Here is a 72,089-nt window from a genome sequence, read left to right as displayed (position 1 = left end):
CGATTATCTGATGACGTCATCGTGCAATGGGCAATAACTACGTGTTTGTATTCAAAAGCTGGTGATTTGTGAAAAACACATTATGGAATGCTTTCAGTTAAGAAACAAGCCCTCTACAATAAGGTTAGTAACTTCAAATAATCATTTTTTGTGATCGCTCTCGAAAACACTGTGAGAAGCGTGGGAGGAGGGAGCGGAAAATGAAGGGGGGAGTAAGGTGCCATATTAGACCCAGACAACTAAAATGTACGTATAACGAAATCACCTGGAGGCTCTATATGTGCAAAATTTCACTTATAAGATGTTGCGGCCTTCTACGTACAAAAGTGGAGGCGATATGCGTGCATATATTATGTGATGAATAATAACATATAATGCGAGTGTATAAATATTCTACCGAACTAACCTGCAATATTATGCGACTTAACTTATGATAACAAATGATTATTTAACAGCTGATACGGATTGATCCGACTTACTTTGTATGTGTGTACGGGACGAAACAAAATGTACAAATGAACTCAGAAAAGAAGTGTTTTATGCGAGGAAACTCATCAATCTGACGAGTTTATCCACGGTGTTTAGCGAGTTTGATGTAATTAGTATGAATAAACGAGTTGTAACGTGAACTTTTATGCGATTTCTGGTTGTCTGGGGATGCCATTTTGGTACTCAAGAAGATATGTCCTTAAACAAACTACAAATTGAAAAAGATCTGACAAAGTCCAAATCGAGGTCGCTTCTCCCAGCCGTGACAAATTGCGCATCACAGTGAGTGATCGCGAACAGGCTAACAAGATTGCTGCCTTTGAGCTGCTTTTGTTGGAGTAGGGTAGGTGTACCAATTATGGATGCAATATGTCAACAGTAGTAATAAAAATCAAGTTGTAACCGCGTTTCTAAAACGCAAGCATGAATTGTTGGTGTCAATTACTAGTTTAAAGCCTTGCGAATCTGTTGATTTAAACAGTTTTAGTACTAAATTGACTTTAAGCTTCTAAAAATGGATTTTAAAAAGCGTTGTCTTTGTACCAATTATGGCAATAGCGTTCCTAGCATTCGACATAAAAGTGTACCAATTATGGACTATCGAATATTTGCACGAAATGAACTCAAACGCCATAAAGAGCGAATGATAATGCAACGCTAATATGTAATGAAGATATCGCTCATAAAATTTTCCAAAAATTTTGGGTTAAATAGATGTTAGATCAATTTTTTGCAATGGGTTCATGGGAGAAAATTAATTTTCGAAAAAGAAGTCAAAATGTAGTGTAAATGCAAATTATGATACAAAACAGCATTAATGCTCTCACATTACCTTTCCAGTGCCAATTTTTAACGAAAAAAGAGGAAAAATTCAAAAATCGAGTGTCGCTGAAAACCCCTCTCTATCATGAAATTAGCATCTTCCGCTCGCGAACGTTTTCGAACGTGTGATTGAAAAATCTTAGTAATTGAGTACAAAACATGAAGATAATGCCTTACCGAACCGTCCCGTCATGGCAGTCACCCGTAAAATAGCTTTACTTCTTTTATTTTACTGATCAAAAAATGTAAACAAACCGCCTCCAGAGTATTGCCATAATTGGGCTCTCATACACTCTTTGTACCAGTTAACGACATAGTGGAAATAACACGATTTCCAACTTAAAACAGTAGAATTGATTGCATACCAGCTAAATTTATTCATTTGTTCTCACTAGGTAACATACATTCATCGGTTGAAACAGTTTATCCGGATGAAAACATACATTTCGTAACGGAGGTCCCTTAGCCAACTGCTAAGAAGGTGACATATATGTGAGGCAAAATTTTCAAATGTTCATTTTTCGAAGCTTATTGCACGAATGTTCTTTTCAAGGTTTAGTTACCATCAAAAACAAATAGTTTAATCATTCCTGTGAATATAAGCCATAATAGTTTAGTGAAACAATAAGAAAAATCTCTTTTTGTTCCCACTATTGCCATAATTGGTACTATAGCCATAATTGGTACTTCTACCCTACCATGTTTACTTCCCGAGCGCTACGGTAGGATGCATAGGTGTTGTCGCCGAACCCTTTTTGACACGTTTTGACTCAAAAAAGCCGTCTAATTCATTTCGAATTACTTTCTCTGGTCAGCTCTTCCGGATGTTTTCGTGATTGGTTTACTTCGATTACCTGTGCGTCTATATGTTCCGACGGTTATGCACTGCGAAAATTGTACTGTTGCAATAAACCACGCTGCAACAAGTGTGGCGAGCAACACATCGAGGGTTCTTGTACCAAGGATCCAAAATGTGTGTGCTGTGGGCAAGCTCCACATGAGCTCGCGGCATGCCCGAGGTACATTGAAAAAGACATACCCAGCGCTCTTTGAAACAGCGGTCGAAGCGATCTTATGCAGAAATTTAAAAAAAAGAACTCTCCGACTGCTGCACCATCAGCCTCTTGAAGCACTAGCAACAACATCTTCGCATCTCTGCCGGATAATGATCAAGGCTCTGACTCTGAGGGTTGCGAAGTGGACACTATAATTGAAACAGGTTCGAAAAGGAAACGTGTTGCTACAAAGCGGCACTTGCAACAGCAGGCGTCTAAGAACGTACCTGTTGTTCAACAGGTTCAAACGCATCAAAATCCTTTGGTAAAATCAAGAAGTGCCGGAAATACCAAAAAGGCTTCACATTCTCGTCTGGAGACTTCCCGTCACTTCCGGGAGCATCTAAAACCCCAGATGCCCCAATTTTTCGCCCAGAAAACCATCAAACTTGCCGGGAAAATCGGCCAAAACAGGCTGACGCTTCTGGAAAAGTGACTCTTTCTGGGTTAGTGAATATCATCTTCGACACATTGGAAGTCTCACCCACCATTGAAAGTCTTATCATTATGATTCTTCCTTTTGTGAAACCTCTTCTAAAGCGACTGGCTTCAAGTTGGCCGATTCTTAACTCGTTCATATCTTTCGATGGCTAATTTAACCAACGAGGGTGGGGATATGATCGATGTACTACAGTGGAATTGCAGAAGCGTTATTAAAAATATTGACGCGTTCAAATGTTTAGTTCACAGCAGCCGCTGTGACATATTTGCTCTTTGTAAAACATGGCTCTCTTCAGATAAAGACATCTCTTCCACGATTATAATATTGTTTGTCTGGATCGAGGGGATGGGTATGGAGGATCACTCTTGGGGATCAACGAGCTCTACTCCTTTTATAGAATTGATTTCCCCCCGAAAGCAGGTATTGAAATAGTTGCATGTCATATTACAATCCGAAGTAAAAGTATTAGCATAGTCAGTGTATACATACCGCCGAATGCGAAAGTATCTCGCAGAGACCTTTCGGATATATGCTGCGCTATGCCAGCGCCGTTGTTGATCCTAGGAGATTTTAATTCTCATGGTACAGCCTGGGGATCACCGAAGGACGACAATCGTTGTATTTCAATTTGACAACTTTGTGCTCTTGGGAAGCAACGAGAATAAAACCTCCTGATCCTCCAAGTATGTTAGACCTTTCAATCTGTTCGAATTCATTAACATTGGATTGCACGTGGAAAGTGATTCAGGATCCCCATGGTAGTGATCACCTGCCAATCAAAATTTCAATTAGGTATCAATAGCTCGTGTCAAGCTCGCCAGATCGACCTCGTGTATGACCTCACGAAACATATTGACTGAGGAAAATACGCCGAGTTGATCACCGATGGCGAGCAGTCGGTCGAGGATCTTTCTCCGTTGGAAGAATATCGATTCTAATCCGGGTTGATCATTAACAGTGCTCTTCAAGCACAGCGTCGCGCAATACCGGGAGCATCAATACCGAAAGCGCGGAGTACGGGATAATTACGAGCGGTACACCTTACATGATCGTAAGTTCAAGAATCCAACGAGGGCGAAAAAACGCGATTACAGTCGAATTTCGTTCGTTGCACTATCTTTAGGTGGGCTACGTTTTAATTGGGCTCCCGTTAGTTGGGCTATGGACCAATGCATGTGTTCACTAATTTGACGTTTGAGCGGTGCCAAATTCACTCGTTGCCATGGGCACGTAAATAACACGGCACCGCTCAAACGTCAAAAAGTGAACTCGTGCATCGGTCCATAGCCCACCTAAAACGAAGGCAAACGTCATTTTCTGACATAAGACCCAATTTATCAATGTTGGTAGCTCTGATTTTCTTTTGTTCTATGTTATTTGACAGCTTGAAACTCAGCCCGTTTAGGGAAAGCACAGACAAACAGACGTCACACTCTCATCGATGTCCATCGACCACCTTTTTAACGGCCGATTCAAAAATATTGTAGGTGGTCAATCCACTACTCGCAGCGCTCGCATCGTTTTTGTTCGCGTTTGACGTTTGCTCTCTACCGTCATCTGTTGGTCGATCGGCCAAACACGTTGAATTTAGCATTGGGCGTACATGTTCTTGTGACTATGATTTTAATCACGATTTGTTCTAAGTGTTACGTTTGTTTGTCTGTGGTGAAAGTCTTTCACTAAGTGGGCTACAGGTTTAGTGCAACGAACGAAAGTTGACTGTATTGGAAAAAAAAATCATCAGCGGATTATCTCGGGAGACTTCCATACGAACGCTCTGGACGGTTGGTAAAAGAATGCGCAACGCGTCGTCGGCTAACGAGGACAGAGAAAGCTCGCCTCGATGGATTTTCGACTTCTCGAAGAAAGTCTGTCCGGATTTCGTTCAAGTACAAGCGATATTTCGTGAATATTCACATGAAATAACCGAAATGGGTTCACGCTTTTTAATGGTAGAATTCTCAATGGATGGAATGAAATTCAATTTGCTGAAAAACCTTCCAGACGTCGCGAAGAGGCGCATATTGAACATATTCAAAGCATTCTTGGAAAAAAACATTGTTCCGGATCAATGGAGACAAATGAGGGTTATTGCCATTCAAAAGCCTTGAAAACCCACGTCGGACCACAACCACGTCCGATTGCAATGCTATCGTGCTTACGGGAGCTTTTCGAGAAGAATGGGTTGCCAAATGGGTTGAATCGAATGGCCTTCTATCAGATACGCAATTTGGTTTTTGCAGAGGTAAGGGAAATTCAACTGGACTATGCTCAAAAACAAGAAATGGGTTCTGTATTCTTGGATATTAAGGATGCTTTTGATGCAGTTTGTATGGATGTCCTTTCAGACAAAGTCCACGAGTGTGGACTCTCTCCGATTTTGAACAACTTCTTGTACAATTTGTTGTCTGAGAAATACATGATTTTTTCTCATGAAACCTCAAAAACTTCACGAATAAGTTACATGAGTCTCCCCCAGGGCTCATGCTTAAGCCCCCTGCTTTACAACTTTTAGGTTAGAGACATAGACGATTGTCTCATGGAAAATTGCTCGCTAAGACAGTTTGCTGATGATGCCGTTGTTTCTGTTACAGGACCTTTGCAAGATACTCTGGACAATTTGTCTGCATGGGCTGTTAAGCTGGGTATCGAATTCTCTCCGGAGAAAACTGAGTTAGTTGTCTTTTCTAGGAAGCATAATCCAGCAGAACTAGAGCTGCAATTTACGGGTGAAGCACTTACTCATGGTTTATCGCATTGGTATCTAGGGGTCTGGTTCGACTCCAAGTGCACCTGGGGAAAGCAAATTAGGTATCTGTATCAGAAATGCCAACAGAGCATCAACTTCATGCGTACACTTACCGGAACATGGTGGGGAGCCCACCCGGAAGATCTGATAAAGCTATATCGAACGACAATACTGTCGGTTTTGGAATACGGTAGCTTTTGCTTTCAATCCGCCACGAGAACTCATATCCTGAAGCTGGAGCGTATCCAGTATCGAAGTCTTCGGATCGCGTTAGGCTGCATGAACTCGACTCACACAATGAGTTTAGAGGTATTAGCAGGTATCATGCCTTTATCAGAGTAGTGTTGGATCCGTTGAATCTGTTGCATGCTCCTTGTGGGCGAGCGACGGAATCCGGATCCATTGTGGCCGGTTCGCGTTGCGCGGAAGAAAAAATACAAAATGTGCCGGAGTCAAACAAAAAAAAAAACGCGTCAGTAGAGTTTGATACGTTGAACCTGTTGTATGCTCCTGTCGAGCGAGCAACGAAATCAGTATCGTGTCCGGTTAGCGTAGTAACCACACTATCAGTGTTGGTCATTCACGTATTAGCTCACGTATTCATTTCGAATTATATATTTATCGTTTACCAAAACGAATCCTTTCCCATATCCAAACTCCCAGTGTTTTCTTGTGGAAGTGCAGAGGACTCCTCGGCTTCGTCAACATTTCCCTCACATTCCCAAATTGACCTGCATTCGGACGCAGCCGGCGCCGGTATTGTTTATTATAATAATGAGAGCACCAGTACTTACACATTGAGGATGCTACTGATCCCGAGTAGTGTCTGTTGGTTCCCTGTGTAAGTACAGCTGTTCTTGCAATAACGGTGTAGCAACTGCGGGCGGTCAATCATGCTCATGCTCATCAGCAGGTATCATGCCTTTATCAGATCGTTTCGTGGAACTGTCGTTTAGGTTCCTCATCCGTTGTGAGGTGCAGAATCCTTTGGTAATTGGCAATTTTGAAAAGCTAATTGAACGAAATCCTCAAACAAAATTTATGACACTGTACTACTCTTACATGGCTCTGGAGGTTAACCCTTCTTGGAATGCCCCCTATCATGGTTGCTTCTCTGACTTCTCTGATTCTGCTGTAGTTTTTGATCTGACCATGAGGCATGGAATCTGTGGAATTCCAGATCAGCTCCGTTCGGAACACATTCCCAAAATTTTTGCATGCAAGTTCAGTCACGTTAATTGCGACAAAACGTTTTACACTGATGGGTCAAAAACAAATGATTCCACTGGATTTGGTGTATTTAATGAATTTCATAGCGCCCATAAACTTCAAAACCCTTGCTCTGCATACGTCGCAGAACTAGCGGCTATACATTATGCATTAGAGCGAATTGCCTCTCTTCCCTCTGATCAATACTTCATTTTTACGGATAGCCTCAGCTCCATAGAGGCTATCCGATCAATGAGGTCGGTAAAACACTCCACGTATTTCCTCCGCGAAATACGATCTTAAATGAGTGCTCTATCTAATCAATTATACATCATCACCTTGGTTTGGATCCCTTCTCATTGCTCCGTTCCGGGCAATGAGAATGCGGACTCTCTTGCTAAGGTGGGCGCTATGGAAGGCGATATTTATGACAGACAAATCGCTTTCAACGAATTTTCCTCAATTGCGATGGTTACATTCCATTCTCCCACAGGTATCAAAGAAACCATGGTTTAAAGTGTGAGGTCCAACACTCCAGTCGAGATTTTATCAAGGTAATATGTCGACTGATGTCCAATCACTACGCTCTAGGCTCGCATCTCCATCGAATAGGTCTCACCAATAGCAACACTGTAGCTGTGATGCAGGCTATCAAGATATTAATCACGTGGTGTGTGAATGCCCCGAATACGACTTTGTCCGATCTGTTTTAAATGCTTCTCTCAGAGCCCAAGGGAAACCAGAAAGGAAGACATTAGAGATGTATTGGGTATACTGGACCTTGTGTATATGGAACTTGTGTACAATTTTTTTAAACAAGCCGAAATTCATGTTTGATTCCTCCGTCTTGTCGTTTGTTCCTCCACCTTGTGCTCCCTCGAAACTCGCTTGTTGTGTCGTTACAGGTTTTCGTTCTGTCAACTCAAAGTTTGACGAGCAGCAAATATGCCAGAATACCACGCTGCTGAAAGTCAACGGAATGATCCCTCAATCCTATCTTTCCCTGGATTATTGTTCTCCTTAACCTAGACAAAACCGCGAGTTTTACGGTTCCCCGAAGCTAATCTTAGATATTAAGAATCTAAACGATATGTAATAAAGATTTCAAATGAATTCGGCTCCGTTATGCCTGCTGGCGCTTGAGCCTTGTAAATAAATGAATAAGTAAAAAAAATCAACAAGCTAAGTGTATTACAAGAGTGTGTGAGTATGGTATAACAAATTCTAGTAAAATCCAAATAATATTTCTTCATTTCAGGTTCCAGATAAAATTTATTCTCAACGATAATCTTGAAATTCCAGTATACATATCAACAATATGTTTTAAATTATTAGTGGCATTCATAAAACTGTGAACCTGTTAATATTTCAATGAATATTTACCCTTTACTGGCATATACCAGATTTGCTGGTATGTCTGAAACATACTTTTGGGAACTTGTAATCAGAAGACACAGTGTGTTTTTCGCAAATTCATGTCTCCATATGTAAAACAAACACACTGTGTCTTCTGATTACAAGTTCCCAAAAGTATGTGTATATATTATAACATTGTTTTCCGTTTTTTTTTCTTTTTCTCGATCGCTAGGCTTTGGAAGATTACCATCTGTTCTAAAAACAGAACTAAACTAAACGGCCTTGAATAAGCGCATGATAGACCTTAATTTAGGCTTCCATATAGTTAAGCACACGACTGAATAAAATTGCCAAACAAAAGTGTGTGGAGATTTTTTGTTCAAACGAAGGTTGATGTGAATTAGTTTTGAAAGCGTTTGAGCAGCTTCAAATTGGAGAGCTAACCTGCTGTATTACTCTACATTCACCTTAAATCCCCATTGGTGCAGCTTTTTTTTTCTCAAATTCTCGCATAAACCTAGTGTGTGGCTTACTGAGCAAATGAATGGATTTATATGTTACTTAACACCACAATGATTAAGAGAAGTTCATCGTGTATTTTTCATTCATTTGCCTAAAAACAACGAGCTATACGTTTGAGATCTAATTAGAAGATAGCGGGTTCTAGACCCCTCGTTAGCTAGAAGATTTTCTTTACGGCTTACAATGTGTCGGACACAATCGATCCAATTTATATTGTAGGACATTTCAAAGTTCAGTAAAGCCATCTTCGGTAGAAATCCGTAGTGATTCAAGCTTTCAAATATGTCTCAATCATAACGAAACGTCGAAAAGAAAAAAAATCAAAAACTAGTGCTTACCAAATACTGAAATTACACAATTTGTAAATAATGGGCCTTAGAGCGTTATTCTAAGATATGCGAGAATTAATCTTATAAGAACACTTTCACACTTTATTAGAAATGTTCTTAGCCATTGAATGTTTGTACCGTACACCCCCGCTAACTTGAACGATACGTTATGCAAACCATCGGGGTTCATTTTTAATTTGAACTTCTAGTCACCCTGGAACCGTGTTTCTGGTTACCTCATTCACTGTTTTGTTTTTATTCTGCGTTTCGTTCCACAGCGTTCCATTTCACTTTTCTCCGTTCCATGAGCTAAATGACGTTTGAACAATTTTTAATCCAAACGATGTGCAAATTAGCGGGGTACAAATTCAAAAGTGTTCAGATTAAATGTGGTCAAACCAACAGAAGTACTCGGTATATGCCTTGTGGAACGATACTTATTAAGGCAATGCAACCCGAAAGATATTTTACCATATCAGGTGTCAAACTCACACCCCTTCGAAATAGCTTCGGAGTATAATAGTCGTATACATATATAGTCAAGCCCACGACTATAGGGCTTTGCGGTAATTTAACCTTCTGGATAATAATATCGCGAAATATCAAGTTATCTCCTTTTTTCCCGGTTCCGCTACAATGGATGCTGTTGTTTACTTCACTCAGTCAGTATCACACATACTTCAATAGTTTCTCTGTTGATTGTAAAATACAAGAATTATGTGGATTCTTCAGAAAATCTTCACTTTTTTCACCATTTTTAGCCACTGATCTTCCGGTTATCACTTTCAATGAACGGTTACACATTTGTTTTCATGTTACATTAATCTCTTACCTTTCGACGATTCCTCTGACCGCAGAAAATGGTCTATTCGGTACGAGCGCCGAAAAGCGTCTTATATATTTTGAAAATCCGGCATCGTTGATTTGCACTGGTTCTTTATCAGTTAAAAGAAACATATAGGGTGTTCTGAGTTGCATTTAGAAAAAAAAATCACTCTTTAGTCCTGAACACGAGTTTAATTATATAGATTAAAGGCTCATTGATTTTTGGCTGGTAGGCTGCATAGCCTTCGTTGGTCAGGAATGAAATCTGATTAACAAGAATCTGCAAATATGTGCAACGGGTGAAAACTTCAGACATTTTAAAACACCCTGTGAAGTGGCAAGATTGCAGTTTGCTTGGAATACAAAATCTAAAGCTTCAGAATTGTTAACATGGAGCAAATGATTGACCTTAAAGAATAACCAATCATAAGACAGAAAAAAATAAAAACGATGAATATAAATAAATACCACTTTCTAAGAAAGACTTCTGACCCATTCCCACCCCTAGCACTGTTGTCACTCCGAATGATTAGGTATTTCTGAGTGCGTTTGAAGTGCAAATATCAATTGAGGGAACATCACAGTGCGCATCGTACCCAGGGTTGCCAAATATACAGATTTACCTGTATTTTACAGATTTTCTCGATTTTTTGTGACCAAGAATCTGTATCAGATTACAGATTATTAATGTTTTAATCATATAGTTTATTACAGATTTTTGTGCAAACCTAAAAATGTTTATATTGGAAAACCGTTTAATTCAAACTGAGAAGTACCGTTTTTATTCATATTACGGACACTTAAGGCCTGAGTGAAGTATAACGCATATAAAATTAATCATTCTGTATGATTCCTCCACGTTATTTTCAAATGGTGAGTGAAGATTTTGATTCCGCAACATGAAAGGTTTTAAATAAATAGAAGTCTGTTGACTTTTCATATTTCTTATTCCGGACGATTCCTTACTTTTGCCTCATATTCCAAACACTTTGATTCGAATTCCAGACAGCTCAAGCAAATCTTAAATAGAAAAGTCAAACCATCAATTGAAATCGTTAAACCACCAAAGTGATGTCTAAAGCAGTTGGGCATTATAAATTTTCATAGATATCTATTGAAAATACTCAATAAAACGAGCTTCGAAAGTGAGGACTTTTGAACAGCGAAAATTGAAGCATTTCGTGTGAAATGTTTCCCATACAAAGTAGAGTGTCCGGAATATGAATCAAAACGGTAGTTACAATTAATTGGTATTTCATTGAAATTCTTGTGTAGTTGTCGTTTATTCACAATATGTTTCATTTTATTCCCTGAAAGTTTGAAGATAATTGGTAGAACGTGCGAATTTTGCCAACTATTTGTGTGTGTGTCGCAATTTGATTCCGTACACTCTTTAATATAAAATTTCATCATAATCTTGTTTTCCCAATAAGAATCAATTCTTGAATAACTAGGCAGGCCAATGTACTTCTGAGAAGCAATGCGTGCACCAGCTTAGGCTCTGTGCGGATTATCACATTTCCCAATGAATAAAAAGCTTATCTAGTAGGTAATCAAAAGCAAAAGCATATCTTAAGAAAAGAAATGAATATATTCACTAAACGTGTCAACCTTTTGTACCTTTTTAGTATTTAGCTTTTTGTTTCTTGTTATGTTATTAGTTTTTAGCCGCTATTGTTATCGCTGAGTAATTTGATTTAGTTTTTGGTTCGTGAGTCACTACAAAGAAACTAATGTTCCACTTTAGTTTTCGTCGTTTCTAATTTTCTCTCCACGTTCTTACATTTGCTTATTTAGTAGTGCCCACGACCAGGGAGTTCTCCGCGATCTGTTTAGTGTGGGGTTCAGAGGAGGGTATAACAAACAAAAAAACGAAAGCAATGCCCAGCTGCCGGCAAACGTTCCCATCTGAAACATAAAAAAATTGAATGGTTAGAATAGCTATGATAATGCAAGATGCTTCATAAACCGAGTGCGCGTTTAACAGTCAAGGCCACTAGGTTCAAATATTTTGATAACACAATCATAAGAACCATTTAATGGAGCCTTCGTTAGCTGAGCGGTTAGAGTCCGCGGCTACAAAGCAAAGCCATGCTGAAGGTGTCTGGGTTCGATTCCCGGTCGGTCCAGGATCTCTTCGTATTTGAAATCACCTTGACTTCCGTGGGCATAGAGTATCATTGTACCTGCCTCATGAGATAGCACAAGGCATACACCGGGTACTCCCATTGGTTCCCGGGTACTCCCGCTAATTTGCACATCGTTTGGATTAAAAATTGTTCAAACGTCATTTAGCTCATGGAACGGAGAAAAGTGAAATGGAACGCTGTGGAACGAAACGTAGAATAAAAACAAAACAGTGAACGAGGTAACCAGAAACACGGTTCCAGGGTGACTAGAAGTTCAAATTAAAAACTAACCCCGATGGTTTGCATGACGTATCGTTCAGGTTTGCGGAGGTGTACGGTACAAACATTCAATGGCTAAGAACATTTCTAATAAAGTGTGAAAGTGTTCTTATAAGATTAATTCCCGTATATCTTAGAATAACGCTTTAAAGCCTATTATTTACAAATTGTGTAATTTCAGTATTTGGTAAGCACTAGTTTTTGATTTTTTTCTGTTCGACGTTTCGTTATAATTGAGACATATTTGAAAGCTTGAATCACTATAGATTTCTACCGAAGATGGCTTTACTGAACTTTGAAATGTTCTACAATATAAATGGGATCGATTGCGTCCGACACATTGTAAGCCGTCGTACAGAAAATCTCCTAGCTAATGAGGGGTCCAGAAATCGCTATCTTCTAATTAGATCTCAATGGTATACAGTCGACTCTCCACATCTCGATATTAAATAGACCATCGAGATAGAGAGAGATCGAGATATAGAACAAATGTTTAATAAATACTAGATCGAAAATTGCTCCGTTACCAGGAAAATCAAAAACAAACATACGTCATTGTGTCTTCGCAACTTGTTCTGATTCCCTAAAATCACATCGAGATAGGGAGATATTGTATGCAGAATGCAGGGACCGAAAAAATCATCGACATAGGGAGAGATATCGAGGTGTAGAACATCGAGATGTGGAGAGTCGACTGTAGCTCGTTGTTTCTAGGCAAATGAATGAAAAATACACGATGAACTTAATTTTTGGTGGTATTAAGTAACATATAAATCCATCCATTTGCTCAGTAAGCCACACACTAGGTTTTTAGGACGTTGTCCTAAATTATGCGAGAATTTGAGAAAAAAAAGCAGCACCTATGGGGATTTAAGCTGAATGTAGAGTGATACAGCAGCATAGCTGACTAATTTGAAGCTGCTCAAACACTTTTAAAACTAATTCAAATCAACCTTCGTTTGAACAAAAGCTGTCCATAGCCTCCACACAATTTTGTTTGGCAATTTTATTCAGTCGTAAGCTTAACTATACTTACTTACTTGATACTTGATGGGCAACAATTCCTTGCTATTGCGTTGAATCTACGCCGAATGAAGAAGCCTTCTCCATTGGACCCGGTCCTGGACCAATCGCTTCCAGTCGCCCTGAACGTTAAGCGACCTTAAATCCTCCTCAACTGCAAAAAGCCATCTGGTGCGCGGCCTTCCACGGAGGCGACGGCCTCTCCCTGGTTCCCTGCTGAATATTTGTTTAGCTTGACGTTCCTCCGACATGCGAGCTACATGCCCAGCCCACCGCAGCCTGCCGTGTTTTATACGCTTAACAATATCCATTTCATTATAGACTTGGTATAACTCGTGATTCATGCGACGCCGCCAGATGCCATTGTCCAATTTACCGCCGAATATTGTTCGCAGCACTTTACGTTCAAAGACCCCAAAAGCTCTCCGGTCGACCTCTTTCAACGTCCAAGATTCGTGGCCGTACAGAGCTACCGGAAGAATTAGAGTCTTGTACAACGCGAGTTTGGTCTTCGTCTGTAAGCTGCGGGACTTTAGCTGGTTACGAAAAAAGTCCGTAAAAAGTCCGACTCGCAGCTGAAATACGCCTTTTAACCTCGCGGGTAACATCATGATCGCAAGTCACTAGAGTTCCAAGGTACACGAATTCTTCAACTACTTCAAATATATCACCACCTATCATCACCTCACTACCAACATCACCTATGGGCCCACGATGTCTACCAGCGACCATGTACTTTGTCTTCGTGGTATTGATAATGAGCCCAAGTCGCGTTGTCTCCCTTTTAAAAGGCACGTATGCCTCTTCCACGCCTCGGCGATTAATCCCGATTATGTCGATATCGTCCGCAAAACCAAGGAGCATGTACGAACGTGTGATAATAGTGCCATTCCTATGCACGCAAGCTCTCCTTATTGCTCCTTCTAACGCTATGTTGAACAATAGGTTTGAAAGAGCATCGCCTTGCTTCAATCCGTCTAAGGTTACGAAGGATGTGGAAATCTCATCCGCAACACGTATACTTGATTTCGATCCTTCCAACGTTGCATTAATCAGTCTAATCAGCTTCGTCGGAAAGCCATGTTCCATCATTATTTTCCACAACTCGTTTCTTTTAACTGAATCGTACGCCGGCTTGAAATCAATGAACAGATGATGAGTCTTCAAGTTGTACTCCCGGAATTTATCGAGGATCTGTCGCAGGGTAAACATTTGATCCGACGTCGATCGGCCCTCACGAAAACCAGCTTGGTATTCGCCGACGAAGGACTCTTCAAGCGGTCTCAATCTGTTGAACAGAATACGTGACATTATTTTGTACGCCGAATTGAGGAGTGTTATTCCTCGGTAATTGGCGCACTCCAATCTATGCCCTTTTTTGAAGAGAGGGCAAATGAGGCCATCCATCCAGCTAGCAGGCAGTTCTTCTTCCTCCCATATCCTTATTCACCATATACTACGGTGAATTATTCTATGCAGCTGCTCACTACCGTGCTTGAGAAGTTCGGCCGGGAGCTCATCCTTCCCAGCAGCCTTGTTGTTCTTCAGCTCTTTAATCGCCTTCTTAACCTCATCTAGAGATGGAGGCTTGACCGTCGTTGTCGATGTTCATTCTGTTCTCCGATGCTCTATCGTTCCCTCCATTCAGTATCTATCAAGCCAAGCATTACAAGCCTTACAAAATTTTCAGAGGTCTCATACAAAAAAGTAGAGGTGATCGGAAAAGTTGAAATTTAGCGTAACATAATTTGTGTACCATCCCTTAGACTGTTATCGTCGTGTGTGACATTGTGCTATAAAGTTGTTGCCTTTGCGCCACTATTTTTACGGCAAATTTATGAGAAAATTATGGAAAACTGTGACATGCTTTGAGAATACATTATTAATAGCCACTAGATGGTCAAAAATTAGTTCTTTCACGTTCATACTAGAATTGAAATGCATCGAAAAAGGCGGACGAAGTCATCTCCTAGGCCTAATGTCACCTCGCACAACGGTATGTAATGAGAAACGAAACTATTGCGCTTACCCAGACATCGGCTAACCACTTTTCGATCGAGAAAGTACTGGACCATCACCCCAAATGAATGGTGGTTGCTTCGTGATGCACTATCAATTTTCAAGTTCAGCATTTTCCCTTTGACTTCCGCTGATATCGTTTGCCTGACATAAGCGGCGACTTAGAGTATAACTCCGTTAGCACCACTCTGTTCATTTCAATGTTGAACGCTTTCCACAGCGGTTGTACCAAATTTTTGAAAGCTGTCCACTCCGGGAATCTGTACGGCAGTGAGTTGACGGTACCCATCTGCAGCGTTCCAAGGAGGAATTTTTCTCTATTCGTTTACACCAAAACTTTTGAAGGCCGCTTAACTCGTTTGAATTTTGGAGAGCCTTTGTTTGTTTTCTCCGGCGATTTCGTAGCTAGGGGCAAACCAATCACTTCCAATTTCTGGACATGCCGTGTCCGTATGTGTCGAAGAAAGCTTCCGTGATTGAACTTGCCGACTTGTACATATCCGCAGCCGGCATCCGCCATGCACTTGAACTGTTGTCCGTCTTCGCTATTTGCAACCACTTTCAATACTTTTTCTTTAATTGAGCCGAAACGACCCATTTTGGATGTGTTTAAAATTCGCGATTATCACAACCGATGGCAGTTTTTAGTAAATTATTCACATATTCCGGAAAATGCACTCACTTGCATCGAACACAAACTAATGCATGGTGAGCAGAGTGAACATACTAAAAAAATCTCCAATAACACATGAGAAAAAATGAGTCGGAATGAAATGAATCCAGAGCGAGTTTAACAACGAGATAGTTCACTACTTCTCGTTTTCTCGTAACTGGTTCGTGAGATGGAATGAATCGAATTGAATAAAATTCGTATATGAGAAATGTACACTGAACGAAAGCGCCGTCTTTATATTGAATGATTTGTAATTCACATGGCCGCTAAACTTCATTTTCATAATTTTGAATAACTACGAAAGAAGATGATGCTTCCACCGACTACTAAACATTAAATCATTATTTTTAAAAGACATTCTCCTGAATTATCTTTGTAAGCAACAACCGAGGTGGCAATTAGTACTGTTTGTTTTACTTTCAGGGATACATCGAGACCGCTAATGCACAGTTCGTGCAATTATGCTGGTTTTTGGACGAGGATTTGGTGTACTCACAATGGGCGCTTTTGGCAGACAGCTACTCCTACGACCATGAGATGAAATCGAGTTTGTGAAATAAATAACGGCAATAAATACTGATGTGCATTAAACTATGAACGTTTGATTATTTTTTGTTCCATTTGAAATATTTTTTTCATTAGTGTCATTTCAAACATTACATTCATTTCTTATATCTAGGTGTTCTGTGTTATTAAACAACACTACCATCCTAATTTGGTGAAACAAATTTAAGATTTTATTAACATTTTGTTAACAACATATGACATATCATTTGCCGTAGCAGTTCAGATTTTTTTACAGGTGAGTTGATTTCACCTGCTTATAAGAGAAAAAAAAACAAGTTTTCAATTTACTTAACTTAACTTAACCAAAACATATAACGCATTAATCGTGTCAATAGAAGATTGCATCGATTTTTACTTGAAATTATTAATTATTCTGTTTGACATTAAATGTTTTGTTCCAATTTTGTTCCAATGTTTCAACATTGGATATTCTATGTAACTCATTGGTACTATACCAGGGAGGAAGCTTCAGAATTATTTTCAAATTTTTATTTTGAATTCTCTGCAGTGTTTTCTTCCTGGCATTACAACAGCTAGTCCATATTGGTACAGCATACAACATGGCTGGCCTGAAAATTTGTTTGAATATCAAAAGCTTGTTCTTAAGACAAAGTTTTGATTTTCTATTAATAAGGGGATAGAGACATTTTACATATTTGTTACATTTGGCTTGAATGCCTTCAATGTGATTTTTGAAAGTTAAATTCTTATCTAGCATGAGCCCTAGATACTTAACTTCATCTGACCAATTTATTGGAACCCCTCTCATCGTGACAACATGTCTACTTGAAGGTTTCAAATAAAGAGCTTTTGGTTTATGTGGGAATATTATTAGTTGAGTTTTGGAAGCATTAGAAGAAATCTTCCATTTTTGCAAGTATGAAGAAAAAATATCCAAATTTTTTTGCAATCGACTACAGATGACACGCAGACTTTGTCCTTTGGCGGAGAGGCCTGTGTCATCCGAAAACAAGGATTTTTGACATCCCTGAGGTAACTCAGGTAAGTTAGATGAGTTGAAATTTACCTCTCCTCACGTTTTTAAGACGGTTCAAGAGTTTAAGATCATCGTCTATAATCGTGGATTCAAATTTCACATCACATTTTGGAATTGCAATGCTCCTTGCTTCAACAATGGAATTTGTTAAAGTTTCAAGAGCATTGTCAATATTGTTTTATTTGTTTGTAAAGAAATGTTAACATTAAGATTAGAGTCAGTATATATTTTATATATATTCCAGTCGGCTCGAAAATAATTGAAAGTCGAGCTGATAGGATTGAGAATCGCTTCATGGGATATTTGATATGTAACAGGGACATGATCAGAATCAAAATCAGCATGAGTAATAAGTTGGCTACAAAGATGACTAGAGTCGGTTAAGACCAAATCAATCGTAGATGGGTTTCTAGAAGAGGAAAAACATGTAGGGCTATCAGAGTATTGAATTGAGAAATATCCTGAAGAGTATTCTTTGAATAAAATTTTTCCATTGGATTTACTTTGAGAATTATTCCATGACCGATGTTTGGCATTAAAGTCACCAATGACAAAAAAAGGTAAATAGGCAACTATGGAAGTATATTTACCAAGCTGTGTTTCAACTGAAACACCTAAAGTTTCGAAAACTTTAGTTTCAAATGACGAAAACAGTTGATGTTTTATACGCCTATGCATGATGATTGCAACTCCCCCACATATCCCATCAAGTCGATCATTACGATAAACAAAAAAGTTAGGATCTCTTTTGAGTTTGGATCCAGGTTTCAAATACGTTTCAGAAATAACTGCTATATGCACGTTATTAGCTGTAAGAAAATTAAACATCTCGTCCTATTTACAATTCAGAGAACGAGCATTCCAATTTAAAATATTTAAATTATTATTTGGATCCATTAGAAAAACGTAATCCAATAACAATTTGATTTGTAAATTTTACACCAACTTGGACTGCTTCAGTCATAGTGGTGGCTTTGAAAATTGCATGAATCATTTGATTCAATTGTTAAATTTGAAAATTAAAATCAGAAGGAGACATATCACTTGAAGTGGGTACATTATCTGATGATTTTCCGTTAGAATTTTCGTTAGACGAAGAGGCAGAGTAGAAGTTTTTTTTCCGTTTGATTTGAAATACGCGAAGGGCAAGCCCAAAAATTTGACTTATGATCGCCCCCGCAATTGGCATATATGAACTTATCGGTATCTTCTTTCACAGGACAGACGTCCTTGGCGTGAGAAGAACCTCCGCAAATCATGCATTTAGCACCCATGCGACAATTTTTTGTACCATGACCCCACTTTTGGCACCGACGGCACTGGATGGGGTTCTGGTAATTTCCTCCAGGTATCTGGAAATGTTCCCATGTCACACGGACATCGCACAAAAGTCTAGCTTTTTCTGAAGCTTTAATATTATTTAGTTCTCTTTTGGTAAGGTGATCTATAATATTCTTGAGAAAGCCCTTTCCGAACAATGCCAGATTGGGTTTTCTTTTTCATAATGATTAAGGTACCGTGGGGTAAGTGGATACAGAAAAATCAATAGTCAACTTCATTGTTATGTACATCTTACGTGAATAATTTAATTCAAACTTTTTTGTGTGGATAACAAATGAGGGACTAATATACTTCAAATCGTCATTTATTTAGATTTTTCTGATTTTTGTGTATTGAGTATGAGGCACTTGGAAATTTGCGCCAAATGATCCACTTGTCCCACCATGGTGGGGTAAGTGGATCACCACTAAAAAAAATCTACTCTCAAAACATATATGGTGTAACTAAATATACCATAAATGATATTGCTCTCGTTCTTGTTATTAGTGCTAGTTATGGCATGTTTTGATGCTTTTAAAATTAATTAAATAATTAAGTGTCTTTATTTTATTATTAAAAATATTTATACATTAGTCCACACTAATTCCAATAAAAAAACATTGTAGCTAGAATTATTTGGAGAAAATTCTTCTATATAATTACATAAGTTATACTGAAGTATTGTAGGATTATTCCTAACGATGTTTTCGAAAAACACTGGTAGTTTAAAAATATTAGATACATTTAGTTTTGTATAACAAACTGAAATCTTCTTATTCTATTCATGAATGTATTTCTATCATCTGTCTAGAACAATTTGTAAGGTCAAATAAGTTACGATAATATGTTTTCAGTTGGAAAATTTGTATATTTTGCTCTTTTGCAACTCAGCTTTAATAAACCACGAAAAGTTTTGTTTGAATTTTGCAATATTTATTCTTTCATATTTTCTTATACCAGAAAGATTCAAATAAATTTTAGGTGGATTAATTCAAATTTCCTATAGTCAATTAGACAAATTTAAGCTAGTAATGAGAAAAAAGTAAAAACAAAACAATATTTGCTAGTATTCAAATTTATTCAAGTTATCGTGAGCAGTCTGTCAATAAATGATAATAATACTTGATCCACTTACCCCACCCCATTAAAAAGTGGGGGTAAGTGTACCATGTCCAATATATCTGTATTTATATATAAAAGTCACATATTTTTCATTTTGATTCATTCAATAAGAACTGAAATGTTCACCATGCGTTGAAAAACCTAGTAGAATTTGATTTAAGGCAGAGATACAATGGATTTTTCATTTACGGAAAACAATTGTGAAATTAATTGATTTTTGCAGCCAACAAGTATGCATGTGTTTGTGTACCAGTTTTGCATTAGTATCAGTGTGGACGTAAGAACATAACCTAAAACGAAGCAATGGTGCGAAAACATTCAACATATTCAAGTATTTATGCTCAATATGGACAAATGATCCACTTACCCCACTGATACACTCCCCCACTGTACCTTACATGGACTGGGGAAAATCCAAGTACATCATTTATTCCATTTTTGATCTCTTCAGGTGACTTATAGCCACTTGAGAGCCTTTCAAGGCAACTTTGAACAAACGTTCAGTTTTGTCGTCATAAGTAAAAAATTTGTGCTTCTTCTTTTCAAATTGTTTGAGAAGAATCTTGAGGAGTTTCCGGCAAAACGCGACAGTCTCCTTTCTTTGCGATTTGGAAGGAAACCTTGATTCCCCTAATGGAGTTCAAGATCTCCTGCCTAAATCCCCTATATTCGAAACAACTGACCACGATAGGCGGCACTCTTTGCTTCCTCACTTGAATCGAAGAGCCTGGGCTAGAGGTTGCTTCGATTTGGTGTTCGGAAAATTAGCCTAGACTCTAGAGTATTGAACTGATTGCTAAATTGCAATTACTAACATTATCCACTTCACCCTTGGAAGATAGTTCGCATTCCGGAGAAACGTCTTTTCTTCCATTCTTGCCACGTTTAGTGACAGTTTTGAATCCCACTTTTTTGAACGGAAGTTGTGAATTCAGAGATTCACCCTTCCTTTTATTTGTAGTTGCAACCATGTTTAGTGAATAAACGAAAGAAGACGAGACCTCCTAAGAGGTTTTTTTCCCAAGACGGTGTCCAAGAAAGATTACCACCGCTAGCTTTCCCCAACGGGTCCAACGAAAAATCGAAGGCGCGAGTCCAAACAAGAATTGTAAAGGGACCAATTGTAAAAAAATAGTACTGAAAAGTACTGTTTTAGTAGCACTGAAAAGTACCGTTTTTAATTTTAGCACTGAAAAGTACTGTTTTATTGCTTTAGGTAGTTTTAAATAAAACTTCCAAGAGCAGAGAGAAGTCGTATACGCACAGCACGAAGGTACGATGCGCACGAATGCAGCGCCTCACTAAAAAACTGATTTCAAAATGCAGTGAGATGAAGCGCGTCGCGAGTCACACTGGCGCGATCCGGTTTGATGGCGGTGCGACGATATCTATACAAATCGCAAGTAATGAGGTGTTGCAATCATGCTTTTGCAAGAGCGACGGCCCTCTTAGACCGTTCAAAAACTGTGTTGTTAATCGCTAGAGACGTTTTTTTTCTATCCTTGGATAATAGTCACAAAAAAAAAATCATGAACAATTATGTTATACATATTTCAACCGAATGAGCAATCACATAAAAACAACGCTTTTTTTTAGAGATTCTTCTGTCCGTATGTCGATGTTTCTGAAAATGTAGCGATAGTGGTTTTTGGAAGATTACACTTGACGTCTTGTCTATCAGTTGCTTTCTGATACTCGACTGGGACGTTTATTCTGTTAGTGATGAAGTGTCTTCTTCTATTTTTCGCGTTGTTCGTGTACGAAGTTTTTAGCGAAAATGTAACGGATATGGTTTTCAAGGACGATCTCTGTCTTCGTGGTTCACGTGATCAGAATGGACAATGTGTTTGCACTGCTGGTTTCGTGAAATATCGTGGAAGTTGTTTTTTAATTGCTTCCCCAGCATCATCATCGGTAAACTTACGAAAAAGCAGGACTTGTCCGGCGGGATACAATGACCATCAAGGAATCTGTGTACCCAAAACATGCTCAGGAACTCTTTGTGAAAGTTCATGTTCTCCGGGATACGTATTAAATGCTGGTTTCTGCGAGCCACAGAATCCCAAATGTCCTCCGGGGACATACTACAGAAATGGATTTTGCTACTACCAGGCCTTACCTCCGATAACTCAAACAGCTAAACCTATTGAAAAAATGGAAATAGTACCACCGTTGAATATTGGCATTCCTGCTCCAGAGTTCGTTGATCCACTAGATCCAATCGAAGATGAAGACGTAACTGAGCCAACATTCGAAGATGATGACGATGATATCGAGTTCGTACCTGATCGAAGACCAAACCCCGGAAACAACGTGGTTCATAACTTGAACAACGTAGTTTCGCCAGTCAACGTAACGTCGCATAGTATCAACAATGTCTTCATTCACATCACACGACACAAAACCGATGGATCTATCAAAACCGTCGTGATAAGAAATAACGAAACAACGGTATATGAAGAGAAACCACCACAAGAAAAATGCGATGATAATCCTGAGGAGTCTACCAACACAGAAGAACCACAGTCCGACAGATGCTGTATCATCGTATCGCCAAGGATCTGTCGAAAGCAACAGGATGAATGGGTTTGCTTTCACCGAAAGCATTACCGTTGTGGAGCTTTTTGCACGTCGAACGTAATGTACTTGAAGCCACGCCAGCCGTTCTACCACGGTTCATCGCTTATCATGCCCCCAACGATGAACTACTCTTCGCGCATGCGGTTCGGACTATGTCGGTGGGGAGTTTGTCCATCCATTGGTGAGTATCTATCGATAAAAAGGCTATAGCTACTAGGGGTATTACATGATTTTTTCCCTTTTTTTCTTATTAGACTGTTCCGGATGCCTCCAGGGGAGCTATCGCTGTCACATACAATGCTACACATATGACTGCGCTGAGCAAGGCAATTGTAACTTTGTCAACCAGGATGAGTACTGCGATGATAATGACGATGTACTTTGTACGCCCGTAGAAGAATAAATTGAAAGTATTGTAGGTAATCGGGGATTTTTATTTAACTGAAGCTTTCGACTATGTTTTCCAATCCAAGAAGGGTAATTTACGGCTTCGGCAGTATTCATTAATCCAAACATATCAATGAATACACTCACAGGAAAAAACTAAGTGTAATATCACGTCGAATTAGATGCACATCATCCACGTCTCAATTGTGATGCAATATTACCTCCCATTAACGTAATCATTTTGAATTACAGTAGTTTCTCGATTAAATCTCTGCTCGTTTCAATATCGTTTCATTACATCACTCTCGATTTTAGCACGGTTTTCTGTTCAATTTTATCAAGCCACAATAATTGTGTAATATTCATACATTTTAAATTAAAAAATAACCCAAAACTCCAAACATATTGTTATTTGACCCATGCCTTACGTGCTTTTCATTTTGTTTGCCCTAACTTCTGCAATATAAAATACATTATCATTATATCACGCCAAATTATTTTGGCTCCGTGATTAAATCGAAAAATTTCCGTAATGACATGTAATATAAATTTAATGTAAAAAAAAGTCGATGAAATGAAAAACTTAGTTACTACTTAAAAAAGCTGCCGGCTGGTTTTTATCCGTAGGGTAACTGGGGGTAAAACGCGCCCTCTAAGGAAGGAAGCGTTTTTGGCAATGAAGAACATCATTATGAGCCTTTTTTTATTCATTCTCTCATAGACAAACGTGTTTTCTTTTGAATAGAAGAAACAGCCATCCATTTTCTTTTTTCTGGAGTTAATACATCAATTTTCATAAAATGCTTGCTTATTTGCAAGTTTGGTGCGGCCTGTGGGCCGGACTGATTTTTGCCTTTGCATGCATTGCGAGCCAAGAGTTTAATAGAAATTTGAATTTTTGCACATGGATCAATCAGATATAATAGCAAGCTTCCATTCGAGGTACAAATTTCTCAGATCGGAAAATTTATGGAGACGTGGCCACCATTCATGTCAAAAAAGAGCCAAAAAGGTTGGGCAGGCCTGGTATACATGCTGATTCGAAAAATGTGCATTTGTAAGGTTCAAATTGGCACGGAACTACAGCTTGGCATTACGTTTGCTGGAATTTGAATTCAAACGGCTGTTTTGGTGTTATGAATAAGTTGTGGCCGTTTTGCCCCACGAGTTGATTAAAGTTTAAGTCCTTTAATACGCTTTTTAAGGATAAATTCAACACTTTTCTTGCGTGTAATAAAATCTATGAGAGTGAACAAGTCGATTCTCGGTGATAGTTTCAAAAGTTTTTTTGTTTATTGGCCTGAAAAATAACACAAAATTACAACGAAAACAGCGAAAAACGTTTTTTCGAGTTTTTCATGAGCTTATATTTGGCTACAATATCTGTCGTATTAAAGTACTTTTTATTGCAAACTTTCAGACAAATCGTCCGAGAAAAACCCCATGCCAAAGTGAATCATGGAAGTGCCCAAGTAGCTCTTATAAGAATGTCACAAAAAATAGTTTTGAAAATGATTTTAATCATTTTAATCATTCATTCATTTATTTAGTTAACATCTACACAGATAACACTGAATCAACAATTTCACGCCACAATACTCGGTTCGTGGCCGCATCTCTCCATCCTCGGTTCTGCCCCACGTTCGCCAAATCGATACGCACTTGATCCGCCCACCTAGCTCGCTGCGCTCCACGCCTTCTTGTACCAACCGGATCCGAAGCGAACACCATCTTTGCAGGGTTGCTGTCCGGCATTCTTGCAACATGCCCTGCCCATCGTATCCTTCCAGCTTTGGCCACCTTCTGGATACTGGGTTCGCCGTAGAGTTGGGCGAGCTCGTGGTTCATCCTTCGCCGCCACACACCGTTCTCCTGCACACCGCCGAAGATCGTCCTAAGCACCCGACGTTCGAAGACTCCAAGTGCTTGCAGGTCCTCCTCGAGCATCGTCCACGTTTCATGCCCGTAGAGGACTACCGGCCTTATGAGCGTTTTGTACATGGTACATTTGGTGCGGGCGTGAATCTTTTTTGACCGCAGCTTCTTCTGGAGGCCATAGTAGGCCCGACTTCCACTGATGATGCGCCTCCGTATTTCACGGCTAACGTTATTGTCAGCCGTCAGCAAGGATCCAAGGTAGACGAACTCGTCTACCACCTCGAACGTATCCCCGTCTATCGTAACACTGCTACCTAGGCGAGCCCTGTCGCGCTCGGCCCCACCAGCTAGCATGTACTTTGTCTAGGCCGCATTCACCACCAGTCCAACTTTTGCTGCCTCGCGTTTCAGGCGGGTGTACAGGTCTGCCACCTTTTCAAATGTTCGGCCAACGATGTCCATATCATCCGCGAAGCAAACAAATTGACTGGATCTCGTAAAAATCGTACCCCGGCTGTTAAGCCCGGCTCTCCGCATAACACCTTCTAGCGCAATATTGAACAACAGGCACGAAAGTCCATCACCTTGTCGTAGTCCCCGGTGGGATCCAAACGAACTGGAGTGTTCGCCTGAAACCTTCACACAATTTTGCACACCTTCCATCGTCGCTCTTATCAGTCTCGTGAGCTTCCCGGGAAAGCTGTTCTCGTCCATGATTTTCCATAGCTCTACGCGGTCGATACTGTCGTATGCCGCCTTGAAATCGATGAAAAGGTGATGCGTTGGGACCTGGTATTCACGACATTTTTGGAGGATTTGCCGTACAGTAAAGATCTGGTCCGTTGTCGATCGGCCGTCAACGAAGCCGGCTTGATAACTTCCCACGAACTCGTTTACAACGGGTGACAAACGACGGAAGATGATCTGGGATAGTACTTTGTAGGCCGCATTTAGAATGGTGATCGCTCGAAAGTTCTCACAGTCTAACTTGTCGCCTTTCTTGTAGATGGGGCAGATTACCCCTTCCTTCCACTCCTCCGGTAGCTGTTCTGTTTCCCAGATTGTGCCTGTCAGCCGGTGCAGACAAATGGCCAGCCTTTCCGGACCCATCTTTATGAGTTCAGCTCCGATACCATCCTTACCAGCAGCTTTATTGTTCTTGAGCTGGTGAATGGCATCCTTAACCTCCCTCAAAGTGGGGGCTGGTTGGTTTCCATCTTCCGCAGTACTGACGAAGGCATTTCCTCCGTTGTCCCGTCCTTCATTGCCTGTGCTCTCAGCACCATTCAGGTGCTCGTCGAAGTGCTGCTTCCACCTTTCGATCACCTCACGCTCGTCCGTCAGAATGCTCCCATCCTTATCCCTGCACATCTCGGCTCGCGGCACGAAGCCGTTGCGGGATGCGTTGAGCTTCTGATAGAACCTACGCGTTTCCTGAGACCGGCACAGCTGTTCCATCTCCTCGCACTCCGTCTCCTCCAGGCGGCGTTTTTTCTCCCGAAAGAGGCGGGTCTGCTGTTGCCGTTTCCGTTTATAGCGTTCCACGTTCTGCCGGGTCCCTTGCTGCAGCATGACCGCCCGCGCTGCATTCTTCTCCTCCAAAACCTCCTGGCACTCCTCGTCGAACCAATCGTTCCGTCGACTCCGTCCCACGTACCCGACGTTGCTCTCAGCTGCATCGTTGATGGCTGCTTTTACTGTTCTCCAGCAGTCCTCAAGAGGGGCTTCGTCCAGCTCACCCTCTTCCGGTAATGCAGCCTCGAGTTGCTGCGCGTATGCCGCTGCGACATCCGGTTGCTTGAGCCGCTCTAGGTCATACCGGGGCGGCCGTCGGTACCGTACGTTGTTAACGACGGAGAGTTTTGGGCGCAGTTTGACCATCATCAGATAGTGGTCAGAGTCGATGTTAGCGCCACGATAGGTCCTGACGTCGATAATGTCGGAGAAGTGCCGACCATCAATCAGAACGTGGTCGATTTGCGATTCTGTCTGCTGTGGTGATCTCCAGGTGTATCAGTACGGAAGGCTGTGCTGGAAGTAGGTGCTACGAATGGCCATATTCTTGGAGGCGGCAAAATCAATTAGTCGTAGGCCGTTTTCGTTCGTCAGCCGGTGGGCGCTGAACTTTCCAATCGTCGGTCTGAATTCCTCCTCCTGGCCAACCTGAGCGTTTAGATCTCCTATGATGATTTTGACGTCGTGGCTTGGGCAACTGTCGTACTCGCGTTCAAGCTGCGCGTAAAAAGCGTCTTTATCATCATCAGTGCTTCCGGAGTGAGGGCTGTGCACGTTTATTATGCTGAAGTTGAAGAACCGGCCTTTGATCCTCAACTTGCACATTCTCTCATTGATCGGCCACCACCCGATCACGCGCCTCTGCATATCACCCATCACTATAAAAGCTGTTCCCAGCTCATGTGTATTGCCGCAGCTCTGGTAGATGGTATGGTTACCTCTAAACGTTCGCACAATTGATCCCTTCCAACACACTTCCTGCAACGCTACGATGCCGAATCCACGGTCCTTCAGCACGTCGGCGAGTATGCGTGTGCTCCCGATGAAGTTGAGAGATTTACAGTTCCACGTACCGAGCTTCCAATCGCTAGTCCCTTTACGTCGCTGTGGTCTTCGCCGATTGTCCCGGTTCGTATTCTCTCGTTGATTGTTCGTTGCTTGATTTTTTTACGGCTGGCTTGCAGGGCCTGACACCAACCCCCTAGATTTCCGGAGGACCATTCCCCCTAAATGTTCGGAGGACCATAGTGCGCAGTTTAGCTTAGAGTCCTTCTCTGGCACTCGGACGATGATCAGCCGCCCCTGACATGGGGAACAGACGCCGCTCCTAACATGGAGTACAGACGCTCAAGGTTTGCAGAAGCAAAAGCAAAAGCAAACCCCCCCTTCTCTGTCAGCATACGACCAAAGTTCCCACCGGGGGTTGGTTACCCGATCTTCCCTAAGGTTACTCGTACCCCGGCCAGTACCGCGAGGAGGTAGGGATAGGAGTTGCTGGGCAAGAGGCTAAGGACCGCACAAAGGGGTCTATTTTATTCCTTCAGGTACGCGAGGTACCAATGGTACGCCATGCCCAGCCATTTACCAACCATTTTAATCATTTAATCAAAAACTTTTCACATGCTGAAGAACACACTAAAATGTGCATAACTTGTTTTGTTTTTGGATGCATTTTGAACATCAGAATTTCTCAAAAAGCTCTTCTAGTTAATGTCCAGAAAACTTGGGAAAATGGTCCAAGTGATTCCGGAGTTATTCCAGATTTTCTTGAGGTACCACAATTGGCCAAATCATCCATTCAACGGAAATCTCAAGATCCTGAAGAGCTAGAACGTTTTTACCTTTCTTCGGCAAAGTTTTTCAGTAGATCAACCCCCACTGTTACTGCTTCTGGCAGTAAAAAATCTAATTGGAAATTCATCCGCTAGGTGGCGCTAGTAACAAATTTACTTTAATCTTTTTTATTTCGAGATCTCGACAGGGTGTCCGCATATCCGTACATGCTTTGAAGTAAGACATGCCTCTATGTAACCAAGATGAATAAATTGATCATCCTCACATGGTTTCATACCTTGACATACTATATTCATAATAGGAGGAAGTTTGACACATTTTTGATTTCAAATATTTGTAAAAGTAAAGCAAATATGTTGAGTGGTCTTAGCAAACACTGTTTTTCGAGCTTTATAAGGGGCCCAGATAGCCGTGGCGGTAAACGCGCAGCTATTCAGCATGAGCATGCTGAGGGTCGTGGGTTCGAATCCCACTGGTCGAGGATCTTTTCGTAAAGGAAGTTTTCTCGATTCCCAGGGCATAGAAGTATCTTCGTACCTGCCGTGGCGGTAAACGCGCAGCTATTCAGCATGAGCATGCTGCGGGTCGTGGGTTCGAATCCCACTGGTCGAGGATCTTTTCGTAAAGGAAGTTTTCTCGATTCCCAGGGCATAGAAGTATCTTCGTACCTGCCACACGATATACATGCAAAAATGGTTAATCGGCAAAGAAAGCTCTCAGTTAATAACTGTGGAAGTGCTCATAAGAACACTAATCTGAGAAGCAGGCTTTGTTCCAGTTGGGACGTAACGCCAGAAAGAAGAAGAATGTAAGATAAATGTCCTTCGAACTCATTAGATTTTAGCCTTTACATTGTTTATATCTTACCTATATGAAGATCACAAAAAACTTAAAGTACATTTGGATTTATCTCACTTGAAATTTAGAGAAAAATATCTCTAGAATGGCTAGCGGCCTTCGGGAAGACGTCTCTATTTCAGATTAAGTTTTAAGTTTACAAGTTTTACAAGAAATAAATGAACATTATTTTTTATTGTTTTAAACGAGAGATAAATTTTCCTATATTTTGTTTTTTGGATGATGTACGGACACCCTGTTTGAAGCTAGAATATTGGTGTCTTGGGCAAAGTTGTTTATTAGATCAAAAGCAAATAGTAACAACGGTAGTAACAAATTTCCTTTAATGTTCTGTTTTCTAAGGCCCGAATGAGCTAATATGTAGGTGTCTTCGACAAAAATGTATAGATTATAGAAGATCAAGGGTTATACTGTCATTATACGCATAATTGTCCTATGCTCCAAAGTATAAAGGCGAGAGAAACGCGATTAAAGATGTTGGCACATTTATTGTATTGCTAGAGGTTAGGATAAATTTGAAAAAAATCTTCACAAAGCTTTGAGGAAATGGGTGATTTATGAGTTGGTTTTAGCGAAAACAATATGAACTTTGTTATGAAACTAAAAGTGAGAAGATTATGCCTAGAAATACTGAGCTTTGGAGGAATTTCTATGTAAAGCCTATGTTGAGGGTTCGTACGAAGGCTCATGTGACATCTAGCAAAGTGGAGCCGTATGAGGATATGTATATGATTGTGGTTAGAAAGGCGCTTGAATGCAAAATTCCGGGAAAAGTCGTATGTGAGAAGGAGAAAAAGTGCGAATATGGATCGAGTGAATTCACTAATTTTACGTTTGTGCGGTGCCAAATTCAAAGAGAAAAGGGATTTAGGCCAAGGGTAATGGTTGGGCGTTCTGTACACCACTTACAGTGCATGGGCTGGTTTTAGTGCGTCGTCGGTGGTGCGGCATCCTCACATTCTCTAAATAACCTTCTCAGGGGTCAATTCGTATGATATTCATTGAAGATTTAAAAAGCAAATGCTTTTAGCAGAAAGGCAAAAAGTTAACTTTTCAATCATGCTAAATTTAGATATTAAAGTCAAAGAACTAAAATTACTATTATTTTGATCTACAAGTGAATAGCTTATTTAGTTATTATTTTGTTATCAATATCTGAATAATAACATATTTTGTTATTTACGGTTGCCTATATGTTTGCTATTATTTTGTTATTACAATAGCAAAATATGATATTATTTAGTTTTTATGCCATATAAACTTAGTTATTATTTTTGTTATTTTATCTCTTATTTCAAACAAACAAAGAACAAATTTTGCTATTCAAACATTATATTTTAATAATAAGTTTTGTTATTCTTTTGCAATTCTCCTCTACACGGGTTGTAATTCATTGCACCTTTATCTGATGATGCATACCTGTCATATGCTTATACCTTGTTGGTGGGTGCAACTGACTGACGGCTGGAATGACAATAGGGAGAACGAATGTGGTCAGCATGCAGAGACGGACGCAGAATCTTAAAGCTGGCGACGAAGATAAAAAAACGAGGGTAAATTCGTGATCAAACGTCAACATCCTACCGCAAAAACGTTAGTGTTTGGAGGAGATTTTAACCTCCAAATCATCACCTCCAAGTTAGTTCTAATAACCTCCGTTATATGAAATATGGTGGCGCGTCGATCGTCGCAAGTTTATCGTTAAACCACAGAGAACAGACGTTCATCTTTATTCGTCAGTGTGTGTAAAGCACTGTACTGGTCATTTCAAAGTATGTCGTTATGCTCCTGTTACGCGGGCTATCGTCAGACTGAGTAGGCATCAAATTTGCCGCTTTTTACACATTGGCGCTGGTGTCGATAACAAAAATTGCCACTTGTCACTAGCGTTGCTTTGTGTGCTAATGCATTTTGACGTTCACTAGCGGCATCGTGTTGTCGAAACTAGTTTGTATGTCGGGCTGTCTGCGTTAGCGGCGCTGATGGTTGATGCGAACCTTTACACAAGGTTTTGTTGAAATTTTGTTTGAGCCTCCATGTCTGTTATCTGTGGTTAAACAGTCAATGTCGTAAGTATATAATCAGTGGAAGAATGTTCTGTGTGATCTGATTCACAAAGTGACGCGGCATCTGAGATTGAATGCAAAATTGCAATAAAAGATGCGAAAGACGAAACAAGTTCTGTAACTCGCTAACTCATCGGCTTAAGGGATTGGGATCTGCAGGGACGTATGGACATTCAATTCACCCAATACGCAAGCAGGGGATGATTGATTCAAGCAGGAGTCAAATTTCAACTCTTCACAAAAAAAAAGATGAATACAGAATAAGCAAACATATTACATATTAGTAAGGGGGGGTTCTTGAATTCTTAGTGATCAACAAAGGACAAGGCTTGATGGTTCCTTTTGAACCCGGAGAACGACACACTATTTTTACTAAAATATTTTTTTATCGACTAACATTTACTGCTTAAACGAATATCGTTTTACAATAATTTATTTTAAGGAAAGAAACAACATAGAATTAAAAGGAACTTCACCATTATAAAAAATCTATCACCATTAAATATACTCTTAACACGCGCGCGCACTCTACTTCCTTTGGGGATCACTATTTGATAAAAGAGACTGAATTTCTGTAAAACGGCTTCTTATAGAGAATGTCGTTTCGCATAATTGTGTATCTGACATCTACGTTTTATGCTTTCATGTTTGTACATCCTGTTATATTCAGCACCCTCTGCGTATGAAAACAACGCTACCAGGGTTGTGATTATTTTGCCCGAACTCAAACTGCTCGAATGTATATCACATCTTGTCTGATTGATATGGTTATGAAATGGGAACACACACTCACTCATGACATTTTCGTCGTCCAGTGAGAGTGAAAGTTCAACATTTGAAAAGGTCTTATTAAGGAAAAAGAAGGAATAAACCTTGTGGTGGAGCCAACAAGTCAATCTTGGAACCGAACGGTTACAGTTCGTCATGGAAAACTTCTGTTGAAAGTTTGCAGATGCGAGGATTGAGAAGAATTCTCCGTGGGGTCAAACTTTGTGAGAATCAATGTGATTTTCTTGGCGTTTGCGGAAATTAGTAGGATTTCCCATGAATATTGCGAGAATTGATAGTATTCTCCAGGGGGCAAAGTTTGAGAGAATTAGCGTAATTCTAGGGCGTTGGCGAAAATCGGCAGGATTTCCCCTGCACTCAAGATAAAGTCCTCATTTGATGCATGTGCAAACCCACATGGATTTTTGCAATGGGGGTTCGCATATGCATAGTATGTGCGAAGTCAATGGATTATCTCCAATCACTGTTTTCATTAAAATCATGATGAATTCAAATTGACTCCATACTTCACGCACATACTTTTTAAGAGCCGCATCAATCGTATTTATTGACGTTTCATATCAATTTAGGATGTGGTTCCAAATGTTTCTTTTCATTGAAAGTACTGGTAAACATTTTTGTATTCTGAATCAGAAATATTTCGATTAAATTCACGAACAATTTCCAAACTATTCAGCAATGGAGTATTAAAGAAGGATGGAAACAGTTTATGAATTTAATGAAACATCACTGATCCAGAGAACAAAATATTGTTTACCAGATGTTTCAAGGGAAATCCAATGGTAAATAGTTAGATACAAAATGTTTATTATACAGATTTATGTATACTACTTCGCGACTAAAAATGGGTGAACCAACGTGCGAAGTTTGATTTTTGACGAACTTCGCCGCGTCGCAACTCGATTCTCAATAGTGCGTATAATGCACACGGCGGAGGACATAGATAGTTGGTCAACAATCGAACTTCGCACGTTAGTTCACCCATTTTTAGTAGCGAAGCAGTATAAATTTATTACAAACTTTTATCAGATTAACCTTTCTTCTTATACACATAGATAATAAGTATTTACAGGACTTGACACTGGTACTTAGACATCCATTGAAAGGAAATCTGTCTTTTTACGAAAATATAGTTTGTTTTGAATATTGTGTGGCATGATTGGCGGGCCATCTACTTCATTTAAGTTTATCATTCTGTAGCTTGAAGTCTTATCAATTATTTCAAATGCAACATAGTGCTCGTTAAAATTACCTAACTTCCACAAAACTGCCACCATGAAAACTTCATCATTTTCAGTTCTTAAAATATCAATTATTTCAAACACTTGTACATTTTGCAGCTCAGTAACAGTAACATAAGTACCTATTCTGAATTCACTACCTTTGAAATGCATGCATTTTGAACAACGTATAACTTGATCTTCATTGATGGGATTTGGAAGAGGTAGACAACTGTAATAATCTTTCTCTTTAAGGTCGCATATTGAAAATGTACCACTTATTGAACAACTGAAAAACTTATGCTTGAATAAATCATGGCTGAATTGTAGCGAAGACTTAATGCAAAGAGTATAGCATATGTTTTGGCGAGATGATATGATGTGGGCGTACTCCTTAAATACTTTATGTTTCGCTTCGTTTCGAAAGTTCATCATACTTGCAACGGGTCCTGATGTGCGTATCACATGTCCGTAATGGGAAACGAAATGGTGCTTCGGTTTCAAATGTTCGTGAAACAATTCTAGGTACAAACTATGGTGCTGATAACACAAACGATTAAGTTGCACAATCTCATCTTCAGTGAACGATTTACATAATATCTTATCCGATAGACTGACTAAAACTGTACAATATTTCCAAACTGGATCATCTTTCGGTACAAACGATCCAATAATCAGCGGGAAATAATGTACTAAGGCCTTCATTTCGCTCGCTGTTGCTCTTAATACAACAGATTTTCGTTTTTGAGCAGATAAGAATACTTCATTCACATCGGGCATTCTTTTCAGCGAGGAATCTAAAGCTGTCTTACTAAATATGCTTTTTTGTGCATTGAAAGCACTTAGTGTAATATACTGTTTATCATAAATGCAGGGATTTAGTACAGCTGTAAGCCCTGTTACGCACAGACCACCACTATAGAAATCATGCATTGGATCGACACATAGATTTAAAACCGCATGAAACGATGGTAATTCGTTGAAGATGGATTGCATTCTAATGCCCGTTTCTGAAGGTCGATTAACAGCTAAGTCAGCGTTGTAGGTACTCAATGTTCGACGATACTCAGGAAGTTCTTCAATATCTACCCTGCATTCATCTCGCGAACGATGACAAAACCTACAGTAATAGTTAGCATTAAAAGACAAAAACTGGAGCATCTGGTGAATACCTAAGTTGTCGCCTTGCACTAAAACTAATACAAATCTAACAATTTTCTCTTTCGCATCAATGAGGAATGGTATACCGCGCTCCTCAATTTCCTTGAATTTATGTACCTACGATGGGTGAAAACAGCTTGTTAATACCCATTTCTCCAATATCGGTCTTTTTGATCATAGCTGCCACAAGGATGTTTGCAAGTTTAGATTTGTGTTGATCTGGAATAGTTATGATGCTGTAGTATACTCCGCAAATTGAGTGTCTCTTATTATGAGCACTTAAATTGTCATTTATCTCAAACTCATCACTGTATAATGCGACAGGTAAAATTATTTGGTTCGCATACTTCTGTTTAATTTGTGTCCACAGCTGAGCACTCACAAAACTATTTATTTGATCATTGTTTTCTAACATTTGAGTATGTGCTATGGTTTCCCTCAAAACATTCTCATCATTAAAGTAGGCTGTGAGTTGGAACTCTATATCGTTCATAATAGTGCAGTTGACTTTCTCTTGTATGATGGAATCGTCATTAGCTAGCTCGATTTTACCAGTTTCTAAGGAAATAATCGTTGGGAATTTAAAAATGTTCAAACGTTCAAGATAGTTTAAAAACTTATAGTCGGAATCTATAAAATCAAATGGATTTTCTAATCTTCTGAGATAACCTGAGAGCTCAAATTCCACTTCCGGATGGGAAGATAACGAAGGTAGAAGAATTTTGATTTTATCTACTATTTTTGAATTCATGTGGCCAACTGCATGTTGAATATTGACTACATCACGACGAGACAGGTTCCATTCATTATGAAGACTTAACGTAAACTCGATTGCGTCGCGCTTTATCTCCTCTAAATTTTGTGTATATGGTGACTCACGGTATGGTAAAACAGGATTTGTAACCGTAGCTACAACGGGTTCGATTATCTGACGTTCGGTGTGTAACGGTTCTTTCTCTATATTAACCATGATATTCGTTTCAGATTGATCACCACCAATTCTCGCGGAACATTACTAAAGGACCTATCTAACATTGAGAGGCTCTCTTTGTTTACTTTCTCTTTCATTAATAACTGAGTCACATTAACTTCTTCTGTAGCGTTTTTAGTATGAAACGCTAGTCAAGGAAATTGACTTTCGATCTATAGTGAAAAACTTCCCAAAATCTTTAGTATACCACTGTTATAATCGAAAGAGAACGAGAGAGGAGAGAATCTCTCATTTGTACATAGGTCCTTTAGTAATGTTACGCGAGAATTGAATCCGACATGTGGGCAAGTACGTGACGCTTGAAGGTGTAAAAATTTGCAGCCTTTTGGTAACAATCTGGGAAAGTGCAGACGTAGCGGAATTCTCTCGGTGTTCGATGATCCTTTGTTAGATGTTCGAGGTATCCAGTGGTAGTTGGGAACTCCAGGGAACAATCCGGAATCATGCAGACAAACATGATTAGTCGGCAGACAGATACCGCTTAAGTTTGATAATAGATCCGTATTCCTCTGGAACAGGTAGTTTGTACATGTACGAACTCACGAAATTCCATACATGGCGAGAAATACGTGAATGCTCCAAGCCAAAAACAGTACTAAATTTGATTAGTACATCAATGGCCCTCACTGCTGAATCTAGACGATACACTATATTCTGATAGTGAACTTCAAAAACACCTGTCAGTGTTTTGAAGCTTTCGCCTCTGAAGACTAGCTTTGGCGACGGCTTAAGGCCTAGCTTGCAAACAGTCTCGTTGTATTCGTTTACTTTCTGGATGGCCTCTGCGTCCGACGCTGCAAAAAAGATCACATCTTCTTGCGCGGATAGTATTGTCGGCTTGAACGTTTTCGTGACTTTTGTTGGCAGCAGAATGTTATTCAGTAGAATAAGAATGGCACAAACCTTGGAATCTGAAAAAAAAAGAGATTATCTATAGATTGCAAGCCAGATTACAATAGATATAAGATTTTTTACTTTGGTCCAACTCTGATGAAGCAAGTTGCTCAACGATGTCACTGGAAAATGTATCCTTGTATGGGCGCTTGACAAACCGAATCAGTTTTTCAAGACATAAGTCCCATGTTCTTGATCCATTTTTATCACCTCTAGCCAGCAGATCAAAATCCTTATCAACCTGTTGAAGGATAAATACGAAATAAAAAATTAGTACGCAGCTAAATGTTGTTCACCGGATGTAAATACTATGAAATGGTTTTTTAACCAAATTTTAATCATATTTAGACAAACAAACAGCCTTCACAACGATCGCCTTTCAAAGTTAACGTTTTCACACTACTACCTGCCGTTTGCTTAACAAGACACACAGCTTTTATCACAGACAAACAGATATAACACCTGGATTAGTTTCATCGTACATCATCTACAATTCTAGCATTTATTAGTGTGTCCCGAGGTCGCTCGTGGTGCTCGTAATACTTTTGTTCGAGTTTGCGATTGCGCACTACCGCCACCTAGTTTCTGTAAAGCGAAAGCAAGTATTTTATGCATTGGGCGTTTATGTTCGCGTACTATGTTTTAAATTGATAATTGTTCCAACTGTTATGTCTGTCTGTCTGCTTTTATTATTGGGCGATTAACTATCAAAATGTTCCATTCGTGATCTAAATGTTATGTTTGCTTGTCTGTGATTCAAATATGTATCATACCACGTTATTTATTGTGGCTGACGTCGGTAGTCAGATATTTTACTCCCGCTGTAACGTAAAGCAACAATGTTAAAACAAATATCGGAAGTAGTGAGTACCATCAACCATCAGATAAGGACCCACTCACAAATTACATAACGCTGAAGGGGGTGGGTGTCTTGAAGATGTTACAGCCCATACAAAATTTGAAAAATTATCATATAAAATACGTTGCGAGGAGGTGGGTGGGGGTAAAGAAAGGCTATTTTTGGCGTTATGACATTTGTGAATGACCCTTAAACTGTATACCTAGTACACTTATTTCAAAAATGTGTTTAACGTAAAGAAACAGCACCGAAAGTCGACGATCGCAATGCTTGAAGGGGGAGGGGGTAGGCCCAAGTGTTACGACTCATACAAAATTTTGAAAAAAAATTATCATAAAAGTGTTACAGAGGGGGAAGGGGGTCAGAATTTTCCAGATTACCGTAACGTAATATATGGATGCTACCTTACTTCCAACAATATGATTGATAAATAATAACAACAGCAGAAAGGGAAGTTTTTGAATACCGACAACATTTTAGTGCTGGAACCACAATAAAAATATATAATACTCACCAGCTGAAACCCAAATTCATTAGAATAATGCCGGAAGCGTTTTAGCACCTCTTCAACAGCGTTTGATTTCATCAGCAGTGGTTTTCTAGCTGGGAAAGAATCCTTCCATTTGTTCAAAGTTGTCTCCCACGGTTGCGAATTATGTTCCAGCCAGTATTCAGCCTCTTTCACAGTCGGGTCATCCACAGGTTGTTTTCCAGCTTGCTTTTGGGTTTCGGTTTGATGCTTCTCCTCAATTCGCTTACGTTTTGCAGCCTTTTGCTTCCGGTTAGATATGCGGTTATAGATCTTTCCGCCGGGATTCCTCTTCGCTCCACCTCTTATGACCAAATATGTATCCTACAAAAAGTGATATTGGCATCAACCAATGTGCAACTTTTAGATATCCTAAAACTTAAGTACCTGCGTTTCGTCCTTGAAGACAGTGGTGATCGATTCGGCATATTCGCGCAGTACATACTCTGTTGCTTTGATGCCAGATGCACAATGGTATTCTGCAATAATGTCCACCAGTTCACGTTGACTTTCACTTGATAGTGGTCCAGAGGCGGCCCGTTCTATTAGCTGCCGGCCAACGATTGTCTGCTCTAGTAGTTGAACCAAAACATCCGAAGTAAAATTACGATTCTCCTTTCCTGTCGATGCGGGCGAAAAAAAACGCACACCAGCCGCAGCCGCTCTCGATGTGCCAGGTAAGGAACTGGGCAAATCATCCGATGTTGTTGTTTTCCTATGGAGTGTTGGTACTGGGACTGCTGCTGAAGTGGCTGAATCGACCTTGGAATCGATCGACGGATCTGGGATCTTTGGGCTTGGTTCAGTCTCACGACACACTTCAGTATCGGCTGTGATTTGCTCGGTAGACTTCTGCTCGCTCGCTGCGGATGAATCCCTTGGCTCAACCGTATTTGTTTCGGTCTCTTCTGAGTTGTCACAGGCCAACCAATCTTCTACTATTTCGACGTCTTCAAACCCAATAATGCCAAATCCCTGTGAAGAAAAAAAAACAATAAGAACCAATGAATTGAAAAATGGACACAGTTACTTACAGATTCCTGGCGCCACTCGACAATTCGCCGGAAAATTTCGTCGATGTTCCAAGCAATGTTTTCGCTGGCTATTGTTCCGGCAACCGTCAATACGTCTTCCAGTTCGTCTCTTGGAATTCGCGATAGGCGATCAGAATCTATGTTTGCGCCTTATGGCCGGTACGCTGATCATAAGTACTGTGCAAAAGGATAGGACAAGAAACAGTCAAGGAATGATTCCGCCACCGAAATTACTTGAGCTGTACGCTGCTGAAAAGTAGAGCTGATTTCATAACATAGGTAACGCCTGCTGTACAAATCAAATGGAGCTGTCACTTTTCCGTACGGAAAAATGTGCCGCTCAATTATTCCGCAAGTAAAAATGACATTTCGCTCATATTGGATCGGCTGTCAAAATTACTTTGGTAAAAAGGAGAAATTTTACTTGAGCGCTTTACGTTTCAGGTGCATACTACGCATTACAGAACATACATAAACGTTGAAGTTTCATGTTAAACAATGTTTATTTTCAATTTATAGGCAATTACCTTCAAATGTATCCAAAATTTCAACAGGCAGCTGTAATTCGTGCAGCACGATATCGCGGAAACTTTTTTCGGTAGCCATCTTCGTTTTCACTGTGTGGTTCGAGATGCGAACGAGTTCAAAGTCTGCACATACTATGAATGTGACTCAAATGACATGTATGCATTACGCAAATTAAAGGTATTTAATAAAAATGTGATAAATATATGGTACAAATAAAATTAATGAAAGCGCAAAATTAAGCAACGTATGTGCAAATGCACCTGTTTTTAAGGGGATGGCTTTCTTGAGTGTGTATGTATAGCAAGAATTTATAGAATTCTTCAGGTGATAAGACTTGAGAACAGGAATGAATGATTTTAAAATGGATATCGAGTTATGGAGGGAAACTTTCTTCTCACGTGACATCGACTAATGGAGATATCGAGATAAAGAAATATCGACTTATGGAGAGCACGATGTATGAAAATTTGAAGGGACCGAAAAATCCATCGAGTTATAGAGTATATCGAGTTATAGAATATCGAGTTGTGGAGAGTCGACTGTAGATAAATTGCTCTTTTAGGAACCTGTTACATCTACGTTTACATTTATGCGCTGCTCAATCCTCTATCGATTCACACCGACAGACAGTGTTGACCAGACTCATTTTCCCGAAATTCGAATTGTGAAGCCATGAACTGTTATAACTGTGTGTTGTATTCCTGAGATGGAGGGGGAGGTGGTTGGGCTTGAGTGTTGCACATGGGATCCGACAGTTTCGATCTCGGTGGGCCGCAATTCAAGTTTCGGTGAAATGATTCGCACTCACTCACTCACTCATTTCATTTAACGGAAACTTGAATTGTGGCTCTCTGGGATCAAAATTGATTGATTTTGTGTGCAGTACTCAAGCTTAACCATCTGCTTATCTATCTTAGGAGGATAGAGCATGGTTGTAGTAATTCGTGGCTTCGTAGTTCGGAAAATGTTATTTTCGGGGAAATGAGTCTAAACAACACTGCCGACAGACTTGTTGAAATCTTTCTGGAAACGTTTTTGCAACGCTGCGAACATCTCTTGTCAGTGAGACTATTGTCGGCATCCTCATTCTCTTCGGCAACTTTCCCATAAGCGCTGCAGGCGAATCTGTTCGGCAGCTCCAAATCAGTCGCATTTTGAGGCGTGTGCATTTGATTCGATGACATCTCTGGCGAAATTGTTTGTTTCGTCTCGAAAATCTCGTAGGCGGGAAGCTGACAGAACAACGAATCATCTGAATGTTTTCATTGGTGTGTTTCGATATAAAAATACTGTGTATTTGGCGTTTGAAATTTGGTTGCCGATAATAGTCGCATGGTGCCGAAGCCGTAATTCTCCCTACACTGAAATGAATTTTATTGTAGAAACTACTGAATACATGGTAAAATTAAGAACTGCACCAACGATTTTCAACCGACTACATTAATCTGTTAACTCTACCATAACATAGTCAACAAGAAAGTATATTCTGTTTATTTAACCAGAGTTGTAGTATTTATGACTAGAAACATTCTAGATTTGACAAGTTTGGCATTGTACTTTTCACCATACTGTGTTGTACGGTGGGTGTCACGGATTGAAATACAATGCTTTGTAGTCAAGGCTACTATGCACATAGTCACATCACAGAGACAACACGATGTCACTAGTGAACGTCAAAATGCATTAGCACACAAAGCAACGCTAGCGAAAAGTGGCAATTTTTGATATCGACACTAGCGCCAAAGTGTAAAAAGTGGCAAATTTGTAGCGTTCTCAATCTGACGACAGCGCCGCGTAACAGGAGCATAACGACATACTTTGTAATGACCAGTACAATGCTTTACACATGTCGCCTAGAAAAGACGGGAGTCGGTTATCTTTTTCTTTCTAACCATCTTTGGTGCGTAGTATTCAATCAGAAGGTTCTTGGTTCGAGTTTCGCTGAGTTGTTTTTTTTTTAACTTTTATTTTGTCGATCATAAACGGATGCGCAACTCAGGATTTTAGGCATTTGAATCATGATTTCGAGCAATCAACAATACAATAAAGTGACCAGACGTCCCGGATTATCCGGGACAGAACAATTTATAACTTGACAGTACAGTGCCAATACTTTTTATTTCAATTGACTTAGTATAATGTGACCAGATGTGTCCCGGAAAAAATCCGGGACGCTTGTCAGATCTCATCCCCAAAGAAGCGTTGTGTAAATTTGATGTGCCTTTTACATTTATATTGAATCTTAGACATGTACTATATACTAAGTCAATTGAAATAAAAAGTATTGACACTGTACTGTCAAGTTATAAATTGTTCTGTTCCGGATAATCCGGGACGTCTGGTCACTTTAACTTAGTATATATTACATGTCTAAGATTCAATATGAATGTAAATTGCACATCAAATATAGGTAGCGCTTCATTGGGGATGAGATCTGACAAGCGTCCCGGATTTTTTCCGGGACACATCTGGTCACATTACAATACAAACATAACGCGTATGACGGCAATCTGACTCATGATATCATGAGTCCAAATCATGTTGTATTTTTATAAGATGAAAACACACTGAAATCATGATATCATAAGTCATAATCTTGTTTTTGTATTCTGATTTCTACCCGTGTAGTAGCACAAATATGACCTGTGGGTCGTAGTGTCATTTATTGAATGTTCAACAGTGGCATCGTGGAAATGACGAACTTCAAGCAGCACAGTCGTTTAATTGACATTGGACATAAGTCATAGAAATTTCAATATCATGACAGACTAATATTGTGGTATTCACGATCATGCGAGTAAAAATGGAACACTGCATGTAAAATAAAGCGAGTTTACAAGTGGTGCGCTTTCTCACTTACCTACGGAGAAATGTAAGAACTTGTGTATTCAAGAGAAGAAGGAGAATAAATCACAATGGATTCTAGCTGGGCATGTTAAATAGGAGAAAATTTAACAGGCCTTGGTATTCAAAATCATATTCAGACGTGTTGTGATGAGAACTTCAAATCTTTTAATTGCGTGGCTTTCCTCAGAGGGTAGAGTCTGCAGCTATAATGCAAAGTCATATTGAAGGTGTCTGGATTCGATTCCCGGTCGGTCCAGGATCTTTTCGTAATGGAAATTTCCTTGACTTCCCTGGGCATAGAGTATCATCGCACTTGCCACACGGTATGCGAAAATGGCAACTTTGGCAAAGAAAACTCTCAGATACTAACTGTGGAAGTACTCATTGAACACTAAGCTGAGAAGCAAGCTCTGTTCTCATGGTAATGTAATGCCAACAAGAAAAAAATGTGGTGGTTTCCTTTGAAAAGTAATTAGTTAGTTCATTCAGTGAAACGGTGGGTTCACTTGAGATTTATATGATTTAAACCCGTGGCTGAAAGCCTCACTAATAAATAAAAAAAAAACATCGTAATTGCTCAGGGATTAAATGAATGAGGTTTGGGATGAGCTCATCATTGTCCATGTGCACAAATCGAGACCTCAAAATTTAAGACTCAATAACCACGCCAGTCACGTCTTACTCTATTCAGGGAAAGGAAGGAATGGTAGCTAGACAACCATTGTTACACTAGAAATCGAAGAATCTTCTGCATCTCCACAAATGTCATTAGTAAGGATCTGGGAGTCACCTTGATTGGTGATGAGATGAAGGTGAGACCTTTGATGCTAGTGAAAATGTTTTTTTCACTTAATCATTTATTCAGCAGGCTCAAACGCTCTGAGGCGTTACGGCGCCGGATTTTATTGATTTAATTTACAAAATCATATTTGTTTCTTATAGAACTAAGTTAGTTTTGGGGAATCGTTAAACTCGTGGGTTGAGGAATACAATCATTTTTGAAAGAGATGGTTATTGCTGCTGGTCAACGCAGAATGGACATGACGACAACCTGTAAAGATACACTCAAATGGGGTTCAAGGAAAACAAGGTGTACATTCAAAAACAAGAAGGGGTAAACGAGGTGGACAAGCGGAACAAAAAACATGTTATCAAACAAAAACGTCGATTCGCTTCAAAAATTTATTAACAAGTAACATGTAGTCAAAGTCCAGACTACCCAATACATCTCTAATGTCTTCCTTGTCTAGTTTTCCTCGGGCCCTGAGGGATGTATATAGGTTTGATCTGGCCATTCCGTATTCGGGACAGTACCAGACAACATGTCTTGGTAACCTGCTCCACAACCACATCGATTACTACCTACGAGTCCTATACGATAGGGATGGAAGCCTAACGAGCCGATACATTATCTTGATAAAGTCGCGACTCATGTTCATCCCATGAAACAACGACTTCTTTGAATGAAAACAATTGAAAACATCAAACTTTATCTTCGTAACATAGATAGCCTGTTTGAAAAAATATCCATTCGCTAGAAGGGCTCCTGGCTGACAACTGTTCAAAGGCATGATTTCGGATTTTGGCCCCCGGGCACAATTTTTCAAAAGCATGTTTTCGAAATTTTATTTTTCTATTAATCCGCAGGCGTTTGACACGAGATTTGTTACTGTCTCTGATCGATTATTCACTACGAGGTAGACATTTTCATTTCCTAATCTAGTTTTAAAATAAATGGCATAATTTTGCGTTCTACTGGCTGTAATCATTGTAATAACTATCGTCATCGTCTACGAATGAAACTTGGGAGTTTTGTACGACGATTCCATCCCCAGACGATGGATCTATTTCTTCAATTTCTTCGATCATCTGTTGCCTTTGCTTTGATTGCTTCACCGTGTACGGTTTCTGCACCTCTCGTAGCGGTTTATAATAAGGATAATTAGAAGGTGCCGCGGCATATTGATTATCAACCGTGCTAGTACAATTCTGCACCGAAATCGTGTTGTCATCAGATACAACGGTGCATTTGTGTACCGGAACTCCCCAGTCATTCTCGGTATCGTTGGAGATTTCCAAATCTTGATCCAAATAAGCCATATTTGTTTCATCCATCCTTGGATCATAAGGGGATGGTGCGCCCCATGCAGGGTCAACCAGTTCATGTCCATAGCAGCCATAGCCGCAGTCTCCATAGTTCATGGGACATGTTCCGGTAATGTAGCATGGTGGTTCATGATAATAAAATGGTCTCAATACTGGTCCTCGACGATACAAGGGACCTTGATCGAAAGCATCATCGTAGCATCCACGACACTGGTTAGGAAGTTGCCCGTGAAGGCCCTCCATTCCACGGCCGTAGTGGTCGTAACATCCATCACAGACCACTTGCATATTGGCTGGCTTCCCACAAACAACGAAAGGCCACTGTTCGATATATATGCATGTTGGCTTTTCCGGTTGCGGTACGTAAGCTATTTTATGTTTGCAGTTACCTTGACTATCACAGCGTTTTCGACGCTGTACATGTACTATATCTGAGGTGCACTGAGAACCGCAGGTTTTGAACTTTTTGTGTTTGCACTTGTAGCCTTTCGTAGACATATGACATGACTTTGGCTGAACAGCTGTACAGCATTTCGGTTCGCCATCTCGCATTGACTCGTCTAAACTTTCTGTAATGTTGGCATACACGTGGATATTATTCACGTTTGTGTTGTTCACATTCACGGGTACATTAATTAAATTAGTATTGTTCACTACATTCGTGAGACGAATGACGGTCGTCACATTGGTAGGCACTTGATATTCGTAATCTTCCTCATCTGTTTGCACTATCACTTTCCGGTCTAGAGACTTAAGCATCGGCTTGGAGTTTGGCAGAAGATTGGACTCGACCGGTTTCACGGTCACTACACTTTGCAACGCAGGAATTATCTGAATGGAAGGTTCTATTATATCGACCGGTATATCGTTCGATAAGTCTGGTTCGTTTTGTTGCAAACCACTGGTTTCTGTTTCAATCGGTAGAACTGTGGAATACAGTTGGGGACAAATTATTTGTCGTTTTTGTTTCAGGGATCTGACTTCTTCCACGCACTCCCGATACGTTTCGTACTGTGTATCGTTGCAGACTCGCACGTCCTCAAGATTTTCACATGGACTCGGTGCTGTAAATGCGCAAGCCACAAGCAGGGTGCAAACAAACAGCCCACCTAGTTCCTTCATCTGAAAATGTTACAATAAGATAAAGCAAGGGTGATTGGTTTATTATCAGTTTAAGTTCAATGAATGTGATGTCAATGGTTTCCGATGGCGAAAAGTGACCTTTATGATAACGCTAAGTAGACAGTAAACCATTTGGGTAACTGAGGTTTGTTTAGATAAGCTCTGATAGTGGTGACGCATATTCTAGGCGCCATGTGTTCCATCACCATTCGGGCGATGAAGATAAAGATATTTTTATAACCCAAATAGTATTAGGTATCGGCAAAAGAGCTACGTTAGGTCAGCTAAGAAATGATAAACAAATTATGTCACGCCAAATTTAGATATTCAACACTTTCCAATTATCATTATCATTGCAATTAATAATTAAAAGTTTTGGGGTGTTTGTGTTGAAATACAGCCTGGTAAAATTACTTCACAGCTATCTATATGCCTTTTCAATGCACTGGACAGCAAATTCATTTCATCAGCATCATACTGGATTCAGATTGGATCTCTTAATTGTTCTTAATTTGTTGTTATTGAAAACTTTAATACCAACCACCATTCGTGAAGTAACCCTTATGAAATCCTTACATTTTAATAGCCTTCTTCTTCTTCTTCTGTCGAGTGTGGGATCACTGCGTCCATTTTTTAGAACTATTGTGATATACCCTTTTGCATTTACAAAGACCCTCAGTGGCGAGAACGCCACCGCCTGATAGCCTGATAGCCCTACTTGTTTTTGTCCCTTCTAGTTATTGTTGTTTTTGTTGTTTGAGACGGACTTTAACCCGAAGGTCATTCGTCCCTTCTCCCTTCTACAGTGGGGATTTGCTCGTTGGAGCTGGAATGACTCGATGGTTGGATGTTCGCTGGTTGGAAAATATTCCAACTAAAAAGCACTCGTATGTCAAGAGTAGATGTCAAACTGCCTTTGACGTCTGAGCACCATCGCATTGAAGTCTCCATATATGCATGTATATGTGCGAATCGTGACAATTTGCTCTCCAGCTGCGTAAGTCTGGAGCATTTTCACCAGCTGTCAGTCGTTCCAACTAACGAGTCGGATTCGTTAGATGGAAACCAGTCGTATTCCAACCAGCGAATCCCCGCTGTAGTAACCCTTAAACTTTTGATTTGGTTTTAACCGACTCAAGATAGCTTAGTAGCTGTGTGGTTGAGTCGACAACACTGCTGGTAACGGCTCGTGACGCGCTCTACCTCGCTTGCATATCATTGACGAGTTACCTTCGCCTTACTTGCACACACGTTCAAACAAGGCCATGCACAGCCTCTTTCAGTGTTCGGCATAGAACGAAGTAAGACCCCATCATACGAAGTACAGCGCGTTGGGTGATTCCTTAAGCCTTGATTACACAGTGCGCGCAATGCCCGAACGTTCGCTCAAAAAATTCGTTCAATATTCGCGCGAACTGTTCGAAGTTCTGTATGAACGAACTGTTCGCCCATATATTACACGGTTCGAACAAACAAGTCTGTGGTTCCGTATCTGATGGTCGTAGCAACCAATGTGTGGTTTACTTATTGATCGTCAAAATGTCACTGCTGATGTTGCTGTTATCAAAGTATATTATTATAAACGATTTCCTTCAACTAAACTTTCTTTATTTTCAGATATGAATTGAAAATATTTCTCAAGAATATATAAGTCATCTTTCCAGGAGTATTTTCGAGGAATTCTCCCATCATAAGATGAATACAAATCCTTCCAAAGATCCATGCAAGAATGTACTGGATTGTTTTTAGGAATCACCCAAGAGAAATTTCAAGGATAAGACTTTATCGGAAACTCAAGAACTTCACGATTCATAGAAATTCCTTGAGGACATCGTCAATGTTGCAACATATCCATTACCGTATACAGATTGCTTACTCAATTTTATCAGCGTTTCCAGGTTTTACTGGGGAATTTACATATTTATGACAATCTTTCAGGAATTCAGGAATCGTTTCTTCAGAAATTACTCATTAAACATTTTTCGTATATTTTTTAATTTTTCTAGCTTTTACTTTAAGATTTTGTTCTACGATTATTTTAATATCTCTATCAGGCTTCTGTTCAAAAATGTAATTTGTATTTGGAATAGAGAATCAATATTGCTGATATAGATTTTTTTTATGAAATTATGAAGAAAACTTCCTTGAAGCACTTCTTCATAAGTTTGAAAAAGTATTTGTTCTGATTCAATTCTCTATAAATTTTTCAATATATATTTCCCGAAAAAAACTACAATTTTTTTCCTGGAAACCTATGGGGAATTCTTCGTTTCATTAGTACTTCCAGGAATTCTTTCACCACTTTCTCATCAAATAATTCTATACAATCTTTTTTAAACAGTTTCTCGAGATTCCTCAAGCAATGTTTCCTGGTACATATAAGATGAAGTTTTCAAATCCTAATAATTATTAGATGTTTTTTTGTTTTAAATTCCTAGTTGAATAAATCAGAGTTGGAGAAAGTATTCACTAGAAGTCTTTTAGGAAGGACTCATAATAAATTTCTGGAGTTATCCTTCTAGATTTTGTTTGAGAAAAAACAAGGAAAAAATCTGTTAGAACTCCTGAAACTCGTAGATGAATACTATAAGAAATTAAAAGAAAATGTCCTTGTGGGATTCGTGGTGAATTACCTGAGAATTACCAGCAATCATCAAGATTGTTTTTATATTTTATTTTTCTTGATTGTTTTTAATTTTGAGTTAATTACTAATGAAATCTGAGAAAAACATGCTGAATGGCTTCTTGCAGTAATACCGGAAAAAAATCCATTGGAAATTTTGAGAAATTTCCTTAAAAATCTTTTCATTAAAAATCTGCTTAAGAAGGAATATTAAAAAGTATGTTTGAAGGAAGCCAGTAATTACTTACTGGAAACTTTCATATTTTTATGTAAACGAATTATACAATCAACTACTAGAACAGTTTATAATTATCAAGCAAATCCCCAAATAATTTCATATCTGAACAATTTGAAACTATTTCAGACATTGCTTTAGATTTTCTTCCAGAATTATTTCCAGAAATTTCCTAATGGTCTCCTCTACAAATACCTTCAAATTTTCATTAGGGTACTTCAACAAAAATTAAAACGACAAAATTCTTTCAGAGATTGTTTATACATTTTTTTTAATGGGCGCACTGATACCTGAAATTTATTTTAGAGGGAACTGGTTGTTGTCATATTCAAAAAATTCATACGCAATGATACGACGGATCAAGTTTCATGATTATTTATTCAAATGTACTAAAGGATCAAGAGTGGTCCTCTTACAATAGTTAGATTTAGCCGGAATACTCCGCAACCGGTTTCTATAAGGTGTGACCATTTTCAAACCGTCTTATACTGAAATAAAACGATAGCTCAAAATTCATGATATTTTAAACAGATTTAAATAGACGCCATGTCAAATAGCACACAACATTTTTTATATCAGGATACCCGGAATTGTTTTCGAAACAGCCAAATTATTTAATTTTGATTATAAAATCAATTGGTATCATTCCATGAATCATAATTCATAAATTTTACTTAAAGTAAAAAGATATTTTAACTCTACTTTTTTTCAAAAACTCAACCGCAATTGCAGTTTCGGGATTGAGTCAGCTAGGGCTCAAAGAAAACCTTCTGGGATTCCTCCAGGAATGCCTTCAAGGATTTCTTTATGATTTTTTTTTTAATTGCTCAGAGCTTTCTGCAGAGATGTGTCAAACGATTACTCCACAAATTTCTTCAGAGATTTATTCATGGATATAACCAGGGATTCCTCCCAAACTATCATCAGGAATTTCTACAACAATTTCTCTAGCGATTCTTCTGAAAAAAAAAACTTTCGATCGCAACCGTATTTCAATATCAGTTTCGATTCGTTTACTCCAGAGATGACTGCATGGATTCCTTCAGCAATTTAACGAAATTTCAACAGGAATATTTCCAAAGATTCCTCATTATAAATTTCTCCAGAGATTACTTCACAAAAATCTCTACATAGGATCCTCCAAAAAATGTTCAAAGGATATTTTAGGAATCCCTCCAGAGAATCCTGCAATTGACTTCTTCAATGAAAACTTACAGGGATTTGCTATTTGTTCTGGAAAAAATTCCCTAGGAAAAATGCAGGTACAGGTATGTTCCGTTTTTATCAACACGATAGGTAATTTTAAGTTGACAAAAACGGAACCGTGACAAAAGCGGAATAATTTTCTTAGACAAAATATTTTACAAATTTTGCAATAAAATTGCAGTTTTGTGATGATAATAGATAATTTCAGAATATAAATGCAAAGTATTGATGTTTAGGAGCTGTGAATAGCATTAAAATTGTTCAGTCAAATAATTTCGTTAATAAATTTGATTGCAGACTCCATTCAATCAATACGATTATGCGATAAATCGTTAATAGTTTAAGTTAAGGGATTTTAGCAGAAAAATATAGACACAGCATTCTTCAGCAAAACATCTACAGTAATTCTTCCATAAATTTGTCCAAGGTTACTGCAGGCAATTTCCCCAGGGATTTCTACAAAGATGAGTCTAGATATGTCTCCAAGGACTTCTTCAGCAATTCATCCAGGCAATGCTTCCGAGATTTTCCGAGATTCAGAAATTTCTCCAGAGATTACTCCAGAAAACCCTTTTTATGGTTTCTCCACAAGTTGTTCTAAGGGTTTTTCTTTCTAGAGTTTCTCAAGAGATTTTCCCTGGTATTCCTCCAAAAACTCCGGCAAGGATTTTTCCAGAGATTTAACCAAATATTCTCAAAGAATTTCCTCTAGGAATTCCTCCATGAAATACTACAGGGATTTCTTAATATTTTTGCTACAGGTTCCTATTGGGTCTACTCCTGGAATTTTTCCAAGTATTTCTGTAGGAATTTATCTACGGATTTCTCCAATCTATATGGAAGTAGTTTCTGAAAAAATGCTTGAAGGAAACCCTGGAAAAAATTTTGGGATTATGTCCGAAGAAATTCCTGGAGGAATTCACGTTGGAATTTCTAGAGGAATTCTCGGAAAGATCCACAATGTGGTATAATCTTTGAATACATACGATGTGGTAGGTTCTTTGAATATATACGATTAGGTATAGTTTGATAAAAAATAATTAAACAAGAAAATTGTGCTTATTCTATGTACCGGGTAAGGGAAGTCGAGTTGACTGAGGTGACGAAAGTCGACTTGCTTCCATTTAAAATCAGCTTATCTCGACTCGCAGAACAAGCCTGAATGAAAAAGCAGCATGACACATCAAAAACGCAAGAGGTTGATTAATATGTTGGTAAAATAAGGTCCATGAAATTAAAAAAAAATTCGCTAACTGCTTATAGATTGTAGGTAAAATGGTTGATTTTTGAATTCTTCAATCCCTTTGTGTTTTAGTGGCAAACTGCTAATCTCGAAGATAATCGGATCAAATGTTATACCTTATTTCCATACTATTGAGATACAACTACTTGTTCTCTCCATGAAATATTGGCACAACCAAACGCCATATGCTCTCTGTTGAAATTTAACATTTTCGACCAAACGTTATTCGACTAAATGTCGTTCGACCAAATGTCATAGATTCAAAATTACATTTTTGTTTCGTACATCTTCAAGGGCACATTTCTCCGCTTACATCATGTGTCATTCAGTAATAACGAGAATTGCATCCACGATAATTTTCTTTATTTTTAAGAGTGTGGTGTTTCTATAACTAATATTTAATAACACCTACCCCTATTTTATTTTACGAAATTTTAATTAGAATACCCTCCTACGCGTGGTGACTGTTGTACCCTAAGTTGTACCTTACCATTCAAGAAATTTAGAGTTCTAGAAAGTGGAATACTTTTGTTGTAGTCTACTTCATAATCCAAGGGGTAATAATTCATCAATTACCTACAAACAGTTTGTAGAAAAATTGTTAGATATAGATATAGGGCCTTGATGATTAGTATTATTTATATTATATGAGTATTATTTATGGGTATTGCACTGAACAGCTCGAAGATTTATTTTTTTAAAACTCATTTAGTTCCTTACAAATAAGTTATCAAAATTCTCTTGTATTGTTTCGATTGTAAAAAAATTAGCAACACTTGACAAGTGCGACTAATAAAAAATATCAAAATTACAAGTATTTCAGTACCAATTATTGCGGAAACTCTTTCTGAAATTCTTTACCACTAGAGTTTTCCTCAAGTATTCTATTCCACCAAACACTTAAAAAACTTTTTTAAACCTAATGCATTAAAGAAGTCGTGAGAATATCTCCAAAGATTTCTTCATTAATTACTCCAGAGATTCCAGTATTTTCTAAAGCGGTTCCGATAGAACAAACATTTCTTTGCTTTCAGGAATTTCTCTAGAGACACCAACAGGGATTCCTTCTACGATTTTTCTATAGATTCTTCCAGAGGCTCCTCCGGAGATTCTTCCAGGATACTTTCTACAGGGCTTGTTTCAAAGTTTTTTACAGGTGTTTCTCGAGAAAGTTGTCAAATTTTCCAACGAATGTTTCAGAGATTTCCAGCATAGTCTATACAGTCAAAAAATTCTTCTGGAATTCCTCCGAAGATACCTTCACAGATGCCACCGAAGATTCCGTCAAGAATTTTCTCAGGTAATCAGAGATACCTACAGATTTTTTTGCAGAGACTCCTGTAGGGATTCAAATCAAAAAATTTCTGCAAAGATTCCTTTTGAGAATTTTTTAAACATGTTTCTTCAGGATTTTATTCAGGGATTATTCAACAAAACTCTCTTCATGGGTTCCACCAAAAGTAGTTCCAGATTTTTTTTCAGGAATTCCTAAAGAGATTTCCTCGGGTATACTTTTAAAGGCTCCAGTTTTTTTTTTCAGTGCTTCTTTCAGATATTAGACCAGAGATTCTCACAGAAGTTCCACTAAGGATTTGTTTTGGAGATTCCTCCATGAAATCCAACAGGGATTTTCGCATATTTTTTCTAGAAGTTCCTCTAGACGGGAATTGCCTCAAGAGTCCATCCAGGTATTTTTAAAGAAATTATCCAGATTTGTCTCCAAAAAATCTTTAAAAAATATCAAATATATGGGAGAAATCCCTAGATAAATTCTTGAGGTTATTTCTGATGCAATAAATGGAGGAATTCATGGGGAAACCTCCGGAGGAATTTCTAGAGGAATTCTTGGAGGAATCCTCGGAAAAATGGATATTCAGAACAATTCTCTCGAAAGATTTCTGGGTGAATCCCTAAAGGATTAGGTACATCGATAATCCTTGGAGTAATTCTTCTGTGACAATTCATGAAGAAAAATATTGAGAAATTCGTTAGGTGATTACTTGCATAATCGTTGGAGAAATCCTGGCTTAAATTTCTGGAACAATGTTTGGAACAATCCCTGCATGAATTCATGAAGAAATCTACGGAATTATTCATGGAGTAATTTCGAGAGTACTACCTAAGAACCTCCCTGCTACCTAAGAACCTCCCTGCAAGTATCTTTTATAATCCTAAGAAGCTGTAGGAATTGCTGGAGGAATTCGTGGTGGCAACTTTGCAAAAATCTCTACAGAGATTTTTCAAGAGGAATCTTTCGAGTAATTTCCAGAAAAAAAAAACTAGAGAAATCTGAAAAATCCTTGGGATAATCTATGGGGGAATCTCTGTACCAGCTGCTGAAGAAATTCTTGGATGAATCTCAATAAAAATATTGTCGGAGCAATCTATAGCGGAATAACTGGATTAATTCCTGCAGGAGCTCCTCCTCTCTAGAGAACCTTTGGAATAATTCTTGGTGAAATCCTGGAGGAACTACTAATAGAATTCCTGGAGGAGTTGTTTAACGTACTCCTGGAGCCACATCTGAGCCGGTCTGAATAAATCGGGCTGCAAATGAAAGTTCTTCTTGGAGGAATATCTGCAAAATTCCCTGGAAAAACCGCTGTATGTCTGTCGAGATTATCTAGGAGGAATTTCTGGCAGAATCCCTGGAGAAATCTTCGAAACAAATCCTGGAGAAATCTTTGAAGTCTGCTTTCCGACACCAATGTTATTATTTATCAATCTATGGCGAAAGAATAATTCCCACTAAACAACTTTCTATGGTTGCTATGCAACACAAGTTCGACGAACCAACATGATTGAATGTACGAATATGTTTCTAAAAGATGTTCGCTAGTAGTTCGTGCTCATATTACACAGTTCGCGCGAACATTCGTGCAATTTGCACAAATGTTCGTGCATTGCACGCACCGTGTAATCACAGCTTTAGTTTCATAGACCTGAAAATTGTACAGTATCCAACTGGTAATTCACGCTGATTTTGATTCTGATCATGTCCTTGTTACATTTTAAGTTTCCTATGAATGGTTTGTCAATCCTATTGCATAGTCCCACTTTTAATTATCATATAGCTGACTGGTTTGCTTGCATACATATATACATAAATACAACGACAGGATGTGGATGGCGAAACACTTCGATAAGGTTTTTTTCATCGAAGCAATCCGAGCAGTAAGCGACTCTCCAATCATGGATATAGGAGTGCTGACAGAAGCGTTGGCGAAGGCGTATAACGCAACTATGCCGAGAAAATTAGAGTCAAGGAATCAACGACATCCTGCATCCTGGGTTCACCGTAGAGTTGCGTAAGCTCGTGGTATAGACACAACATCGGTGAAGTTGCCCTTAGCTGAAAAGCAGGCAGTTGGTACGTAACGCCATAAACAAAAAGAAGAACAATATCTTTACAATAGCTCTCTTTAAACATGACATACAGATTTCGCAAAGAATTTCAAGAACTCACAGCTGAAATAATTTTGTAATAAATCAACTGATAAATATTTTACTAAACTGCTTTATTAGATATCATTTTGTTGGAATTTTATTTATGTAATATCGATCCAAGTATGTTTCAAATAAAACTTAAATTCGCCCCGAAAGTCGTTGCGTATCGTATAGTATCAGGATGTCGTGAGGGCAGATATTTAATATATTTGAAAAAAAAAACTCCACAACAGCACCTTTTGTAATTTGAAACATTCAAAAATTCTAAATACCTTTCCCATTTTGGAAGATTTAAATGAAGAACTATAAAAGTCATCATAAATATCAGCTTTCTCGCTGTGTGTTTTAGAAAATTTGCTTGGAAAATTCTCAGCTAATTTTGAAAAATATCTTTGACGTTTTTTTTTCAAGTAAGTACATTCAAAGTAAATAACAATCAAGCAAAACCATTAAATCAAGCTCTATTAAAACACATAAACAAGGGCTAGCAAAGGTTCCAGGAGATCAATAGGGTCCTAAAGCCCTGCCCCAATTTCAGTTCCAAACGCTTAAGTTTAGGACAGAAACACATATTTTTTCAATTTTTAAATGTTTTTAGTTAGTTCAAGTCCAAACAACATTTTTGTACGGCTTTTGGTATTTAGTCACACCCCTTGGTTTTAACTCAAGTTTTGGGAGTATTTTGGTATCTGTCCGTGTGTCTTCCGAAATGTCAGAAAGGAACAACCCCAGTGTTAAAACTTAAAGCCCTGTGACATATTTGTCGACTTAGTGAACGTCAAACATGATCAAAAGTGTCAAGGTTCATATTTGAACCCATTTTTAAAATTGAAGTTTAAATATGATACAGCCGTTAGTTGAGCGGGAAAAAAGGCTAAAGTAGTTGCAAGAACATGCTTTTTCATGTTAATAAATAAAAACAAGATAATATTAAAAATTTAATCCTATTTTTTTTATGAAAACCCTATTCATACTTACTCCACTACACTGAGAACAGCGTTGCGGTTGAAAATACTATATCAGAGGGTTAAATTAAATACACAACGCCACTTGATTTGTGCAGACTAAATTCGCATTTATTTAGAATATTTTGTGCATTTAATTTTACCATGACACCAATTGTATAGTAAAAATTTCTATATCATAGTTAAAAACATGCAGCAGACCAGAATCGAACCGAGGATCTGGCGATTGCCAAGCGCGTACGCTAGCCGCTCGGCTATCGACGCGGTTGGATTGAGAGGGAACAAAACGCAAATAAAAAGCGTTCATGATAGCTCAATCGTGGTTGGAATAGTAAATTTAAAAACACGTTCATGGTTCTCATTACTGCAACGCTTGTTTCAGTGTAGAGTTTGTTTCCTTTGACTGATACACGTATTTCGACATTAACGGCAGCCTTGAGCAATGTATACTAGACTCAACTTCTTCTATACCAGAAACAACATCGAATGTAAATGATGTGATATTGAATAAGCTATGCATTTCATGAACGATCGCCTTACATACCGAAAAACTAAACGGCATGATAGTTTTGGATAGACGGCGTGACCATTTTTGAGTAATCGTCGGCAACGACGTGAAGTAAAAACGGCGGCGGCAGTGGCGTGGCGCGGCGGCGCACACCTTTACTTCTATTGGCTAACTGTAAACTGAATTAGAAAAAAAGAAGCATCCTTAACACATATTTGAAGTTCCTAACTCACGCGTAGGAGAATCGTCATAGCTGATTGATCGATTGTCTGCCAAATTCTGCGAAAACTATGAATAGGAACCGATGTCACATTAGTGTCAAATTGGACTATATAACAGATAAGCATAAAAAAACGTCAAATGTCAGATAACGCGGTACCGGGAATATTTGCATTAGATTGGATTTGGCGTTTTGTGAAATTGCCAAGATAACAGCTTGGTTGTTGGTTTACGGTATGCATTTGATTGGTGAGATATGACACACATATTCGCAATGAAACGCATCCAAAAAAAATCGATTCAGTTGGATGCGACCAATTTAATCATGTTCTGTTCACTGGAGAAACAGAATTGTTAATTCATGGAAAACATTCATTCAAGCACATGATGAAAGGGTAATTTTGACCCGATTGTTTTATACAATTTGATTCAAGCACTGGACTTACTCCAAAATCAAATAAAATGTTGTAACAAATGTCTTAAATTGTTTCAAAGGCTTGATGCTAACGATTGCACGATATTCAGTAAGTTTAATTTGATGAATATAGGAACGATGGAATTACATTGTCTTTTCGATGAAAAATCGTAGTTTCAATCTATCACTTCCGCACAAAACCTCACACTTTACATCACATTCCAAAGCTTGTTCCATATATGACGAACACACTTCCTGAATTACTCATCGATAAGCCCGGTTGATTTCGGTAACCTTCAATATACTATTACCTTAAACTCCGTTAGGTGGACAGTGGCTGTCGTGTCGATTCGGCAGGGAAATTCCTACTGGCGTGACTCGGAACTCGGCCAGTTTGAGTCGATTTTTCGTGCTAGCCAAACTTTATCATTTGTTATCGTGATTAGAAATTTTTCGCCCCTGTATGAGTAGGCATAGGCAGTTAGCGAACTTTGACGCTGTTATCTTTTGATATTTCTGCATCAAGCAATACCCGAATACATGAGATAAGCATATGACGCGCCGTTTTCTGATCGAAGAATAAATTCATTTTTATTTTTAGGAACTGCAACCCTGCACATCTATTCTAGAGCTGATCGCTTATGCTTGGGTTATCGTATTGTATTTGTACCGAAAAACTGAAAAACATTAATCAGGTTGACCCTTCTGTTGAATTAATTTAACCCATTTACGCCCAACTTATATCAGAGTTGTAATTCAGCTCGTTATTTGCTATTCGTATTTGTATTCCTATAAACTAAACTTTATTTTCAAAAAAAAAACAGCTATGATGGGTATTCAAAACACTTTCGAAAGTGTAGTGTCTATATATCGTTATTTCATACGAATATTTTCGAGATTTATTAGATATATTTTCAAGCTAGTCGACCCAATACATTGTAAGAAAGTTGAAAAAAAAACTTAAGGTGAAACAGTTTGGAATCAACTTCTAAGATTGCACTAAAACTTCAAAGACACAAATCTTGCGAAGAAAGCATCCAACAACAGTCTACTTTTTATTTTGGCTTTGTGCACTAGCAGAAAGCTTAAAATAAGAAGATCAGAAACGTTTGCCAACTATTTCTCCAGTACAGTGCCTTTAAAGACGTGAGTAGGGGCACAAGTCGGCCATTGTGGCGGTCATCTTTGGATTCCGAGATGTTTTACCTTAATGTGACGGGTTGTCCATGTCACGCGTAATTAATGGACGTTCCATGATAAGCAAAACAAAGCTTCAATTCATTTTTCTGCTGTATAAGGCAATCCATGTTTTTTGTTTGTTTAGCGGAATTTGGGGCAAGTGTGCCACCTTAAGCAAATTGTTCTTTAGCTTTGCCTAAAGTTTATAAAATCCACCAATTTAGCCTCATGATATTAGTTTCACATCTTTTCATAACCACTGTGCCATTTAAAAAGTAAATAACTTCAAAAAGTATTAGTTTTGAAGCTTCTCAAATATCATCCAAAATAACCTATTTTTCGACACTATGGGGCAAGTGTGCCACCCATATGGGGCAAGACGGCCACCGAATGAAAAATCGCATGTAATTCTACTTGTAATGGAGTTTTCTTTATTTCCTTTTAATATAACTTACAAAGCAGACGCTAATCGATAATTTAAAAAAAATAATTTAAAGTTTACCGGAATAAGGGGATGCTTTATAACAAGGCACAAAACATGCGTAACTCTCTATTACTCAATTCGAATAACTAAAAAGGTTATTTTTGTCTCCATTCAATACAATATATGTATTATCCTTATATTACCGCGAATATGTATAATATTACACTAGATCAGCACTAAATAACGGTAAATATTGATGTAGATATGTAAAACGGTACTTAATAAGCCGAAACACATGTTATTATTGACTATTTTGAGAAAAAATCATTTTGGGGGCAAAAATGTTAGTTATTCCCCTATTATACTTCAGAAACCACTACTGGTGCCTCATTTTGGTTTATTATTATGATTTTGTTAACTACCGAAAAGCTAAACATTACATATAATTTGCAATTGGATTAGATGGACAAATTGATGTGAAGATTTGCGAAAAAGCTACACGTCTTCTCAGTGAGAATCGAACTCACGACTCCCCGATCTCTAGTTGGGGCGCGTTAACCACTACGCCATGAGAGGACTCATGAACGCAGAAGTTAACCTGAATTCGATTTCAGCTCAATAATCACGTGGTCCTCTTTCGCAAAGTGCACCTCTTTCGGAAGAATTAGATGCCCATCCAAACACAACGCTTTCTATATATATCCAATGCCTAGCCCGAGAGCGCATTGTTTTTTAGGTATAGGAATAGCACACTACACTAGCCAGCAACTGCGCTGGCTGAGGTTTCTATTGTGTGGGCTTCCAATGGGTCGCGACGTTCTCAAACGACCGGTTACGGAACATGAGTCCGTTGCTCGATAAATACTTGTTTTAATTATGAATCGTGGTTTACGGCCAACCAGCCGAGTGGAAGTTTAACAACTACCGAAAAGCTAAACATTACATATAATTTGCAATTGGATTAGATGGACAAATTGATGTGAAGATTTGCGAAAAAGCTACACGTCTTCTCAGTGAGAATCGAACTCACGACTCCCCGATCTCTAGTTGGGGCGCGTTAACCACTACGCCATGAGAGGACTCATGAACGCAGAAGTTAACCTGAATTCGATTTCAGCTCAATAATCACGTGGTCCTCTTTCGCAAAGTGCACCTCTTTCGGAAGAATTAGATGCCCATCCAAACACAACGCTTTCTATATATATCCAATGCCTAGCCCGAGAGCGCATTGTTTTTTTAGATATAGGAATAGCACACTACACTAGCCAGCAACTGCGCTGGCTGAGGTTTCTATTGTGTGGGCTTCCAATGGGTCGCGACGTTCTCAAACGACCGGTTACGGAACATGAGTCCGTTGCTCGATATTGTTGAGCTGAAATCGAATTCAGGTTAACTTCTGCGTTCATGAGTCCTCTCATGGCGTAGTGGTTAACGCGCCCCAACTAGAGATCGGGGAGTCGTGAGTTCGATTCTCACTGAGAAGACGTGTAGCTTTTTCGCAAATCTTCACATCAATTTGTCCATCTAATCCAATTGCAAATTATATGTAATGTTTAGCTTTTCGGTAGTTGTTAAACTTCCACTCGGCTGGTTGGCCGTAAACCACGATTCATAATTAAAACAAGTATTTATCGAGCAACGGACTCATGTTCCGTAACCGGTCGTTTGAGAACGTCGCGACCCATTGGAAGCCCACACAATAGAAACCTCAGCCAGCGCAGTTGCTGGCTAGTGTAGTGTGCTATTCCTATACCTAAAAAACAATGCGCTCTCGGGCTAGGCATTGGATATATATAGAAAGCGTTGTGTTTGGATGGGCATCTAATTCTTCCGAAAGAGGTGCACTTTGCGAAAGAGGACCACGTGATTATTGAGCTGAAATCGAATTCAGGTTAACTTCTGCGTTCATGAGTCCTCTCATGGCGTAGTGGTTAACGCGCCCCAACTAGAGATCGGGGAGTCGTGAGTTCGATTCTCACTGAGAAGACGTGTAGCTTTTTCGCAAATCTTCACATCAATTTGTCCATCTAATCCAATTGCAAATTATATGTAATGTTTAGCTTTTCGGTAGTTGTTAAACTTCCACTCGGCTGGTTGGCCGTAAACCACGATTCATAATTAAAACAAGTATTTATCGAGCAACGGACTCATGTTCCGTAACCGGTCGTTTGAGAACGTCGCGACCCATTGGAAGCCCACACAATAGAAACCTCAGCCAGCGCAGTTGCTGGCTAGTGTAGTGTGCTATTCCTATACCTAAAAAACAATGCGCTCTCGGGCTAGGCATTGGATATATATAGAAAGCGTTGTGTTTGGATGGGCATCTAATTCTTCCGAAAGAGGTGCACTTTGCGAAAGAGGACCACGTGATTATTGAGCTGAAATCGAATTCAGGTTAACTTCTGCGTTCATGAGTCCTCTCATGGCGTAGTGGTTAACGCGCCCCAACTAGAGATCGGGGAGTCGTGAGTTCGATTCTCACTGAGAAGACGTGTAGCTTTTTCGCAAATCTTCACATCAATTTGTCCATCTAATCCAATTGCAAATTATATGTAATGTTTAGCTTTTCGGTAGTTGTTAAACTTCCACTCGGCTGGTTGGCCGTAAACCACGATTCATAATTAAAACAAGTATTTATCGAGCAACGGACTCATGTTCCGTAACCGGTCGTTTGAGAACGTCGCGACCCATTGGAAGCCCACACAATAGAAACCTCAGCCAGCGCAGTTGCTGGCTAGTGTAGTGTGCTATTCCTATACCTAAAAAACAATGCGCTCTCGGGCTAGGCATTGGATATATATAGAAAGCGTTGTGTTTGGATGGGCATCTAATTCTTCCGAAAGAGGTGCACTTTGCGAAAGAGGACCACGTGATTATTGAGCTGAAATCGAATTCAGGTTAACTTCTGCGTTCATGAGTCCTCTCATGGCGTAGTGGTTAACGCGCCCCAACTAGAGATCGGGGAGTCGTGAGTTCGATTCTCACTGAGAAGACGTGTAGCTTTTTCGCAAATCTTCACATCAATTTGTCCATCTAATCCAATTGCAAATTATATGTAATGTTTAGCTTTTCGGTAGTTGTTAAACTTCCACTCGGCTGGTTGGCCGTAAACCACGATTCATAATTAAAACAAGTATTTATCGAGCAACGGACTCATGTTCCGTAACCGGTCGTTTGAGAACGTCGCGACCCATTGGAAGCCCACACAATAGAAACCTCAGCCAGCGCAGTTGCTGGCTAGTGTAGTGTGCTATTCCTATACCTAAAAAACAATGCGCTCTCGGGCTAGGCATTGGATATATATAGAAAGCGTTGTGTTTGGATGGGCATCTAATTCTTCCGAAAGAGGTGCACTTTGCGAAAGAGGACCACGTGATTATTGAGCTGAAATCGAATTCAGGTTAACTTCTGCGTTCATGAGTCCTCTCATGGCGTAGTGGTTAACGCGCCCCAACTAGAGATCGGGGAGTCGTGAGTTCGATTCTCACTGAGAAGACGTGTAGCTTTTTCGCAAATCTTCACATCAATTTGTCCATCTAATCCAATTGCAAATTATATGTAATGTTTAGCTTTTCGGTAGTTGTTAAACTTCCACTCGGCTGGTTGGCCGTAAACCACGATTCATAATTAAAACAAGTATGATTTTGTTGTTGATATTCACATTTTTATAAATTTCACTCCGACAATTTGCGTTTACCAAATAGGTGGCACACTTGCCCCAATAAGTATAGATTTCAACCAAACTGAATATTTTTTTCGTTCAAATGCCACAATTACTTACACATTTGAATAGTTCCACAATGTACAGTACGTTAGAAAAATCTGTTAATAACTTACCTTTTACCATGCTATTTAGAAACAACGAAATCTTATGAAAATCCACTCAAATTTGGTTGTCTTTGCAAAAGTCGATGTAAATGCGTGAAAAATAGAGCAATTTTCATCATATTTTGATCATTGTATTGTGAACTATAATGAAACACATTGTTAAGCTCAAAGAGAAAATATATATTGCAGTTTTTGTAAAAAGCAGGGGTGGCACACTTGCCCCTATGGCACACTTGCCCCAAGGTCCGCTACCATGTGCTTTTGACGTTTCGCGATCGGAGTGACTTTCGATTACAAAGGAAAATGTAAAGCTCCGATAACACTCGCATGATTTGTTTACTCTTTCATTTCGGTTGCATTCACACTTTTAGTTGTCAGTCCTATCACGAAAAGTCCTCATGGATAGCCTTATTACGTGAGTAAAACACAACCACAGACACACAGACGTAACATTTAGAACAAATCGCGATCAAAATCATAGTCGAGGGAACACTGTGTTTGGCCGATGGGCCAACAGATGGCGGTAGTGTGTAAACGTCAAACACGAACAAAAACGATGCGACCGCAACCGGGTGGTGGATTAGACCCATAAAGGGTGTACGGAATCAAATTGCACCACTTTTAAATGGCTCTAACTTTTACCCGTTGGGTATTTTCTTTTGAAATTTTCGGTGTAATTTGTTCAATGTGTATTTGATTGCACTGTTTAAGTCACACTAGCAGATGTGCAATCGTTGTGAAGATGAATTCGGAAGAACAGCAGCGGCGCAAAGAAATGTTGCGCATGTACCTCGAAAATCCGGATCTATTCCTATCTCTCATCGTGCCATCAGCAGAAAACTGGGAGTGGTACATTCTATGGTGTCTCTTTTTAAAAATCAGTACCACGAACGTTTGACCATCGATCAGAACGAAAAAAAAATGGCAAAAAGGATCTCCGTATAGTGTCAAGGTGAAGATAAATCGAAGCCAAACCTCAAATTTTCAAAAGCACGGATCTGGAGAACCAAACATCCGTTTGAGCTGAAAACTTAATCGATTGCTCACTCGCTGGTGGTGACCAATCGTTTAAGCTTTCAGCTCAAACGGGTGTTCGGATCTCCAGATTTGTGCTCTTGAAAATTTGAGGTTTGGCTTCGATTCATCTTCACCTTAAGGATCACAAACGGGCAGTTCAAGCTTTCAAGAGGGATCCCAACAGTTCAGCTCGAGATGTGGCAAAGAAACTGTATCTATCCAAAACTTTCGTGCAATATGCGAAATATCGTGACGGTCTACGCTGCCTTCCAGCTAGTTGGATCGAATGACAGCTGGTGAAAATGCTCCTGACTCAGGCATCTAGACAGCAAATCGTCACGAAACGCACATATACAGTATTGGACAAAACATTCGCAACTTTTTCGGTTTTCCATACAAAATGATCAACTTTGGTAAGCTAGATCTCAGTCATGGAGCGATTTGAATAACATTTTCACAGAACATTGGCTTTAATTTTAAAATATATTTTTGAATAATTTTTCCAAAACGAGTTATAATGATTTTACTTAGTATAATGTTTGACAAAAAAATCAAATACTATTTATCTGAAAATCTAAAAGCCCTGCACAAAAGCTGGTTTCATCAAACTTGTTTATCTCATCAAAATCTACAAATACCATAAAGCTTATCCGTCAACTTGTTTAGTTATGTCAATTTAAAAAAAAAACCTCTAAAAATTCACTTGCTCTAAAAATGCACATTGCTTTTAAACTCGTGGTTGGAAAAATTACTCAAAAATATATGTTAAAACTCAAGTTATTTCTGAAGCACAGTGAAAATTTCATTCAAATCGGTTTATAAATGACTCAGATCTAAGCCTCTAAAGTTAACCATTTTGTATGGTAAATGGTGCTCGTGTGGAAAGCGGAGCAGCCCATTTGTGACAACTGGAATGGTCAATAGGCAGGTGTACCTAAAAAAGGCCTCTAAAAGCGTCCTCTTCTGAGGTCAGACGATGGTTCTACGATTTTCTGGTCGGATTAAGCCTTATACCATTACTCGAGAGGTTATTGAGTGCCAGAACTGCGGCCAATTCAAAAGTACTGGAGCAGGCACCTCGGAAGCATCCTAAGGAAGTGAAATCGGAGGAAGATATAAAGAAAAAATGGACTGCCACGCAAAAAAAAAGTTGGTCCAAGTGGAACTCATGAGTAGTGTGAAGAGAAAAGTTCGTGCATTTGGATATGGCATTGAAATTGAATAAAACAAACATGGAAAATATTCATAAAATGTTTAAATTTACTCCCCGAAAATTTGAAGATGATTCATAGAACGTTTGATATTACAAACAAAATATTTGAATCGACTGTTAAAAAGATGGTCAATGGACAATGATGAGAGTGCGACGTCTGTTTGTCTATGACACAACATTTTTAATTACTTTGTAGGCGTTACAGACAAATCATTAGAAAGATGTTACCAAACTTGCCAGATAATAGTGACAACATTTTTGTCAACATATTTTTACTGATCCGAGCCATTAGCACGGTGTAGCAAGAATCTGACAACGATTGAAATATATATATAAATATATATATTTCACACTATCAGAATAGGGTCCTAAAGTCCTGCCTCAATTTTAGTACCAAACGCACAAGTTTAGGCCATAAATTCACGTTCACTCAATTTCTAAAGTTCTTTCGTTGGTTTAAGTCCAATAAATATGTTTTCCGGTTTTTGAGATTTTGTCACTCTTCTTGGTTTAAACTAGTGATCCTTAATAAGAGAGATCCACGAAAGCTGACATTTCTGTCAAAGTGTGAGCCAATCAAGCAACGAGAGCTGTCAAAGCGGGAGCCAAACGAATATGCATTATGTTTGTTTTGGACTTTTCTTGAAGAGTAATATAAACCGCTTGAAATTATTTCAGTGAAAGTTGTTTTGCATAGAGAAAAAATATGAAATATATTCCTTTTTTGAAATTTTGTCAGTGCAATATTATTTGTTGATTTTGTGTGTTGTTTATTAGTTTAAAAAAGTAGCTCAGAGATCTATAACGAAACAAATACAATTTTTAGCATTGAGGAAGTCATGTCCTTGTTATAATATTATTCTCGACGCCGAGCAAATTCTACACTGCTGGTCTGTTGCCAAATCATTCCATTTTACTTCCGCGTATCTCTCATCTAAAAGATCACTAGTTTAACCTCTAATTTTGGGTGACTTTGTTTTCCGTGACCCTCCCGAAATGTCAGATAGGAACAATGCCAGTGTTCAAAAGTAAAACCTCCTTGGCGTTTTTGTCGGCTAAGTGAACGTCAAACATGATCAAAAGTGTCAAGGTTCAAATTTGGACCCGTTCTTTTTTTAATTTAAGTTTTAATATGTTATAGCCTTTTTTTGAGCGGGAAAATTTTCGAAAGTACATAGTAGTACAGGACCCTATTTCGTTAGTGTAAAACCAAAGCTTGCGTTTTGACAGCCTATTCTTGGATTCCAACTATTACATGCCTTATAATCGTGAGTCAACGTTACAAGTCTATCACGTTGGTGTTGTCCCCAGACAACCAGAAATCGCACGAAAGTGCACGTTACAACACGTTTATTCATACTAGTTACATCAAACCCGCACAACACCGTGGATAAACTCGTCAGATTGATGAGTTTCCTCGCATAAAACACTTCTTTTCTGAGTTCATTTGTACATTTTATTTCGTCTCGTACACTCGTACAAAGTAAGTCGGATCAATCCGTAGCAGCTGTCAAATCAACATTTGTTATCATAAGTTAAGTCGCATAAGATCACAGATTAGTTCAGTAGAATATTTATACACTCGCATATATGCACGCATATCACCTCCACTTTTGTACGTAGAAAGCCTTTTCGCGACATCTTATAAGTGAAATTTTGCACATATAAAGCCTCCAGGTGATTTGGTTATACGTACATTTTGGTTGTCTGGGTCGTATAACTAATGTATGTTTATCGTTTTTTCCCGTTCTTTACTTCCTTCAAATGGCCACATTCTTCATTCGATGGCTAGAAAACATGTGTTTTCTTTTGTTAGCTTTCAAGATAATTCATAAATGATGTCATGGTTTTCACAAGAATTGTAACGAGGTTACATGCACTCAATAAAGCATAAGGACTGTTCATTTTATAAAGTGGACACTTTGTTTATGCTATATCTTTCTCATTTATTGATAAAATCGTTATCGGTTTTCTGTGCATCGATCAACTATTATTCTACAATGCAATGAAAATATAAGATCTTATAAAATGCTTTTGGTTGAAGAGCTAAATAGTTTTTCCAAAAACTCCTAAGAAAAACTGTTCGTCAAAGTTAAGCATTATTTCTCGCAAAACAAAAATCCTCATTTTTATGAACAAATTGTATGTTTGTATCCTCTACTACTCTATACTAAAGGTAAAGCTTTAAAAAAATCAATTATATTCCACCATTCATTGACATTGAGTAACTTTAGTGAATTATCCATTTATGGTCAAATTTTCTGATACACCATCCTTTCACTCAGCATAGGAGAAGAGTGAAAAGCGTGCTCAAAACTAGTTTAGATTACAAAAGAAACTATATATGTGAGTTTGAACCGCAGGTTTAAGTATAACTTTTTTTCCTTATGTTCGTTTTACTAAAAGTCTCATACCTTGAAAATCATGTACGCATATTTATCGATCTATAGCAAATTGTAAACGTTTTTCTCCGAATATTTCAATTGGTAGAATAACATATTATGAAAATAATATGTGGAAAATAAAATCGATTTTATTACAGTAGTGTTGCCAATTTTGATGATTGTCAGTGTACTTTGAAAGGTCTTCTAAAAATAAAGCAATTATTTTTCTATACGTAGTGCTTTAAATGTAACGTGGGGACTAAATAAGTAACTCTATGAAGATGTAAGTTATTCTTCATATTAATTAGCATTTCCGTCAAGACGTACTTTAAACTTAAAAATTCTACTCATATTAGTTCCCATTAAATTAAGAATATTTTTCTCTAAAAATATCGACAAAAATAATTTTATTATATCTGTAAAATTGTTGCTCAAAAAAAGAGCTTGATTTTTTCCATCAGGCTTCTGATTAATGATGCTTCCGAAAAACAAGCTTTTTTTAACAACTACCGAAAAGCTAAACATTACATATAATTTGCAATTGGATTAGATGGACAAATTGATGTGAAGATTTGCGAAAAAGTTACACGTCTTCTCAGTGAGAATCGAACTCACGACTCCCCGATCTCTAGTTGGGGCGCGTTAACCACTACGCCATGAGAGGACTCATGAACGCAGAAGTTAACCTGAATTCGATTTCAGCTCAATAATCACGTGGTCCTCTTTCGCAAAGTGCACCTCTTTCGGAAGAATTAGATGCCCATCCAAACACAACGCTTTCTATATATATCCAATGCCTAGCCCGAGAGCGCATTGTTTTTTTAGATATAGGAATAGCACACTACACTAGCCAGCAACTGCGCTGGCTGAGGTTTCTATTGTGTGGGCTTCCAATGGGTCGCGACGTTCTCAAACGACCGGTTACGGAACATGAGTCCGTTGCTCGATAAATACTTGTTTTAATTATGAATCGTGGTTTACGGCCAACCAGCCGAGTGGAAGTTTAACAACTACCGAAAAGCTAAACATTACATATAATTTGCAATTGGATTAGATGGACAAATTGATGTGAAGATTTGCGAAAAAGTTACACGTCTTCTCAGTGAGAATCGAACTCACGACTCCCCGATCTCTAGTTGGGGCGCGTTAACCACTACGCCATGAGAGGACTCATGAACGCAGAAGTTAACCTGAATTCGATTTCAGCTCAACAATATCGAGCAACGGACTCATGTTCCGTAACCGGTCGTTTGAGAACGTCGCGACCCATTGGAAGCCCACACAATAGAAACCTCAGCCAGCGCAGTTGCTGGCTAGTGTAGTGTGCTATTCCTATATCTAAAAAAACAATGCGCTCTCGGGCTAGGCATTGGATATATATAGAAAGCGTTGTGTTTGGATGGGCATCTAATTCTTCCGAAAGAGGTGCACTTTGCGAAAGAGGACCACGTGATTATTGAGCTGAAATCGAATTCAGGTTAACTTCTGCGTTCATGAGTCCTCTCATGGCGTAGTGGTTAACGCGCCCCAACTAGAGATCGGGGAGTCGTGAGTTCGATTCTCACTGAGAAGACGTGTAACTTTTTCGCAAATCTTCACATCAATTTGTCCATCTAATCCAATTGCAAATTATATGTAATGTTTAGCTTTTCGGTAGTTGTTAAACTTCCACTCGGCTGGTTGGCCGTAAACCACGATTCATAATTAAAACAAGCTTTTTTTGAAAATAAAAAATATAGATTGTAAAACTTTCAATCCAATTTATTGTCACAACATTGTAAAACACTAGTCGAAAGATGCACAGAAACCGATTGAAATTTCATTGATATATTAAAAATATACAACATGCACATGGTGTCCACTTTATAAAATGAACAGTACTTAAGTATTCATTGGTTTAGTCAAGGCGATCCAATTTCTGATTGCTTGTTCCATTGATGTTTCACACATAGAGTCAATCCCCAACTAACAAGTTTGAAAACGAAAAGGTCTCATTCAGCTAATCAACTTTGCCCAAAATACCGTATACATTTATCATCACTGGACCTCAATGCAGACGAACAAATTATTTGCCGATCATTGTCATCTTGAGTGTATTTCGAACTAAGATGTTTCAGATCTCATTTATTTCATCAACCTTGTTGAAGACACCAATTTTGTGTTTCATCATTGGACTGAGATATAAACGAATAGAATGTTTGCTCTTTAATGCCATCTTCGAAATGTGTTCCGAACTAATAAGGCCTACACTTGTTTTAATTAATTATGATTCGTGGTTTACGGCTAACCAGTCGAGTGGAAATTTGACAACTACCAAAAAACTAAACATTACATATACTTTGCAATTGGATTAAATTGACAAAGTGATGTGATGGTTGCGAAAAAGTTACACGTCTTCCTTCTCGGTGAGAATCGAACTCACGACTCCCTGTACTCCCTGTTATACAGGGCGCGTTACCCCTACGCCACAAGAGGACTCATGGACGCAGGTTTACTGAATTCAATTTCAGCTCACTTTTCAATTGGCCGCATTTCCGGTGCGTTCGGGGGGTTGAGAAGCTTCGGCGCGAAATTGATCTCCATAGCCTTGTACCACTCAATAACCTCTTTCGAGTAATGGTATCTGGGTGTAGAGCTTCCGTGCAGTAGAAGCATTAACCTAAGAATGCTAATGTCGCTGCTGTTCGTGTTACCAACATCTAGTTTGCCACGAACTGACAGCTTAAGTACCGGGCCTCAAAGTGTCAGATTAATTTTAGAAATCAAAACAACGACATGGTTTTGAACAAATAATGAAAATCCATAATTTAAGGTAATAATAATTAAAATCAGTTTTGTGACAACAACGCCATTAGCGTTCTACTACTAATATTTCTATTTTCCGTGCACGTGTCTTACCTACTCCGCCGTTCATCGCGATTTGGCGTCTTTGGGGCTTTGTACGTATGTACAGTGGGGCTGCCATTCGTTCCAACTAGCGGGTCGGATTCGCTAGTTGGAAGGTAGTCGTGTTCCAACCAGTGAATCCCTGCTTTAGTCCGTCACGTTTTTTCGCATATTGCATGAAAGTTTTGAATAGATCGCCACATCTCGAACTGAACTGTTGGGATTCCTCTTGAAAGCTTGAACTACCCGTTTGTGAACCTTAAAACTACACGAAGATCCATTTTTGCCACTTTTTTCGTTCTGATCGATGGTCAAACGTTCGTGGTACTGATTTAAAACACGAGATACCATAGAATGTACCATTTCCAGCTTTCTGCTGATGGCACGATGAGAGATAGAGATAGATCCGGATTTTTGAGTTACATGTCTTTGCGCCGCTGCTGTTCTTCTGACTCCATCTTCACAACGGTTGCATATCAGCTAGTGAAACTTACACAGCGTAAACAAATACACATTGAATAAATTACACCCAAAATTTCAATAGAAAATACTCAGTCTTACACTTAATCTAGACGACAATGAAGGCCAACGGGATATTTTTTATGATCGTATATTTTATATATTTTTACAATGTAAAAGCAGCTGTAAACCGTAAGCCATTTCTATTTTTTTTATATATATATATATATATATATATATATATATATATATATATATATATATATATATATATATATATATATATATATATATATATATATATATATATATATATATATATATATATATATATATATATATCTCATTAATATCACTTGCAGTTGTTGAGCCTCAAATATACCTCCAGAAAATAGCAAAGCGAGTAGTGGAACTACTCGAAAGTCGATACCTTACCGGACCAGATTTGCCCATCGATAACTATACGTCATCCATAGAGTGCATAATGATATCACTGATTTCAAGAGACATCGAATAACTTTGTTCATTTCAGGATGTCATCTTACGGAATCACGCTCAGCGGAAACGTATCCTTTCATTCGGCATTTGTTGCCAAAATCGGGGCTATGGAGCTAAATATGCAGCGCTTCAAACATACTCTCCTCAATGCGGAAGCTCAAATCGAAGCCACCATGCAGTGGAAGAATGTTGCCACGGCAATGGATTTTGATGCAGATCTTGAAGGGTTTCAAGGTTCCGGCACTTTACTGGTAACATACGGCCATTTCGATCTTCCGTTGACTACAAAGAGAGTTTTTGCAACTGGTGAAGTTTCTGGAAGTTTAGCATTCATGTCAATTAGCAGTCAGAACGATATAGTTGTCGTTGGTCACCCTAACAACGCCCACGTTCAAATGATAGCCCGAGCGGTAAGTTTTATTAAGCCAATGGTTTTTCAAAATTTTAGTAAAAAATGTTCATTTTAGATAACCACCAACTTTGATTTTCGAAACGATATGATAGAACCGTTTAGGCGATGGAATTTCATCAACATATTAAATGTAGCTTTAGAAGAAATTCCTTTTCCAGAAATATGTTATAATTGTTAAACTACAAGCATTTGACTAAGAATAAAATATGAACAGCAAAATTCGTGAAATAAGTCCTTAACCGCAAAATTCAATCATGGCTTATCATGATAACTCTGCAAATAAATTTATACTCGTAGAATTTGTCTAATGCCAAATACGCTTTTTAGACCTAGGTTGGAACTGGCAGAACCTCCCACATAGAAATTTACTGTACCTAGAACGGTTCAAACAGTATTATAACCATTGTTCTTGTTGTCACCAATCTATCGTTTGTTCCATATATGGTGTATTTGAAACGGTAGAATTAAAGGAAAATGATACGTATTGCGGTTACAATAATGAGTGTTGTCCAATATCCATTTATTTTTCTAAATGGTCGCATTGTGTGGAGATATTACCGAAACTCAATAGAACCATAAGTATTGATGCCCCTCCTCGATAGCTGTCTGAGTGAAAAAGCAACAGACATGCTACAAAAATCGCTTCATTTTTCTTCTATTTTCGGCTGTATATTTGTTCAAATAATATCAAAATTCACCAATTAAACTTAAAGTTTGAGCGCATACAAGAAAGGAAAGTATTTTGAATTTTTCTGCATCGGCAGATGGCACAAATGACTAATCAAAGTGTTTTCTTCACAAACCCTTTCAGAACATTCATGCCGCTGTGTGAATCCATAATTGAATACAGCCCACACCATACTGTTAGAAATTGTTAAATGATAATTTTAATAACAGATGCAGTGTTAATAATTTGGTAAGATAAAGAAATTGTAAATTGATGATAATGAGCGCTGATAATTTCTTTTGATTTTGTTGCTTTATGGATTTTTTTCTGGAGCCAGGAAAGCTCACTTCTAGCAAGCAAGTTCAGAATCAGCGTTTATTTTATAGATAGAATAAGAAACTGTTCAAACTGTTCAGAATTACGGTTTATTGTATAGACAGAGTTAGAAACTGTTCAATTCATCAACAAAGGCAACAACTATCAACTAACTCAAAAATAAGTAGTTGCTGATGTACCTCAAAATTAAGTTAAAATTATTTAAAATATAGAACCAAATTGTATCCAAATTGGTAGTGATAGTAAAGTACACTCATAAATAAATAAAGTCATTGATGCATATTCGACATGCATAATGCAGGTTTGACTGGGTTCATGCATAAAATATCTAAAAAATAGATAGACACAGTGAACTTAATACTGTTTTGTTCAGAAATTTCTATTTTCTTATCTAAACTACTGTAATAGAATTGTAAAATATGCTTAAAATTACTTAATTTTATGCATTTTTCGACTGTAGTCGTTATTTAAAAATATAAAATAAAAAAAATAACAATATAATTTCTATCGTGGTAACTATTTTGAGACAAACATGGATTAATTTATATTTGCATCATAATTGAACAAAAACATAAAATTACGATAACAATGAATTTGTAGACGTCAGTTCAGCAACAATTTCGCCACGATTTTCCGGCATGATATAACGGTTGTGAATCTCTCAATACAGTTTTCCACATAGCTCGTCTCGGGGACTCCTCCATCGATCTGGTGGCACGGGTGGCACCAGAGTGGATTTAGTTAAAAGTGGCGTCAATGTCAAAATTGGAACAGCGGTGAGCTGTCATTTCCATACAAATTCGCGTTCCAATCGAGCAGGAGACCTGTCAAAACTGTAAC

The 72,089-nt window shown here is 38.6% G+C and overlaps 5 protein-coding genes across 6 annotated transcripts in view; 2 read left to right on the top strand and 3 right to left on the bottom strand.

The window, feature by feature from the left end:
• LOC5564354 (zonadhesin) overlaps window positions 1–9,907 on the bottom strand; it is a 19,330-nt gene extending 9,423 nt beyond the window's left edge. The window contains exon 1 of the mRNA XM_001648653.2: window positions 9,806–9,907. The gene's annotated coding sequence lies outside the window, so the exon portion shown is untranslated. The remainder of the gene's footprint in view (window positions 1–9,805) is intronic.
• An 11,690-nt stretch (window positions 9,908–21,597) lies between these two features.
• On the top strand, window positions 21,598–22,930 carry LOC5564356. The gene is made up of 2 exons (XM_001648652.2): window positions 21,598–22,688; window positions 22,762–22,930. Exons 1-2 carry the CDS (start codon window positions 21,650–21,652, stop codon window positions 22,908–22,910), a joined length of 1,188 nt encoding a protein of 395 aa, XP_001648702.2. The 5' UTR covers window positions 21,598–21,649; the 3' UTR covers window positions 22,911–22,930.
• Window positions 22,931–35,417: 12,487 nt separating this feature from the next.
• LOC110678110 lies at window positions 35,418–39,088 on the bottom strand. The gene is made up of 6 exons (XM_021850714.1): window positions 39,010–39,088; window positions 38,483–38,631; window positions 37,836–38,423; window positions 37,434–37,772; window positions 36,142–36,301; window positions 35,418–36,077 (listed from the first exon to the last, which is right to left on the bottom strand). The coding sequence occupies exons 1-6, from the start codon at window positions 39,086–39,088 to the stop codon at window positions 35,626–35,628; spliced, it is 1,767 nt and encodes a 588-aa protein (XP_021706406.1). The 3' UTR covers window positions 35,418–35,625.
• Window positions 39,089–43,456: 4,368 nt separating this feature from the next.
• Window positions 43,457–56,411, bottom strand: LOC5564350. Of its 2 annotated transcripts, XM_021850037.1 has the most exons (3): window positions 56,258–56,371; window positions 55,349–55,491; window positions 43,457–45,085 (listed from the first exon to the last, which is right to left on the bottom strand). In XM_021850037.1, exons 2-3 carry the CDS (start codon window positions 55,364–55,366, stop codon window positions 43,610–43,612), a joined length of 1,494 nt encoding a protein of 497 aa, XP_021705729.1. In that variant the 5' UTR covers window positions 55,367–55,491; window positions 56,258–56,371; the 3' UTR covers window positions 43,457–43,609. The 2 variants fall into 2 exon arrangements, with proteins under 2 accessions (XP_021705729.1, XP_001648701.2); XM_001648651.2 differs by lacking the exon at window positions 55,349–55,491 and having other exon boundaries at window positions 56,258–56,411.
• Window positions 56,412–69,438: 13,027 nt separating this feature from the next.
• Window positions 69,439–70,477, top strand: LOC5564346. Its single transcript, XM_021850036.1, has 4 exons — window positions 69,439–69,528; window positions 69,699–69,813; window positions 69,869–70,244; window positions 70,302–70,477. Exons 1-4 carry the CDS (start codon window positions 69,456–69,458, stop codon window positions 70,422–70,424), a joined length of 687 nt encoding a protein of 228 aa, XP_021705728.1. The 5' UTR covers window positions 69,439–69,455; the 3' UTR covers window positions 70,425–70,477.
• The last annotated feature ends 1,612 nt before the right edge of the window (window positions 70,478–72,089 follow it).

The sequence above is a fragment of the Aedes aegypti genome, chromosome 3, assembly GCF_002204515.2.
Source record: "Aedes aegypti strain LVP_AGWG chromosome 3, AaegL5.0 Primary Assembly, whole genome shotgun sequence".
NCBI lineage: Eukaryota > Metazoa > Arthropoda > Insecta > Diptera > Culicidae > Aedes > Aedes aegypti.
The sequence above is the reverse complement of the archived record's forward strand: the minus strand, read 5'-3'. Positions and strand labels throughout refer to the sequence as shown.

Excerpts from the sequence above, each read along its gene's own strand:
- LOC5564356 (XM_001648652.2), top strand. The coding sequence starts at position 21,650 with ATGAAGTGTCTTCTTCTATTTTTCGCGTTGTTCGTGTACGAAGTTTTT. Across the intron at positions 22,689-22,761 it reads GGGAGTTTGTCCATCCATTG|ACTGTTCCGGATGCCTCCAG; the intron begins GTGAGTATCTAT and ends TTTTCTTATTAG.
- LOC110678110 (XM_021850714.1), bottom strand. The coding sequence starts at position 39,088 with ATGGCTACCGAAAAAAGTTTCCGCGATATCGTGCTGCACGAATTACAG. Across the intron at positions 38,424-38,482 it reads TCGAGTGGCGCCAGGAATCT|GGATTTGGCATTATTGGGTT; the intron begins GTAAGTAACTGT and ends TTTTCTTCACAG. Across the intron at positions 36,302-37,433 it reads ATGAATTTGGGTTTCAGCTG|GTTGATAAGGATTTTGATCT; the intron begins GTGAGTATTATA and ends ATCCTTCAACAG.
- LOC5564346 (XM_021850036.1), top strand. The coding sequence starts at position 69,456 with ATGAAGGCCAACGGGATATTTTTTATGATCGTATATTTTATATATTTT. Across the intron at positions 69,529-69,698 it reads TGTAAAAGCAGCTGTAAACC|TTGTTGAGCCTCAAATATAC; the intron begins GTAAGCCATTTC and ends TATCACTTGCAG. Across the intron at positions 70,245-70,301 it reads TTCAAATGATAGCCCGAGCG|ATAACCACCAACTTTGATTT; the intron begins GTAAGTTTTATT and ends TGTTCATTTTAG.